The 60,948-nt window shown below is 37.2% G+C and overlaps 4 protein-coding genes across 6 annotated transcripts; 3 read left to right on the top strand and 1 right to left on the bottom strand.

Moving 5' to 3' along the window:
- Positions 1-23,799: 23,799 nt before the first annotated feature.
- On the top strand, positions 23,800-26,731 carry LOC110751406 (putative serine/threonine-protein kinase PBL18). 2 transcript variants are annotated; one of them, XM_021951876.2, is made up of 8 exons: positions 23,800-24,120; positions 24,215-24,313; positions 24,397-24,474; positions 24,553-24,872; positions 24,958-25,093; positions 25,234-25,370; positions 25,499-25,622; positions 25,835-26,731. In XM_021951876.2, exons 1-8 carry the CDS (start codon positions 24,048-24,050, stop codon positions 26,242-26,244), a joined length of 1,377 nt encoding a protein of 458 aa, XP_021807568.1. In that variant the 5' UTR covers positions 23,800-24,047; the 3' UTR covers positions 26,245-26,731. The 2 variants fall into 2 exon arrangements, with proteins under 2 accessions (XP_021807568.1, XP_021807567.1); XM_021951875.2 differs by having other exon boundaries at positions 24,397-24,872.
- Positions 26,732-26,989: 258 nt separating this feature from the next.
- APK2B (protein kinase 2B) lies at positions 26,990-30,741 on the bottom strand. 2 transcript variants are annotated; one of them, XM_021951756.2, is made up of 6 exons: positions 30,358-30,741; positions 28,904-29,250; positions 28,680-28,815; positions 28,341-28,477; positions 28,111-28,234; positions 26,990-27,563 (listed from the first exon to the last, which is right to left on the bottom strand). In XM_021951756.2, exons 1-6 carry the CDS (start codon positions 30,410-30,412, stop codon positions 27,109-27,111), a joined length of 1,254 nt encoding a protein of 417 aa, XP_021807448.1. In that variant the 5' UTR covers positions 30,413-30,741; the 3' UTR covers positions 26,990-27,108. The 2 variants fall into 2 exon arrangements, with proteins under 2 accessions (XP_021807448.1, XP_021807447.1); XM_021951755.2 differs by having other exon boundaries at positions 30,349-30,741.
- Positions 30,742-36,988: 6,247 nt separating this feature from the next.
- LOC148297837 (uncharacterized) lies at positions 36,989-40,792 on the top strand. Its single transcript, XM_088248570.1, has one exon. It carries the CDS (start codon positions 36,989-36,991, stop codon positions 40,790-40,792), a length of 3,804 nt encoding a protein of 1,267 aa, XP_088104696.1.
- An 894-nt stretch (positions 40,793-41,686) lies between these two features.
- On the top strand, positions 41,687-44,580 carry UTR3 (UDP-galactose transporter 3). Its single transcript, XM_021951909.2, has 7 exons — positions 41,687-42,004; positions 42,163-42,260; positions 42,374-42,504; positions 43,035-43,065; positions 43,292-43,395; positions 43,589-43,710; positions 43,905-44,580. The coding sequence occupies exons 1-7, from the start codon at positions 41,901-41,903 to the stop codon at positions 44,311-44,313; spliced, it is 999 nt and encodes a 332-aa protein (XP_021807601.1). The 5' UTR covers positions 41,687-41,900; the 3' UTR covers positions 44,314-44,580.
- Positions 44,581-60,948: the final 16,368 nt, after the last annotated feature.

Here is a 60,948-nt window from a genome sequence, read left to right on the forward strand (position 1 = left end):
GCCTCCTTCGGTCAGCTTCCTTGGCCGAGTTTTACTAGGCACAAACAATGACTAGTCAACTGTCAAGAACACAAACCCAGAAAATTCATATATGCAAACCAGAAATTTGTCCACCCAGAAAGCCACCATTGGGAAAAACTGGGGGTCATCAACCGACCAGGCAATCCACTAAGTAGAAAAAGATTCTTACAAAGGAACACAAGCAAGCTCAAGAAAAACCTAGATCTATTTAGGAAGATGAGCTATACCTCCTTTGTGCAATCTTCTTCTCCAACTTAGCAAAGCTTCAAGCTCAGTTCTTCATGGCAATGGCAGCTCCTTCTCCATCTCTTTCATCCCATGGCACTAGCTTGCAAGCTCTAACTCAGACTAAAACCAAAATTTGGATTCAAAGGAGAATGACCAATTTCTTCAAGAAACCATACTCTTGAAGAAATCAGTCTTGAATCTGACCTAGATATAAATGAGAGAGTGTTTTAATTAGCTAGATGCAGATTTTCATTTTTCAAATGCAGTTTTCAAAAAGAAACAATTTGGAAAACTCAAAGATGAAAAATATGAAGGTGGCTCTTGAGGAAGAAGCGATAGTTTCCAAGGAAACTTTCCAAAACTTGCCTACCAAAGTGACGGCTGCCAAATGAGGAATTGATTTGCTTTTTCACCAAAATTCCTAGGTTAGAATCATACAATGGCAGCTCATAGAGGGAATAGAGAATAGGACAAAAAGTTGGTTATCCAGCTGAAAATCCTACAGAGCAAGGATGACTATTCATACAAGAAACAAATGACTAGTCATCATTTTATGAAATCAATTTAATACAATGTGATGCAATGCACAAATACCTTTGTCAATTTGCTTGAACCTCCATAGGATAGTTGTTAGTTAAGAACACCTAGAGAAGCTTTTCTTAATCTAAACTTGAGCTTGATAAAAACAATAAAAATTATATTACAAAATTGTCAAGGGAAGCCAAAAGAAATACTCACAATTCATACATTAACATTTAGTGGCAAAAGGATATACTCAAACAAAGGGCCTCAATTATACGGAGACATTCGCTCTAGTTGCAAAACTTGTCACTGTCAAATGTTTGCTTTCCATTGCCGCTGTTCACGGCTGGTCTCTTCACCAACTAGATGTGCAAAATGCTTTCCTCCACGGTGATTTGGATGAGGAAGTTTATATGCTGCCTCCTCCTGGTTTTCGTCGACAGGGGGCGAATATGGTGTGTCGACTCAACAAGTCATTGTATGGCCTCAAGCAGGCATCTCGTAATTGGTTCTCTAAATTTTCTACTGCTATTCAGAGTGCTGGTTATACCCAATCAAAGGCAGATTATTCCTTATTTACTCGTGTATGTGGTGAATCATTTACATCAGTATTGATTTATGTTGATGACATGATAATTACAGGAAATGATGACAAAGCCATACAAGACCTTAAAAAGTTCCTTCACACCAGCTTTCGAATCAAGGACTTGGGAAATCTCAAGTATTTTCTTGGAGTGGAAGTTGCCCGTTCAAAGAAAGGCATTTCCATTTCTCAACGAAAATACACACTAGATATTCTTGAAGATGATGGGCTACTTGGTGCAAAACCTGTCAACTTTCCAATAGAACAGAACTTGAAATTGACTCCAACTGACGGTGAATTGCTCAAAACAATATAGGCAACTTGTTGGGCGTCTTATATACCTTACCATCACAAGGCCAGACATTACTTACTCAATGCATTAGTCAATTTATGCAGCAACCAAGGAAGCCGAATCTAGAGGCAGCTCATCGTGTCTTACATTATTTAAAGAAGGCACCATGCCAGGGTATTTTGTTTCCCACACAGAGTTCATTACAGCTGAGGGGTTATTGCGACGTTGATTGGGCTGGGTGTCCTACCGCAAGAAGGTCAGTCACATGTTTTTGCATATTCCTTGGTGATACACCTATATCTTGGAAGAGCAAGAAACAAACCACTGTGTCACGTTCATCAGCACAGGCAGAGTATAGATCCATGGCCTCTATCACTTGCGAGTTGGTATGGTTGAAATATCTTTTGGAAGACTTGCAAATTAAGCATGAACAACCAGCAACCTTATTTTGTGATAACCAAACTGCCTTACACATAGCGGCAAATTCCATATTCCATGAGTGTACAAAACATATTGAGTTAGATTGCCATACAGTGCATGAAAGGATCCAATCAGGTCTTATTGCAACTGCTCATGTACCTTATGCCCATCAAATTGCAGATATATTCACAAAACCTCTTGGGAGTGCACTATTCCATCACCATCTATGCAAGTTAGGAGCTTTGGATATCCATGCTCCAACTTGAGGGGGCGTATTGAGAATCAGCAAATCTCTTTAGTCACATTTAAGTCAAGCCATAATTATAGGATCTGCTCTTATGCAATCTTTCCATTATTCTGATTGTAATCAATTGCAAGACTTTAGGCACAAGTTTAGTTAACTTTACTTGTACAACTTTTCCTTTCTTGTATTTAAGATTTGTATCTGCTTACTAAAATATCAATGAAAACACGAGAAATTTCTCTGCAAGTTCTTCTCTTTTACCAATTTTAACATCATATACCAAGTACGTTGCAATGGGGGACTAAAACTTGAAATCCATGGTGGTCGAAATGTGGGAGGCTTGTAAGCGCTTTGTTCTTCTTTGTAAAATCAAATGCCACCAGGAGTTCCCCCAAACACTTCAATAGGATATATAATTAATCAGAAAGAATTATTTCCCAATGAAGTGGTCAAGGGAACTCTCAGTGACACCTGACAATTTTTCCTCTTTCTGTTAGAAATATGCCCTTAAAGCCAACTAATTATGTAATAGTTAGAGTTAAGGACATCTTTGATAAAAAGACATATTATGTTATCAATGGGGAAGAAAGGTTGTTTTATACATTAAATGATCCTATATTATCTTTCAATATGTAGAACAACCATAGTCCAAGGAATACACAAGTGGATATAATAAGAGCTATATAATGAGATTGCATACATGGAGACTTCTCATCATCCCTAAATCTTGAATATGTTCCTGGTCATAGGAATATTGATTGGGCGTCAATATTCCGCAAAGACCAGTACACACAATATCGTCTCTATATGTAGAGAATGGCAAGTTCTCAAGTCATTAAGTGTGGAGACACATTAATATATGTGTAGATGCTTGTAAAAGAACAAGTACACTGAACGCAATCCAACACATGAGTTATAGCATGGAAGTCTTTACTCACATGTCAAGCTGGAACTCATAAATTGCAATGGTGCAAACTAATCCTTAGACCTTAGGCATCATAGATGTTTTGTGGCTGTGTTGTTAATCTTTGAGGTGGTCATGCTGAATTAGGCATAGGTTAAAGGTGCTCATCGGGATTCTCAATAGAGTCATGGAAGCAAACGAATCTACAACAAGGAATCTCTACTCTCAATAAAGGAGAGAAAATACTCCAAGATATGATTGGTCAAATATCTGCGCAAAGTAGTGGATAAGACGTAAAAGAAGAAGTTTTTAAATCTTACCAGGATAATCATATAAAATGAATTATTCACATTAGGATATTGACAATCGGATTTCATGATCTAATAATGTGAATAAGGAGTAATAAGGGAATGATTCAATTGCATGGTCATTCCAATTTGAATAGGTTCTTTCACAACGTCTCATTTAGCTCGGATAACCGTGACTTGCTGCTAGGTGACAACCATGGTTTGTGGATGTCCTAAAAGGTTTCAATTAACCTTTATTAATATGAAGAATTAAATTGTGGAATTTAATTCGTATATTATCTCTGAGAAGTTGAGTCAACCCACTACCTTGCTAAAAGGAACCTACGGATCTGCACACCCAAAGAATGTGATTAGAAGTACAAATGAGGAGAAATGAAATGAGGAGACACAAGTCAATGGTTGATAATCAAATGTCAAAGTCAACGGTAAAAAGTCAACATGTTGACCGGAGCAATTGACCAAAGTCAAATAATTCGATTAGGTCAATTAAGTAAGACTATAATTATAATTTAATAGTTAAATTATAATTAAAAGATTAATTATGGAATTAATATTGACATAGAAATATTGGATTGGGTTTTTAAATATGGTTTAAAATGAAATAGACAAAATAGCTCAAAAAGCTATTAGGCCCAAGGGATAAGTGGCATAAGAAGACATGACACATGGACCAAATGGAGCCCCAAATACTCACCCAATTGCCTTTTGTGTTGTCTTATATAAGCTAAGTGTTGGAGAAAACCTAGTTAGGGTTTTTGGTTTCCTATTTTGGTTGATGAGTGATCATCTTTGTATCTCATCTTCCATAAACCAAAAATTGGTTCAATTAAGAAGTAGACTAGCATCCACACTTCTTGATTGCCTTCTCTTCATCTCTAGGAGCATTTGGTGTGGTGAGGTAGATGACTTCAATCTTGGAGCCTTAAGGTGAAGGAGTCAAAATCAAGGAAAAAAAAAAAGTCTTTCCAACAAAGGTGTTCATTCTTGAGAAATCAAGAAAATGTCATCAAGGGTAAAGACCTATTCCCTTTTCCCTTTTCTATTTGTGTTCAAAGAGGCTAAGATACTTGGTTTAAAATGAAAAATGTTTAGTTAAACTAATATAAACAAAATGAATCCGTCATTTAGAATGTTTTTGTTGTATAGGTTGTGGCTAAAGTTCATTTCCTAAGCATTAGATGCATGTTTCCTTCACTTTCTTCATCAGTGCTTTTGCAATAAGTACATTGCCACGGATAAGCCCTTTCGTATTTTGTAAAATAAAATGCAACCAGGAGTTCCCCCAAACACTTCAGTAGGATATATACTTGATCAGAAAGAATTATTTCCCAATGAAGTGAGTAAGGGAACTCTCGGTGACACCTAACAACATTCGTCCTTCTTTATTAGAGCTGCTACGATAAGTACATTGTGACGGATAAGCCCCTTCATTATTCTTTGTAAGATCAAATGCCACCTGGAGTTCCCCCAAACACTTCAGTAGGATGTATAGTTGCAAGAAGACTATTTCCCAATGAAGTGGTCAAGGGAACTCTAGGGGACACCTGAAAAAGTTCCTACTTCTTTCTATCTACTTTTGTAAAGCAAGTTTTGGTTTGTTGGTTATGAGTTGCAACTACCTCTGCTATATATATAGTGTCTGGCCCTCTTTGCATTTGGTTGTGTTCATGTTGCATTGCATGTTCCTTATTTCCTTGTCCTTGTTCAATATGAAGAAAATTGGAGGAGGAAATCGATCTTTAAGTAATGAACCTAGATGACATTGGAGGCTAGATGGAAGAAAGGAATAATATTGAGGTGATTGTCATGTGCCAATCTATCCTCTGTTCACATGCATTTTCCTCCATGAGAGAAGCCTTTCCTTTTCAGCGTTTTCAACTCATATATACAAGCACTAGTACTTAGTAGATTCTGGTATATACACTCAATCGCAGGCACATAATAAAAGAAGGGTTGAAATTAATTACCTGGCCCACACTTATTCTCAAGGAAATCTATCAGATTGCCTCAGGGCTGATCAGAACCTCATATGGTGTATGCTTTTGCATCCAAGAAAATGCTGAAAAGAACAAGTTGGGATATGAAAGAGATCAAAGGGTTGAGACTTGTGAGAGCTCATAGCCACAGACCACTCACTTCACTTTTGTTCTGTCCAGTGACTGCAATCCTGACCAGGTTCAATTTTCAAAACTTCAACTCTGCCATTTTTCTTTTCTCTACTGGTCCTTCCATTCTGATGAAGCCCACCGTTTTATAAATGAAGTCTATATCAAATGACATATATGCCCTTCATGATCGATCCCCTTGACTAGATAAAGTGGATACTGAGTTGCTTGCATTCCCTCATGAAGACAAAAGGAGATATATTGTACCCCATTAATGAAGTGTTTGGGGGAACTCTGGTTGGCAAGACCAGCCATTTTCTACTGTTTTGGTGTTTGGTTCATGATGCTGCTCTCGGCATTCTATGTTTTCCATATAAGGTTTTGAACTTGTTCAGGGAATTGGGATTTTGATCTTATATATTGGCATTTCCTCTTTAATTCAGTGGAGTCTTACTAAACCCTGATTAGGTAGGCATATCACTCCTATTTGGACAAGAATCAAATAGGAAAAGATAATGGACTAAATTAAATCTGGTTCAGAAAGATTTAAAACAGAACAAAAAGTTACTAGTTTCAGTACCATGTTGAGCATGATGAGTTGATTAGGCCACTTTCTTAGGAAAAAAAAAAGACAGAAGATGAACATGGAGATCAGAGACAGGAGAAAGACAGAAGACAATTATTGTGTTAGCCAACTTTCCTGCTTGTGTTTTAGGTACTATCTTATCATCACTTACAATCGGAGAAGCAGTAAGAACCAGCATACTCTCAATCACAAACCTCATCTTTGAGACCATCATCATAGACATAAAAGATAAAAAGTACATTTGATTACTTTCAAAGCCTATACTAATATAACTCGTACGTGGAAATCATCTTGACCATTCGATCAAACATGCATTTGGCATATTGTAGTCTGGCATCTGTGATTATTAAAAAGTACTGGTGTCTAAGATATTAGATGTGACATGAAGCTGCAGATGAGGATTGACCCATGTCCCTGATATTAGCAAATGTTAACTTGTACCACTTGGCTCTGAGATTGGGGCAGAGGGTCTTTGTCTCTCTTTGAGACGTGTTAACATGAAGAGTGTCAGAATAACCAGACGCAAACATCTTAATTAAGTAAGTTTTGTTGAAATTTGAACCTAGACAGAAATATGAGTAAGATGAATAAAGTAGAAGTAGAAGCATCTTGCATTTCCGAGGCGCATCCTCCTCAACCTCGTCAATCTCTCTTTGATAGCAGATGGATATATCAGATGAACGTAACAGATAGAGGACACGTACGTTGAACTCTTACTTAGCAGCTGCACATGCTTTTAACTCAGACGTCAGATGCTGCCAAGCCAACAAACAACAAGGTCAGTTCTGATATATATATATGGTGACTGCAATTGAAGCACATCAGGCCCTCATTTGCCACATGCTCTTCTGCATCAACTTGAACATAACTTTTCTTGTAGCATCCACATCACATAATTCAAAGTATTGGTATGTAGTGTATCTATCAAAGTATATATATCAAATAAAATTGAAAATTACAGGCTGGACAAAGGAATTCATGGGTGAAAGAGTAGAATTTGATTTATGAGCTGACTGGCTAGCATGTGGCTACTCGAAGTCGATATTCCTTAGTTTTAGTGTTACCAAATTTGACCATGTAGCTAGCTCACACTTACATCTAGGTTCACTCCATAGTTCCATAGTACAATAGTTGTCTCTTTGAATAGAATGCAAAGGCATGCACGACAAGCCAACTCTCTCTATAAATACTTGGGTGCGTTGCTTAGGAACCATTCGAACCAAAGCAGCAACCAAAACTGAAGTTAAGTAAAGATCGATTAACAAAGCATCAGATGGCCCCTAGAGTTCCCGCAAACACTTCATTGGAGATTATATATGTATCTCTCTACTTTCTATCTACTGAAGTGTTTGGGGGGACCCTTAGCTAGCTCACACTTCCTAGCTACTTGCATTCATTGGACTCTTGCGGCATACAGTCCATATAGGCATTTTATTCCGTATCATTCTTGGTGGAGCTAGAAATTTTTCAAGGAGCGTCAACCTTAAATGGCGAGAGTTATAATTTTGCCTAATTGATTGGCTCATTCAATTAAAGAAAACACGAGAAATTTTACAAATTATGAGGTGTGCTTATGTGATGTTGTGTTAGAAAAAAGATACTACTAGAGCCAAGAGAGATTTTGTAGTGTACTTGGTTAATTGTTATAGTCTAGAGATTTAAATAGTAAACAAAGAAAAGAAGAAAATGAGAAAGTGAGTAAACTCAAAAGATGATAAGAGTCAGCCATGTAATATAGAAAGTAATTGAGTTAAATGCAACAAATACAAAACCAAATTATCAAATGATGAGAAGGGTCAAGTGACCCTTGTGGGCCTTAATTGGCTCCGCCCCTGATTTCAACCTACCGACTAAATTAAAAAACATCATGATAGTTGACAATATAGAAAGATCCTTCATCCGAGAATCTCCTTATGAAATTCTAGAACAGGCTCATTCTAGGACCACTTCCATCTTCAGTAAAAATGTCCTCAGTTTCCAACTTTCACCCCTTGGCATAAATCCTTGGGTTTCACCCATTGGCATACATCCTAGGGTAAGTAAGTTAGGGAAGCCACTTCTATGTACTTTTCACTTTTTCCTTTTTGCCTTTTCCCTTTTTACAAGCAATAATAAGATAGGGAAAACGAACACTGAAGACATATAGGTTGAACTACAAGGCACTTGCGCATTTTACTCACTCGGATTTTCTTTAGATTTGGCAAAGTTTATTGGTAGCGCCATAAATCAAGTATTTTCACACAAACTTGATTTGCTTCAAGGAGATTCATTAACAAGAATTAACACCCAGCAGATTAAAACTCAAATTAATGTGTTTAAGTACTATATATCCAGTTGATAAGGTTGCTTTACAAGGAAATGAGGGGTGTGGGCTCTGGCTAACCGACATCATGTAATTCTCAAATAGCCGTAATGGCTGTACCAATGTGCACTTCAATGTCTGGTAGTACTAGTGCCTTAAACAACTGTGTCTAAAATCCAAAACCACACCAGAGACACAGAGGTGGAATTTGGCAAAGCACAATTTGGGAAAGGAGTTTAGAGATGTGGCATTGATGCTGTGGATGATGAGGAATAAAGAAGATATAGCTAGCTAGGAAGGTCATTACTTTGGTGTTTTAAACAAGATATAGCTAGCTAGTAAGTCTAGAGATTTACTATAGTTAATACAATATATTGCTAGCAAGCTAGGATGTTTGTTGATGTTATTATCTCTCAATTCCACAACCTGCGAATCTAAAAGTGCTATATGTATATTAGATATTGTTGATGAATGATATGACGATGAATTTAGGGCTAAAATGAACAAAGCCAACAAATACTAAACAACTAAACCTTAAGATCATATGTAAATTAGTTACAATATTAATAACAATTCATCCATCCAAGGAAGCCTCAAAACAATCAAATTTAAAGGAACCACGGAACAATCAATCGCGACTTTTTCTTAGTCATCTCCATACAAACACTGCAACTCTCACTTTCAATTCCACTACTTCTCCTACTTTTTCTCTTTGTGCTCTCCTCCTTCACATTATCACTTACGACGCTTCTCCTTCTTTTTCTGTTTGTTGTACCCTCCTCCTCCTCCACATCATCAACTACACTTTCTCCCCTTGTTTTTCTCTCCCTACCCTCCTCCTTCACATTATCACTTCCGGTAATTCTCCTTCCTTTTCTCTTTGTACCCTCCTCCTTCACATCATCACATGATACTAATTTACCATCTATGACCTTCTTTAGTACCTTCTTGATCGATACCATACCATTGTAATTGCTTGCCGCCATTGATTTCTTCCTAACCTTACCCTTCAAACACTCCTCACACCGATACATGGCATGGTCTTTTCCAATATGAACATACAACCCCCATACCTCTGGACACTCGTCGGAAAAAATTTCCGGTCAATTTTGCGACCCCACTTTATAATCCCATCCACTATTTGATCATGCAACCCAGAATTCTCATCTGAACTTGCAATTCCGAAGGACGACAACACTTGAGAAAGAAACTCGTACAACTCGCCGCACTTCCTCAACACAGGCTTCTCAAATTCAATTGTTTTTTCATATTTTTCTTGAAGTTGGTCAACGAGGGTTTCACGACGAGTTCCAATATCATCTGATGAATGAATATCGTAGTATATGTGTGGTTGACTTGGTAGTCAAACTTGACCAGAAACTGAGCCGGTGATGAAGGTTCGTAGCTGCCTAGTAAGTTGGACTTCTACTTCCATGACTGAAAGAAGCAGCAGCTAATTAATGAAGTCAGCGATAGTATCTAAAATAAATTTAAACTAGGGTTTTAGATTTTATATTGTAGAGGTGGGTTGTTTCCTAGTTGGTGTAGGATTAACAAACTGTTAAAGAACCCAGTCAAGACTTGGGTTTCTTCGGTGGGAAAAGATATCTCAAAACAACAGAGTTCTGATTAATTTTCCAATTAATTAATTATAAAAATTTGTAAAATTGTACTTGGAAGTAAAGTTACAAATTTTGGTATATGTAAGCACAATTTTTGGTAAATAAGCAAAATTCTTAGCCAAAAAGGACAAAAACTTTGGAAAGAGGGCTTAAGGCTTGGAGCTTGCGATTCGTTCGGAAATTATATGTCCCAAATTTTTACTATCTCGTGGGACCCATCTGTGGTGAATATCAGAGATACATAATCTCTACTGATCATGCTTCTCGTGGGACCCATTTGTTCGATGCATCATCTCTACTGATTCCAACTAGCGCCAGCATGATAGAAAGAATCCCATGCGGCATGCGCCTCGCGGAACTTCTTTAACTTGTCCATGTCGAATCGGCATTTTCTTTCCTTTCTTTTCACATATTCTCTGATGGTGGTTTCCGTAAGGTTCAAGGAACAATTGACGTATTTGTAATGGGTATCGTGCACAATCTTGACATGAAACTTAACCGGCTGCACTGATGAACGGTTCCGATTATGAACAGGATTAGGGTTATTTAGTTTCTGCGGTAATGTCGTAGATTCTGAAGCTGAAGAGTTCACGCTCGTGATGGATGGCATTGGCAGGGAAGTCTTCCATGGAAATTAGTCGCGTCTGGAAACTTAGAGTTTGAGATTGCTTTGGTTGTTTGAAGAAGTGTATTGTGGAGTGAGAGGACTAACAGATATATATACAGGGTGGTGGGTTTCCTTATTCGTTGGGGATTGGCCGACTAAGACTTGAGTTGCTTGATCAAAACGTTTCCTTTTCTTTCCTTTTGGTAATGGGAAACCGCCTTAATTTCTTAAGAGAAAGTAACTAATTAGGTTAACTCTAGAAAATGGGCCCTTCAAATGAAATTGGTAACCAACAATAGTCGTAAATGTGTGTTATACCTACCTAGATGTATGTTATTGATAAGCACACATAATTAATTTGTATTATTCTTCCTCCAATATAAAGATGTGTGTCATACAAGAACATAGGCATCTTCCGCTAAAAAAAATTAATAATTTTCTTTTCAATATTATAACGAAGAAAAAAGTTTGAATTTTGATTTAAAGATAAAGGTATTGGGAAAAGAAAAAAAAAAATTACAAATAGGCCCATTCTAGCATTACATTTTATACAAAAAGCCCTTTAAGTCCAATACTTTAGAAAAACTTCATGTTGTACTTTCAAGTGAACAATTATAACACATTAATAACCAATTAGAATATGACAAGTGGCTAGTTGAGGGCTTTTTTTTTTTCTTTAAACATACTCTCTAAGGATTTTTGTATAAAATTTCATGCTAGAATCCACCCCTTTTTTTTTTGGCCACTTGTTAATTCTAATAGTGAGAAAATGTGTTCGAATTTAAGAGAATTTTAAGGTCTCTGGCTCAAGATATATAATTATTCTTTGTAAACCTATATGTGTGGTTCAAGTCTACCTATATATGATTTCTCTCTCTCAAGTCTCAGTTTTTGTGCATTGTAGCTTGTTTTATCATTTATTACATACACCAATTGAAATAAGAACAAGTAAATAAGCGTTACGTACGCTTGAAAATTTTACCACCATAAATCCTTAATTGATGTTGTTGAATTGAACAATTTGAGTCAATCATTAGAACACAACATAAGTATATGTCTGTAATTTTTTTATTTTTTTGGAGATAAAGGCAATGTTGCATTCATAATTTAGGCATAAAGGCCGTCAGCCACAAGGGCTGCTACAAATACACATAATCACAAAGGGTTATTATAAATATGGAAGCACAGTAACCACAAAGGGTTAGTCCAAATCCAGCCACACATGGCCAAATAAATTCCGTCATAAAAGCCACTAGCCTGGAAAACCACACACCAAAGTAAATCTACAACTACAACCTTTAAACTCTCACAAGTAGAGACTAGAGTACAAACAAGCATCAAACTCACAACGAGTTGATGCAATTATTACAACTCAACCAAGTTTAAACACACAAGTAAATAAAACTGCACAGTCACCTTGTCTATCTCCAAATCACAATTGAAACGAACCATGCAGATCTGAAGTAGATCTAAAGCAGAAGCTCCAACTCTGCAAAAAGAAGACAAACAAAACAACCAAGTGCATAATAAACTAGCCAAAATGGCAAAAAGCAACAAGCCAAAAGGGAAATCAAGGGAATGGGAGGAGTAGAGAGAGGGGAAGGGCAGAGAGAGAAGGGGGAGGGGAGGGAAGCCACCCACCCCCAAGGGGGTTGGCGGCTGAGGATGGTTTTGCTAGGGTTTTCTCCAGCTCAAGGGTTCTCACCATAAATAAAAAATGAAAAATAAAAATTAGGTGTTAGACATAACAATCCTTACTAATTAGGATTTGAGACATAGGGCCAGTTTGGCATTGCTGTGCTGTGAAAATAATCGCTGTCAGATTTGCTGTGAGAGAAATCAGCTGTGAGAGAAAGCAGTTTGGCGTTTGGTAAACTTTTTGTTATAAGTGCTGTTTGTACAATAATCAGTTTCTGAGTGTTTGGTAAATTTGTTTGTAAAAGTGCTGTGAGCTGTGTATAATGACTAAAAAGGGCATTATGCTGAAATGACTTTTCTGTTCAAGTGTTTGGTAAAAGGAAAAGCACTTTCACTTTAGCTTATATAATTTTTTTAAAATTAAATATGTTTCCATCACACCCTAAAAATTATTTTAATTATAAAATAAATAAAGTATTCCATTAAAAATAAATATATTGTCAATAATATGGTTATAACAAAAATTAAACTAGTCCTAAACAAGCAATCATATACATTTCTAAGCAGATGAACTCATTAAACTTGCGGCTATATTATTTCTCAATGCCTCCATTTCTTGTGTTACAGGACCATCTTCTTGTTGTGCATCAACCTCTCTCTCAATCTCTTCATCTTGAGTACCATTTAGGTCATCTTCACTTTCATCAAAATGACAATCACGTTTGGCATGTCTTCTTATATAGTTATGAAGTGCCATGGTTGCAATAACTATTTTGACTTGTTTTGCAAAAGGATAACTAGGCATGTCTCGTAAAATACTCCATCTCTTTTTCCATACTCCAAAAGTGCGTTCAATAACACTTCTAAGGGAAGAGTGTGCATGATTGAATACCTCTTTATGACCCATCGGTTGAACACCCCTACGAAAATCAGGAAGATGATATCTTTCACCTTTATATGGTCCTAAGTAGCCTCTCATTTGTGGGTATCCCGCATCTACTAGATAATATTTTCCTAACACAAAATTTTATAGATTATTCACAATGTAAAAAAACTGAAATATAAATTATATGAATTTTTTTTCTTTAGATAGAAATAGTACCATTTGGAGGTTTAGGAAAATTCAAACTTTGATCACGTAAAGCTGATAGAAATATCCTTGTGTCATGGGCCGTGCCTTCCCATCCGGCACATGCAAATATAAATTGCATGTCAAAATTGCATGCAGCCATCACATTTTGGGTAGGTATCCCTTTTCTACCAATAAATGGTATTTGATTAGAAGGAGATACTACAGCTTGCACATGAACACCATCTATAGCACCAATACAATCCTACAAGTGATAAAAAGACAAACATAATATTAATTATAACATAATAAAACATAGACAAATATTTAATAGTATATGTAATAGTTACCTTGAAATGAGGCATATATCTAGAATCCTGTAGGATTTCCTTTGGAGTGTTGTTAAACGCATTTTCCAATGGTTTAATTACATCCACAGCCAAACGACATACAACATCAAGTAAGATACTAAAATATCTGCTCACAGTCTCACCAGAATGTTGAAAGCGATCTTGTGCTTGCCTATTTGCAGAACCATGTCCTAAGATGTTCAAGAACATCCCTAACATCTCAGCAGCACTCATTCTTCTTGAACCCTTTAATGCGTCTCTTACCTGAGTCTTGTGGCTCAGCAGTGAGCTTCAATGGATCCAACAACAAAAAACCGTAGGCAGAATGGAAGAGAAGGAGAAGAGTGGGCTCTGTGAAGAGATTGTGTGAAGAAGCAACGTGATGTGAGGGAAGGAGGAAGAGAGAGCGTGAAAATAGATTGGGGTATTTTCGGAAGTTGTAAAATTCATTAAAACCCAGCGCTCTCTCAAATCTGATTACCGTATAATCAGAAAATGAAAGCAGGTCATTAGCTGCTTTCATTTATTGCTTTCTCTCACAGCAATTTTTAACAATAAGTGATTTTCTTATAGGTTACCAAACGGGCTGGGCTTCCCGAAATTTTTTAAAAATCACTTATTACCCCAAATAAGCAATGCCAAACGGGTACATAGAGTATTTCTGTTTGGGTTTTAATACCTAGGAATAAAATTTTGTGAAAGCTACCTATATATGATAGTATTTCTTGTTTTATCATTTATTACATACACCAATTGAAATAATCACAAGTAAATAAGCGTCACATACGCTTGAAAATTTTACCACCATAAGGCCCCGTTTGGGATTGCTTTTTTTCGCCAAAAACCTACTTTACTTTAAAGTTAAGCAGTTTAAGGTGTTTGGTAAAAAGAAAATATCCCGATTATTTTAAAAGCGATGGCCTTTTAACAGCAGCTTTTAAAAGCAGGCTCTAGGTTGCTTTTTAAAGCTGCTTTCAAAAGAAACAGATATGGACATTTAATGAATTTTTTTAATTCCCAAAATACCATAATTCATTTTAAAAAATGACACCACCTCCACTTCCACATCCAACTCCACCACTTGCACCACCACATTCACTACCTCCACAACCACCGCCACCACCACCACCACCACATTCTCCTCCTCCTCATCCTCCGCCACCACCACCACAACCACCACCTCTTCCACCTCTTCCACCTCCTCCACCACCATCACCACCTCCTCCTCCACCTCCACCTCCACCTCCACCTCCACAACCGCCACCACCACCTCCTCCAAAACCTCCAAATCCACCACCACCTCCACAACCAACATCACCACCACCACCACCACATCCTCCTCCTCTTCATCCTCTGCCACCACCACCACATCCACCACCTCCACCACCACCTCATCCAAAACCTCCAAATCCACCACCACGACCTCCACAACTGCCATCCCCACCACCACCACTATCACAACCACCAACTCCACCTTCATCACCACCACCACCTTCATCACCACCACTACCACAACCACAACCACCAACTCCACCTTCATCACCACCACCACCTCCACTCCATCACTACCACTACCACCACATGATTAGTACATAACACTTTTAACATCATGTCTATTTTAGTCATTATTCACAGTTACAGCAATTTTATATTAAAATTTACCAAACGTTTTTTACACTGCTTTTTGTACTAACAGCACTTTAAAAATATTGTTTACCAAACATGGAGCTGCTTTACTTTACAGCTAATTATTTTCAAAGCACAGCAGAAGCAACTTTTTTTAAAAGTGACAGCAATCCCAAACTGGGCCTAAATCCATTCATTGATGTTATGGAAGTGAAAATTTCGAGTCAATCATTAGAACACAACACAAATATATATCCATAATTTTTTTATTTTTTTATTGTTGAAATAAAGGCAATTTTGCATTCATAATTTAATCACAAAGGTTGTCAGCCACAAGAGTACAAATACACATAAGGCTCGTTTGGGATTGTGTCTCTAGGAAGTACTTCTGCTCATAAGCGCTTCTAATAAAAGCGCTTTTAGTATAAAAATATTGAATTTCCATCAAAATAAAAATAAAAATCCAAGTGCTTCATGAAAAAACATATAGCATGTGCTTCTCCAAAAAGCGCTTCTATGACCTAGAATAGCTTCAACAAATACACATAATCATAAAGGGCTATTACAAATATGGAAGCACAGTAACCACAAATGGTTAGTCCAAATATGGCGCCAAAGAAATTCCGAAATAAAAGCTACTAGCCTAGAAAACCAGGTAAATACCTCCACGCCACCAAACTAAATCTACAACCCTTAAACTCTCACAAGTAGAGACTAGACTACAAACAAGCACCAAACTCACAAAGAGTTGATGCAATTATTACAACTCAAGCAAGTAAATAAACCGCTCAGTCACTTTGTCTATCTCCAAATCACAAGTTGAAACGAACCACAGAGATCTGAAGTAGATCTAAAATAGGGGCTCCAAATCTGTAAAAAGAAGACAAACAAAACAACCAAGTGAAGAACAAACTAGCCAAAATGGCAAAACAACAACAAACCATAGGGGAAAGCAAGGGAATGGGAGGAGTAGAGAGAGGGGAAGGGTGGAGAGAGAAGGAGAAGGGGAGGGAAGCTACCAACCCCGCAAGGGGGTTGGCGGTTGAGGATGCTTAGGGTTTCTCTTGCTAGGGTTTTCTCTTGCTCAAGGGTTTTCTATTACCGTTTTTCTTCTGCTTTCAGTGCCTGATGACTAAGTTTGAAACATTCCAAATTTTATTGAACTAAGAAGCTGTTAATCTTTACATAAAGCAGTATAATGATTCTTACAAATTTACAAAGTAGCTGGACCAATTTCTTATCAACTTAAAATTGAAACCGATCCAGAATTCCACTATAAACAATTAGGAATTGAATGGAATATAAAATTTATAAGCCATTAATTCACCAAACTTCAATCTTATCAAACCAAGGTTTAAACGAGATGAAATACAAACACAGAGCTGCAATAATAGTTTATCTCCAGAAACTTTGCAGAGCCTCATTAAGAAAATAGGGCTGAAGTATCCCAGCAGCATAGTGTAATTCATCAAATCTGCATTATAAATGTATATATGTACGTTTAGAAATCAAGCCAAAAAAGTTATAAGGAGAAAAGCTGTACTGGATTGCAGCGAAAGGGGAGCTCAGTGAACGAAAACTTCAACTTAAATCCCAATTCAACAATATGCAAGTACTGTACGTAGTTAGATATAAGGATCGTTTTATATCATATACAACATATAATTAGGCTGATCAGAAGATTACATATATTTTTCTGGCATCGATCTGGTTGATACGTGTCAGATGGTACCCGGAGTTCCCCCAAACACTTCAGTAGGATGAATTAGGGTACATATGTACTACCCTTGATAATTTCCCCAATGAAGTGATCAAGGGAACTCCAGGGAACAACTGACAATCTCTTCTGATTTTTTTCTCTTGTTGTGGTCTTGTGTAGGGCAGTTACCTACAATATTTATAGTAGCTAGCTATGTTACTGCTCATTCATAATATCTGAATTAAGAAGGCCTTGCTAGCCCTTCTCGTATGTACTACGTACAACGTAGGAGAACCATTAGATTAGACACATGATATCCTAGGGTTGCCCAATTACCTAAATTGATGATGAACCTGGTCAGAATTGTGGGGAACATGAGAGGATGGGAATATTGTTGAAGTGAGTGGTCACAAGTTCTCCCCATGGCCACAGCTTTTATATTTTTAGCACGCATCCTCTTCAATCACTTTCATTCCCATATTTAAGATCTTACATTTTCAAAACAAAATCTCCAATACACGTATGCTTGCATTGGAGCCCTAAGGCACATTGTACTTAGCTAGTTAGCTTAAAGACAACTCTAAAGGGAAGTTAGTGAACAAACATCTTAGCTTAATTGTGTGTTGTGCTTATCAGATTAAGTCAAGATTCTATGGATGAAGAGTTGAACTAATCGGCGCGAGCCAGGTGGTTATCTTGTTGATGCTATTGCTCAACTTGGAGAAACTTTCTAGACGTGTGGCGAATTTTCAAGCCTAACACGTGGACAACACATATTGGGTGACGTGGAGCACATGTGGCCGTTGGGCTTTTACACGTGGGCTAACCTGGCTCTGATACCATGAAGAAAGTTGAGGTTCCACTCCAAAACCAATTGGCAATAGGGGGAGTAGCCCAACTCTTTATAAGCCCTTGCTAGGTTTCTCAACTTTCCAATATGGGACTTTATACCTTCACATTCTCACACTTATGTGTGATGATCACATGCGCTTAGCATATATGTACAAGATTTTGGTAGAGATATCTGTGAAAAGGAAAGGCTGGACAAGTAGATCGACACAGCTAGCTAAGCTATTTCTATCTATCAAAAAAGGCAGAATGGCTTATGTGGCCTCTCACCATAACGGCCTCAAGATTCTTTCCTAAATTACTTACCTTCAATTCAATCTAACCCACACTTGAGTCTAGGTTCACTGCCGAGTCCCGACCTAGTTCTAGCTAGTTCTGTTGTGTCGTCCTCTCTAGTCTCTGCTTAAACATACTTCAGAGCCAAACATATCATGTGGTGACCAAACGCAAAGTAAGCTAGATGCATGTGCACTACTATAAATAGATTACTAGCATTCATATCTGGTTTCATAAGTTCCCAAGCAATCAAAACTAGCTAGTCGTAAGATAATAGTACATCTGGAATCAGGTGTCCCCTAGAGTTCCCCTGAACACTTCACTAGGAAGTCTAACTCCCTTAATTAAACTAATTAAGGGTTAAGTTATACGTACGGTCTTTACTGAAGTGTTTGGAGGAACTCCGAGTGTCATTTGATGATATCTCAAGACTCCAAGAACTACAGGAGAAGCAGCCTAGCAGGTTGGTTATTACCACATGCAGGACGTATATAATTGACTTTGGTGCATGGGGGTTTGAGTTGATTATAATTAGCTAGCCTTCTTGCATATTCAGATCCAGCCAATTAACACACTTTATTTCTCTTATTTGAAAACAAGATTTTCATTTCCACAGCACCCCTTCCCTACACATGCAGTTTTCCATCATTGATCTTCTAATTAGTAGCCCAATAATGAAATGAAGCATGCATATACTTTTTGTTTTCTTGTGTTCACAGGACGCCTGAGAAATATACTTGGGAGTTGGGAGAGGACGACTAGAGCCATCCACGAAGAGCGAGCACATATAAATATTATAATTTTCTTCTTTGACTTATTTTGCTTCTTTAATTACTAGTTACAAACAAACTTACAACTTGGGCGCTGTACTTTATCCTCAATATATATGGTTACAATACATGATTGAATATCAAGTCCATATATAGATGCACTTGATGTCGTACGAGACCAAAAATTCGAACTACAACTTCCTTAATCCATCACTTTATTTTCATTTCTGAATTTTTATATTTTGTTTAGTTTTAGGGCTTACTATAATTTCTTAATCTGCCTCAAAACCAAAACCAAAACGAATCACCAATGGCTCTTGCAAGTGTATTGCTAGCTTGGCCCTCAATTCTCAAGTTCTTGGGATGCATTGTTAGACCGCACAAACCCATAACAGAATCCAAGTTCCAACCTAGACGTATGTTCACTATATATATATATATACAGTGACGGATCCAGGAATTTCCTCTTCGGGGGTCAACGTATAAAATCTCACAAATTTTTTTTAGACAAATCTTTTTTTTTTTCTTTCTCTTCTGTCTTTTTTTTCCTCAAGGAAGTCACCTCCTCAGTTAGCGCTGCACACTCCCGCGTCCTCGCTTTTTCAGCACCATCATTTTCCTCCCACTTGCGTTGCGTTTCTCAACCCAACTGAAAGAGAAGACCAAAACAAAAAAAAAAACAAGAGAAAAAGAAAAGAAGAATAGAACAGAAAGTGAATAAGGAGGAGGAAAAAAAATAGAACAGAACTGAAAGCTCTTATAATAACCCAACTGAAAACTTCCAAAAATTTTCAACCCTTGAAATCTATATTTGATATTTCACGATTTAACTTCTTTCAATGATGGATAGGACACGGCCAGTTGAGAGCTCAATCAATTTCAATGAACTAATCTATTTTGAAAACTCTGATGAGAGAGAGAGGAGGGAGATGAGGTTTTTTATTTTTTACTATTTTATAAGTAAATTTGGTTATTTCCCTTCAATGAAACTAATGAATTACATTTGTATGAAAGGGGGGGAATTATCGGGGGGAGAAAGCAGCAGCAAGCTGCCTTTTTTTTTTTTTTTTTTTTCTTCAAAAAACCTGTGAAGAAACGACGTCGTTTTGACATCCAGCGAACAAAAAAAATAGAAGGCGCGCGCTGCGAGCAAGGTAGCTGCACTGCCCTTCTTCTCCAGCTGCACACAAGTTACCCCTTTAGGGCATTTCGTCGAACACCTTGCGAGGGTCAAGATTGGCTGCTCTAATGGAAGATTTCAGAGGTTGCAGGGGTCAATTGACCACCCTTGCTCCTCTATGGATCCGCCCCTATATATATATATATATTATGTGGATGTCTGTACGTCATGTATTTTTTAATATCCCTCTATGTTTTCCCCTCTGTTTATAATGGTGTATGCACAGTAATAACATGTGGATGTCCGGATAAGAAAAGAATAAATATATATAGGGTGTTGTTAAACAAACCCTATGTTGAGGCCCAAAAAAGTCACGAGAATCCCAAAGACATTTAAAGCCCAATATAACATATAATGTTGGTCATACGTTAATCCAAACTGTATTTTGGGAATTAATTCATTAAATAAATAATAGTGTCCATGCCATGCGAAGCCAATAATACATTTTTCATGTTTCAATCAGCTATCAAGCTCACATGAACCCAAGTCATGTGGTTTACGGGGCTTGCACGAGGGATTGTGGTGTGGAAGGTTACGAAGGTCCACAAGGCCCACAGAAGCTCTTAGATAATGGAGACTTTGGGCTAGCTACTTGGGAGCACCAAAGTCCAAGCCCATTACTTAGAGTTCTCCAATGTGAGTGAGCAAATGAGATATTTTTCAAGCACTTCTTTTTACCCATTGGAAATAGTCATTTTCCAAATGTCTAGCTCTACCCGCTGGAAATAAGAATGTCCCAATGCTCCCTATTACCCGTTGGAAACAAGCCAACTCCAACACTCCCTTTAACCCATAAGAAATAGTCATTTTCCAATGCCTAGCTTTACCTGCTGGAAAGAAAATAGCATGCCCCAGTGCTTCTTTTTAACCATTGGAAATAGGCTAGTTCCAACACCTCCTTTTACCTATTGGAAATAAAAGAAAACCATCACCCTCTATAAATTGGGAGGCATTTGCTAGGCAAAAAATCAGTCTCTCTTGGTTGCTGCAAGCTTCTCAGCAACCATGGGAACTCATCTTCCTTCCTCCTTTCAGCTGCTGCAAGCATTACAGCGACAATACCAGCCATCAACCTTCATCCTTTGGCTACTGCAAGCATCCCAGCCGTCATCGACCAACATCTTTTGGTTGCTCAAGCACCCCAGCAACCATTAAACCACTTTCCTTCCTCCCTTCGGCTGCTGCAAGCATTCCAGCGGCCATCCTAGCCATTCCTCAACCATCATAACCATATTTCCTACTTTCTCACTCTTGAAATCCATCATCTTCTCTATAAAGCCTCACCAAGCATAACTCCAAGCTTTTCCTTCCTTTCAAGCTATAAACACCATAGCCTTCAAACCTCAAGCTTTTCCTCCCATTATCCTTCTCTTGAAACTCTTAAATCCATAAAGCCTCACCAAGCATAACTCCAAGCTTTCCCTTCCTTCCAAGCTATAAACACCATAGCCACAAACAACAAATTATCAACACCCAAACTCAAGCATATCCAACACCAAGCCATAGCACATGCATTCTCATTTGCTAAACTTGTGGATCTTTAGCTCCCACACTCCAAGCTCTCATGCCAAACTCATATAATCTCATATCAACATTAGCAAGTCATCTTTAACTCTTCGTCAAGCTGCCGGAAACATCAGCAAGTCATCTTCAACTCTTCTTCAAGCTGTCGGAAACATCAGCACCAAACACGCAGTCGCTGGAAGAAAAACAAAGTACTCCCCTGGGACTTGCTTCTCCCTCGGGATGCTTTGAGCCTAGTCCTCGCTAACTCAGAAAAAGGGGCAATGAAAGTTTGATCCACTACTCTATGGCGATCTGAGAATCAACAAGCCAGGAAGAGCCTTCCGACTGAAAAAGACCCCAACACCTTAAAATTAACTAAGTACACTCTATGATCTAAGTACACCCTAATATTTAAATCAAAATATAAAATTAACTAAATACACCATATTTAACTACCAAAACTACCCGTGATACACCCTAATATATTCAACAGAGTTTATTACTATATAATTAATTAATTAATTAATTAATATACGATTAATTAGCATATGGGAGGTTGTAGCCATTGGATTTCTGTTAAGATTTCAGATGGCCCACTACTAGTAACATCAATATTGTCCCCAACTTAACCACATGTTTAGTAGGTGTGGGGTTTTATACAAAAGTGCTCGATGTTATTAGGAGTGGAACCATTTATTATATGGGACTTTCTATTTTGTTAAGTTTCCCATATGGGACTTTGTGTATTCTTTAACACTCCTCACGTGTGACCACTTTTTAGTGGGCCACATGTGTAACCAATTCCACATTCGGTCACCTTTTTTTAAATAATAATAATAATAATAATAATAATAATAATAATAATAATAATTGATTTGGGGTTTGTTTGATTTTTGGTTCAATTTGGGGTTTTTGTTTGATTTCGGTTTAATCAGGCGGCCTGCTCTGATACCATGTTAAGATTTCAGAGGGACGGACCCTTAGCCCACTAGTAGTAGTAACATCGATATTGTCCCCAACTTAACCACTTGTTTAGCAAGTGTGGGATTTTATACAAAAGACCTCAATTTTATTAGGAGTGGAACTACTTATTATATGAGACTTTCTATTTTGTTAAGTTTCCCATATGGGACTCTGTGTATTCTTCAACAGTTTCTTGCTAGGTTTGCCTTTTGCTTAGGTTGCATTGGTTTTATCTGTTCTTGGTGCTGTCATCTGGGTTCTTGTGTGAGTTCATTCATACACATTTTCCTTGATTTTTTATTTATTTTTTAAAATTATTTACTTTAAAAAACCAAAATTATTTACTCAAAATCCAGAAATACGCCTTATAGATATGTTTTTGGGTAGTGTTTTTCGCTTACGTTTGATTAGGGTTGAATATGGTAAATATGGTGTACTTATTTAAATTATATTTGTTTCACAATTCAATATATCATTTTTTGTCATTTTATATTAGGCTAAATTAGTAATTCAATAAATAGTTTGGTACTATAAAATGTACTCAGTCAATTTTAAGGTTCATTTAACAACACCGTATATATGTGTTGAAATCATTCATTACAAAGGACCTTTCCTTCACATAAACGACATACCCCTTTATATTCCTAATATACGAGACACATGAACTTCCAGATATTTTTGTGTCGTTTACAAGTTTTTAACTTCTTCAATGGTTCAGAAACCCCAAACTCGCGGGGCACAAAATCCTTGCTTATTTGATTAAAAAAGGGAAAATGAAAAAAGTAAAGCTGACTAGAGTTGACTGTGTACTATAATCTTCATCCCCTTTTACTAATACTAGAAGAATCGGTTTTTTGTCTTTACACCCACCATCTTGACCCTCAGGTTGAGAAGCTGCGCCCAGACCACCTCTTCCAGCTGTATTAACCATTTAATTACTAATCCAACCACTAATATAATATTAATTAGGAAGTTAGGATCAATATCAATCATCAATCTAAGCTGTTTTGATAGAGGCATAGAGCAACCATGTGCACATTTCCTAATGACAAATTGTGACAAGAGAAAAGATTTCATAGTTTTTTCCAAACTTGATCACCTTGTAATAATCGGCAGCAGTGTTGCGTTGTCCTTAATCATCGAAATAACTTCAAACCCCGCACGTAGTTTACCCACCTAGCTCACATCACCAGATCATCTATAACTAGGTTGTATTTAGTTTTAATTAATTATAATCGTGTTTATCATTCTACTGCACCTTGTTCCTCATTGTCATTAATATAATTAACCAAAGTCTCTGATCTCTTTCCTCACAACCTTAATTAATGTCTTTCGGTTCTGCTTCTTCTACCACAATTGTCATCAACAACTGGGGTGATGGGAAATTGCTTGAGGAAAAAGATTCAAGTGCCAGAGTCACCAGTTGCCATTATTCCAAGGCCTCCCACTGGTTTGTTTGCATTCATCTTATGATCATTATGATGAGAATATTTAAGGCATGAAGTTTTTAACTTGAAAATCTTTTCCTCTGTCATTTGGTAAAGGGGACATTGGGTTACAAGTTTCTCTCCCCAAGAAGAAGATTAATGGAACAGTTGAAGAGAGAGCTCCAACTGCTTCCCCAACTTTCTTACAAGGTCAAGGTACTTAAAAAAATGTCCATTTTTTGCTGAAAAAATGTTTGTGTTTATTACTTCTCTAATGAATATAAAATGGTTTGTGACAGAAAAGCAGAGTAGACATGAAAGACGTAGATTACCACTTCAAGAAAGGAATTCAATCGTCTGTTCAAACACAGATATAGGTACTTATTGTATCTATTTTAAAAGTCATTTCTTTTCCTTTGCTAATTATTTTGTTCTTTCTATTTGTGTGTATGTAGCTGCAGAAAAGATTGGTAAAAATACAAGGCATGGTTATACAGCCACTCCAAGCCCAAAAAATTGGACTTCGGAGACGGTTACTAGGAAGGAAGGAGTGTTCCGGGATTACAAGCTTTACTGCTTTTGTTATAGTTCCTTGAAAGCTGCCACACGCAAATTTAGCAGTAAGAATTTAATCGGGCAAGGCGGATTCGGCGATGTCTACAAAGGGTATGTCAGTTATTGCAACATGAACTCTGCTGCAAAACCAAGCGAAGGATTTCCTATTGCTATCAAAAGGCTCAGGAAGACTGGAGCACAAGGCCATGAACAATGGGAGGTCAGCTTTTGTTATTTCTTTAACTCTCACAGTTTCTCTCTGCCTCTCTGTCTGCTTGTGTGTGAGGTTTATGTTATGCCTGCAGAATGAGAGGAAATTTATGAGCAAAATAAGCCATCCAAACATAGTGAGGCTAATAGGGTACTGCTGCGAAGGTGAGCACAGAATGTTGGTCTATGAGTATATGAGCGGAGGAAGCTTGGAGGCCCAACTCATGACAGGTACAGCACTCAGATAGAGAGAGAAGAAGAAAGTTCTGTGTTTTCTTTTTTACATATTATGTTGGCTGCATGTAATAGAGCCTAGAGTTAAGCTTAGAAGGAAGTTATTGAGCTAAAGTTGAGTTGATTGGCATAAACAGAAAATGCTACACAACTAGATTGGAGCAGAAGAATCAAAGTAGCACTTGGGGCGGCCAAGGCTCTGAATTGTCTTCACACTCATAAGACGCCATTCATTCATCGCGATCTAAAAGCTTCAAATGTTCTGTTGGATGATGTGAGTTTCTGTCACTCATGTTTCTTGACATATAAGATAACAAGTAGATTCTGATGAGGGCACCAAGCTGTGTTCACCTTATTTTTGTGGCTATATATCAACCTGATGATTATTAACCAACACTGCAGGACTGCAATGCTAAGCTTTCAGACTTTGGCCTTGCTAAATATGGACCCCGAGATGGCCAGGACCATGTAATGACAAGGATTCTTGGCACCAAAGGCTACATTGCACCTGAATACATAGGGACAGGTACTCAACCAGACACCAAAATCTACAAGGGCAGAGGAGCCTGCAATTAATTATAAGAATCCTTACGTACAACCGGTGTATACAGCATCTCTCACATTTCGTACTTCACGTGTTGGTTGCTTGACCAGTTATTTTACGAGGACATTGTATACAGCCGGCATGCCGGACATTTCATAGTCCTAAACAAGGTAATGTGTTTTTCATTTTTGCAGGGCATGTGACACTCAAAACCGATGTATACAGCTTTGGTGTGGTGCTCTTGGAGATTTTGTCAGGCTCCTGTGCCGTGAAGAAATACTCGGATGGGATGGCGGGTGATCTAACTAAGTGGGCTGAACCATATCTTAGCAACAGGCGGAAGCTGCATCATGTGATTGACCAGAGACTTGGAAATAACTTCCCTGTGGAAGAAGCTCACAAGTTTTCTGAGCTCATCCTCCGGTGCCTTGATTCAGACCCCAAGAGCAGACCAACAATGGCTGAAGTTGTGGGTGATTTGGAGCAGTTACAAGAAAACAGAAGCAGCAGCAGCAGCAATCGGATCTCGGTCCATGTTACTACGTTCACCCCATGCCCTCCTTACAGAAGCATTTTCCCCGGACGAAATGGATGTCAGGCATAGTAAGCTGATTTCCTTGATAATGCTATATCCCACAATGTCACGCTACAACATTGTGTATGAAAACAAAGGAAATAGTTTTTGCTTGAATTGCTTTTGGTCATATGGTAATGGCAGGCATTATATACAACTAGTAGAATTGGGTCATTGAGCTGCAAGTAATGCTCTATTGGTAACTAGCTAGCTGGCATTCTAGTATCATGATAATTCTCATGAACAAGTTTTCAATGGGAAAATAAGCCGTCATCCAATCTCATAATTTCAACATCAAGGAAATATTAAAGAGAACCCAAATCTTTAATATGAATTTTTCTTTAAGAAGAACCCGCTTCAAGAAGCTAGTTTCAGTTTTCAACATCACCTTTTCCAGTGATTAAGAGACCATCCACGTACACAAGGAAAAAAGTTGAACCAGCATGTTTGCCTAAAAAAAATCTGGATTTGTCATGCCCAGCCTTCATCAAAGAACCAATGCTTTAGCAAACCCTACTACAGCAAGTACAACAATATTTTACAAAGCATAAATGTTTTATAAGTAACAAGAGAGAGAGAGAGAGAGAGAGAGAGAGAGAATAGCATGTACTTGAACGGATTAAATTGGCAACAAGATAATTTGACACCAGCAGTTGTGACAGGATAATGAATGTCTGTCACCCGGCAAAATTATATATACTGATAGATGGCTAACTTTATACACTATAAACATCAAGCAGATTACCACTACAAAATAGCTACATAGCTTCTGGAATTACAGGTGGAAGTAACCTCAGAATAACTCAAAACTGTGTCAAATTACATGCCCAAACTTGATGCTATGTAAACAAATTATGGAGTCAAATAAGTAATTTACATAAAGGAGACTCTCCGTCAACGCACACGTGGAGATTGCCGGTGGGATAGCAATGGGGATGCACTTGGTGTTATATTGAGAGGAGAATGGTGTTGTCGCATTGGTGACCTCCGGTGAGGAACAGAAAGCGTCTGCTGTTCTGATTGAGAGTTTCTGGCTGCAGTTTTTGGGGCTTCAAGTTGTTCCAGCGTAGCTAATACCACTGACATTGTTGGCCTAAGTTTAGATTCTGCGCATAGGCATTGTGAAGCAAGAGTAGCAGCTGTAAAGGCTGCTTTCTGGGGATATTGGCCCTCCAACTTAGTGTCCATAATCCGAAATAGTTTTCTTCTGTCACCCAAATATGGTTTTGTCCAGTCTACAAGATTCTGCTCGAGACCAACTTTTGTTTTATCGACAGCTCGCCGTCCAGACAATAGTTCCAGTAATACAACACCAAAACTATACACATCACTTTTAGCAGTCAATCTACCTGTTAAAACAATGAAAATGGGTGTAAGCCAAGTAAAGAAGCATTACTATGTGATGTGAACACAGTGAATCCAAGTACTCAAGATTCTTTGTATTGTTTCCGCCACAACTATGGCTTGCACATAAATGCAGGGCCCATTTTTACAAAAGTTCCACCTTGAAGAAATCTTAATGTCAAATATTAAGAATAAATCAAATTTCTACCAAGAAATTATTCCCAGATACAACTCAAAAGCTTAACTTTTTTCTTTCTTGACCTTTTGAATCAATAGATGAGTAAATTCCAAATATCAAAAATCAAATCGCACTATTTAGATATCAGTCCAGAGAATTACTATATTCCCTAATTTTTCACCTGAACAGAAAGTTTGCAAATGATCACTAATTATTAGTCAACTGGCACCAAGGTGACTCCTCTAATCAAAGTGTTAGAGATGACCAGCCCGGACTATGGGAAGTTTGGTGAAATGGCCATAAAAAGATGCCTCAATGCAAACTTTGTTCAAAGGTGAAATAGCAACAATACTTAATATAGACATTAAACATACCTGTAGCAACATATTCAGGTGCTGCATAGCCTTGAGTACCCATGACTTGAGTAGATACATGAGTCCTGTCACCAGTGGGGCCCGCCTTAGCCAAGCCAAAATCAGAAAGCTTCGCATTGAATTCCTGGACCCCCATGCACCATAACGTCAGTGATTTATCCAATTTAATCATAAAATATTTAGGCATAACTGCTAAAGGGATGAACTAGTGTCCTCTTTGTTCAACATACTGAATCTAGTAAGATATTGGAAGCCTTAAAGTCCCGATATATGACTTGTGATTCGGCCTCATGAAGAAAACTGAGGCCCCTGGCAGCACCTATGGCCACTTTCATTCTTGTTGCCCATGAAAGTGGTTGCGGCCCTCCTGTGAAACAAATGTAAAAGTTCAACATTACATAGGTTTCAAGCCCAAACCAAGGAGTTTCTTCAAAATTGCAAATGCAACCTTGTTTGAGATTTAAACCCTTGAAAGAAAATGCGCATAAAAGTTTAACTTCAAGATAATTTAAACAATTGTGAGATGAGGGTGGGGGGAATTATTAACATCAGAGGGATACATCACTTACTTCTAAACAGATGATTCTCTAAGCTTCCTTTCGGCATGAACTCATACACTAAAAGACGGTTCTCACCCTCCAAGCAGTACCCGATTAGCTTAACCAGATTTGGATGGTACAGTTGGCCAAGATAATTTACTTCTGTCTGAAATTTATTGGCTATCAGTAAATAAGCCAAACATGAGATTTTATACACAACACACATACAGAAAATTGTTATAGAAGAAACCTACCAACCACTCCTTGTGGCCTTGGAAACCTTCAGGTTTGAGCTTCTTGACAGCAACAACCATTCCGGACCCTGGTTTTGCAGCTGTCAATGTGTGTTCATTAATCCATCCTTTGAAAACATAACCAAATCCTCCTTCACCGAGAAGACTGTCAGGGCGAAAATTTCTGGTGGCATTCTTTAGTTCATTGAATGAGAAGGCTTTCAAATTTGGAGACGACAATATTTCACCTTCAGTTCTTGGGGTAGGAAGACTTGAACCATTGCTCCTTTCACTAGATGATGGGATGGTCAAGCGGGAGGGAGCTGAGGAAGGGCTGGTTTTGCTGGAAATTTTGGAAACCCCTGATCCTGACAGGAGAAGTAGTTGGTAATCAACAATCAATTAGTAAATTGAGAGAGAAAAACAAAAGTAGGCCTACACCAATTAGATCGTTCCTCAAGAAATGTCATATGTAGTACAAATCTTCAAGAGTATGTTGCAAATTAATTCAAAATTGAAAACATTAAGAGTGTATAATATTTTTATTGGATTCTAAGAGGACAACTATGTAAACTGGTAGATCAACGTACAGAGTTTTAAGTTATCAGGTGATCTCAAAGAAGACTACAAGCTAGACTGGCTCACAAAAGACATCTGAAATTAAGCATCTTTTGAGGACCATAAAAACACCTTTCTTTTGGCACAAAGGTCCTCCATAATTTTCCCATCAGACCCCGAATGTTACTAAAGTCGTTGCTTTTAGAGAGTTTAGCGTGCCATTAAAGCTAAACCTTCACATGATCATAGTAACGAAAATAATTGTCAAAATTCACTCTCATAGATTGACCCCATTTTTAGACAAAAGCAAACTGAGAAAAATGTAACAATTATGAGCCTAAATGAGATTACCAAAAGTGCATTGAGCATTACCAAATAATGACAAACTCTATAAGGCTGTCTTCAACGTGTTCCTATATTCTCCTTAAATGGGAAAAATATCCTATGGTTGTAACAGGAACGGCTAAATAAAGATTAAAAACTTATAAATGACAGTGAAAAAATCGACGATTCATTGGGGGAAAAAAAAGTTCATTAGGAATTTTTTTTTTTTTTTTAAAAAAGAGAGACAGATCTTCCATTTACGAATATGCGCAGAAAAAATGAAACCAGGAGCTAAACAAAGAAAGAGACTTCATTTAATACCAAGCAGAAGTTGCTCCAAAAATGCTAATGATCTTATTCAACCGAGCTACCTAGAACCCAAAACGAACACAACTTTCTATCCAGTGAAAAACAACCAAACCTGCTAAAATTCCATTACTTTAAACCAAAAAAGACTCTCAGAAGAACATCAAAATATACCCATCAAAGAAACAACAAAATATAACCCATCAAAATACAAGACCAGTTCATTCAGAAATATGAACAAATAAGGTAATTTTCATAGTAAATTATTTATAAGATACCCAAAGTACCAAAGGAGCTCTGTGCTGTGTCTACTTTAGCTGAAGAATCTAAGCAGTTTCCCATTTGCTACTCCAAATCCCAAAGGCACTCTCTTTTTAGTCTCTTTACGACTTCTTACGAACACAAGGTTTTGTTGGTAAACAATCAGCAAGTCATTGCAAAGAGGGAAGAAGAAACTGTAGCTGACTTGTTCTGGGTTTTATATGATTGTGCTACTTTCTGAGAAAATACAAATAATATGAGGGGAGAAGACGAAGAAGAAGAAGAAGAAGAAGAAGAAGAAAGAGCGGTGAAGGTGCGGAAATGGAAACAGAGAAGAAATTTTGCAGACAGAATGAGTCTGCCTTGGCTAAGGCTTCGCCTCGTTTAAGAGTGACGACAAACGCGTGGGGGCTCGCTCACCAGTGACGTGCGCACCACCTTCACCTCGTGAATTCTCTTTAATAGCCCTCCCTCGTGTGGACTTGTAGTTTGTCAATGAGCCATCATTTGTGAGAATGACGAAAGTACCCTTCTCTCTATTTCCATTGAACCTACCTGTGATGTCCATAATTCTTTTTGTTTTCTTTGGGGAAGAAATTGATTAAATAAAAGAAGATGCCAACATCAGTTCTAATAGTACAATCGTCATTAGTGCCTAATTTAGTGTGGATTAATAACCCTTTTTGTGATTTCAATAGTATCAAAGTGGACGGCTGATATTTAAAAATGAATGTTAATTTGTGAGAAGAATAACTCGAATTTTATTGTATTTCTTATCAGAATTTGAGATGATTTTGAATATGTTACTACATTTGTTTTTCTTTATTATTGTAACTAGGATATTGAAATGTTATGAATATTGCACGAGGCGAGACGGGTGAGTACATAAATAATTATATTTATATATAATGGCTTACAAATTGCAATGATGTGTATGGGTTAATTAATTCAAATCTCCATTAGTCGACTTTGTAAGAGTCAAAGAAGCAAAAGAATAATAATTTTTTTTTAAATGTTGATAGTGCAAAGTAAAATAATAATATAGCAACACTCGATTTAAATAAAGGTGGAAGAAGAATGCTTGTTTATCACTCGATCCTACCTATATAGAATATAGATGCTTTCCAGCCTTCGATTCCGATTTCACACCACCAATTCAATTTACCAAGTATTTGTGGGCACACACACTACAGTATTGGTTGACTCACTAAATGGCTCGTGACCATCTTTTTTATTCGGTCAATAATTTCATTTCATCTTTTAGCTACGAAGGATTGATACCCTCCAACACCTTCTCGAATAATTGTCTTAATCATTATAATTTTTTTTAAAATTAAAAAAAGAAATATCTTAAAGACTCGGTGTAAAGAGAAAGTCACACTACCCGATCAACAACCGTCTAAGTCACGTTTGAAAAATAAAATAAAATCTTAAGCTTAATGTTGCAAACTGTTTGAGGGGTATATTTGGGAATGGACATAGGAAGTCATGTGTGAGGTAATTGGCTAAAGCAAAAACAAATGGAAGAGAGAGAGAGGGTTTGATTTGAGGAAGCATGTGGACAGCCTTGTGCTAATAATATTGCGTAGAAATTTGATATATGCCTTGACTGGAATTCTTTGCATGCGCAAACCGTTTTCACACTAGACCCTACTGCTATATATCTGAATAAAGAAATAAATGCTGCAAGGGAAAAGGTTCCATCAGATAATTCTTTGTTTTATAGATAATGTTTCCTAATTACGTTGGGAAAGTATTAGTAACTTAATAACGCTGGATGGAAGAACAACTTCTGTTTTAGGAAATTCTTCTAGAAGAGATGAGATTGAATATTGAGAAGAATTTTTAATTACTGAGCTGAATTTGTCAATGGTGGAAGAAAAAAAAAATGATCTGGTAATACTCTGGGGATGATGCCCGGTGAAATTACCTAATGAGTCGATGGAGAAATGTTGAGACTTGTCAAATGTCTTGATCAGAAAATGTTTCTGCATACAACAAAAGACAATTAATTCTATCTTAGTAGCGCTAGTGTTGGATGCTTTAAAGTTGTGTTGTAACTCGTCCAATTAGAAAACTAAATGACAATTCTGTTTTTTGTTTACTTTGAATTTTAGGCTAGCTTTGAGTATGATGGGTTAAAATCCGTATTCCTTTTTATCGATTTATTTTACACCGGCATTGAGAACAATAAACACCGAATCAAAGTATATGAATAACTGTTTTTAACTACTTTCGCTATAGTGAATCCCCTCGTATTCCTTTTTATATTCAAGAAAGAAACTTTGGAAAGAAAGGGAAAAGGGGAATGTTAGTTGTCTTGTCTAGTAGTGATTGTTGCAGGAGGTGAAAAAATCATGCAAAGACAATGATAGGGAAAGGAGTGAGAACACTAAGGAAGAAAGAAACTCGTACCCACCCCTCACCTACCAAATGCCAACCGTTGATTTCTTATCAAGACGTGTGTATGCCAATGATAGTAAGACACTATGATTATACATGCATAACACTTAGTTAGGCAATTCGTATATAATGTGTGTATACATACGTATTTATAAACCTATTTACGTGTCTTAATTATACAAAATACATAAACATATTATTCATTTGTATACGTATTATTCGCATATTTTTAACGTACCATATTATTTGGCAATCATGTAATATTATACTATTATATAATTGCCGAATTTTTTCAAGAAATTTACCAAATAATATATGTAAGTATTTTATACGTATGACCATACCAACTATGCATAGGAGAATTGAATAACGTGGCGTTCCCACCACTAGCCATATCCACCATAGCCACCTATCACCTATGTGAGTATAGGTCCTCCACGTCCTCCAAGCCTATTGGCGATTTCCCTTTTCTTTTTCTTTTAATTTTTATTTTCTTTTATGCACAATGGCCGCCCAGAAAGCCCAACACGAAATAGTGGGCTTGGGCCAGCGTGTGTTGATTTGAAAAGAGTAAATGGCCAAATACCCCCCTGAACTATTTCGACTATCGAAATGTCCACTATGAATTCTTTTTTCAGCTAATTTAGCCCTCGGATTATTTTAAATTGTCAATTTAGCCCCTGTCGTCAAGTTTTTAGACTTCCATCCAATTTTCTGTTAATTATAAGGGTAAGTTTGTCATTTTTTACAAGGACAATACCAAAAAATAATAAAGAAGATGTAAAATCATGATTTCTTCTCTCTTTCTCTTTTTTTTATTCTTTTTCATTTTCCTTCTTCTTCCTCCCTCTCTTTTCTTTCTTCTCTCCCCATCTCTCTCTCTCTCTCTCTCTCTCTCTCTCTCTCTCTCTCTCTCTCTCTCTCTCTCTCTCTCTCTCTCTCTCTCTCTCATTTTTCCTTCTTATTCTTCTCTCCCTCTCACTTTCTTTCAAGAATCCGATTCAAGTGCAACCCATATTCTGATATCCTTATGCACCCGGGCCAGATTCAACATCATCCCGTTCAATCTTTTCGTCCCAGGCCTGAACCATTGTCCACTGCACCTCCAACCAAACCCAGAATGAGTTAGACACAAGAACTTCATGAAGCCTTTGTGGAAGCTGTGTGTGAGAAGTGACAGATTCTTTTAACTCACAATCAAAGAAGAAGAAGCAAACAGTCGTGGCTTGTTTAGCATAGCATATTTTAATTACATTAACCTCTAATGGGGCGGCATTTTGTTCTATCCTTCCTAAACCTGGTCTAGAACTTCTCTTTGGGATTGAAATTACTGGGCTTAAGATCCCTCACTATCAAATCATGCTTCCCAATACAGTATCTAAAAACCAAAAACACCACAACATCAAACACCAGCCTCCATTGATAAAGAAAACCCATAAGCAAAAAATCACTCCACGACTTGTAAAATCAAAAAATTAGAAGAAGTACCTAATACCCAGTTGAAGATTGAGCATCAAATCGCAGTTCTTATGCCCTTTTGATATGGTATGGCCAAGCTTCTTAGGCTCGCCAAAAACCTGTGCCGTTTCTATAGAACATCGAAGCCTCCACATTATCGATAATATCACAAATAATATCCCTAGCTTCCCCATCAGATTCCCATATACAAATCCTGGGAAAAGTCCTCTCCGCCAAGCTCCCTCTAGCCCCATCCATTCGTAATCGTCAGATTCTTAGCCCTAAAAGCCCCAATGTCGGTCAAGCTATGCTCCTTTTTTTTTTTCATTTTTTTTTTTTTCAATTTTGTAGTTTTAACAATTTAATTATTTTAAACTTTTTAAAAAAAAATTAATTTTTAATTGAACAGTGAGTCACGTGCCTAACATGTGACATTTGGACAGAAAATTGGATGAAAACTAACGGCAGGGGCTAAATTGACCATTTAAAATAATCTGAGGGCTAAATTGGCTGAAAAAATAATTCAAAGTGGACATTTCGACAATCGAAATAGTTCAGGGGGGGTATTCGGCCATTTACCCATTTGAAAATGGGGACTTGTATTTAGATTATTTTCCCACTAATTTGTAATAGAATTTCTGACCGTACGCCTAATTACAAATCCACATTGAAACTATTTCAAAAGGTTCATGTGTTTAAATGTTAAAATTAAAAACACGAATATTGACATTATACATGTTCATACTTTGCAAGGACAAATTGGTTTGAAAATAGATACCAATATTGGCTTCTGTTCTGAAAATTGATACATTATAGAGAGAGGTGTGTCGCTATGAGTGCGTTTGAACGTGCTCCACACGCTCCCTTTCCTTCTGCGATCTCTTGCCCAAATCCTCCAGATCCGATCAGCTCAAAGGCTTCTGCGTCTCCTGGTTTCAAGTTTTCAGCTCACAGGCCTACGGAGAGTCCTGTTGTCATGAAGGAGGGTTCATCCAAACGATTCCGTTCAGAGGAGTTTGTGCCTCCTGGAAGCGATGATGGTGGCATGGATCAGTCCAATCAGATCCCTCCCATGCCACAGGTCAATTTCAAAGATAAGTTACTAAGCTCTTCTTGTTTTGAATATTATGAAGGAATGGAGAAGGATGGGTTCTCTATTGAATTTGGTGATTATGAAGTTAAGGATTCTCCTTATGGTCATTCGATTCATTTTTCTGAACATGTTAAGAATAAGATCTATAGACCTTGGAAAAATTATGTGATTATCCAGTTTGTAGGGAAGACTCATACCTAAAATTTTGTCCTTGCACGGCTGAAGCAGCATTGGAGACTTAAGGAACCAATGCAATTGGTTGATTTAGACAATGGGTTCTTCATTGTTCGTTTTGTCCTTGAGGAGGATTTGTTGCATGTGTTAACTGGGGGTCCTTGGGTAGTAGTAGGACAGTATGTTGCTGTTAAAAAATGGAGACCTAATTATTGTGCAGTTGAGGAGCATGTTTCCCGCATTACTATTTGGGTGAGATTATCTGGTATGGGAGTTGAATTTTTCAATTATGAGACTATTAAGTGTGTTGGGGATTTGATTGGCTCATCATATAAGGTGGATGTCCATACTGTAGGTCAGATGAGAGGTAAGTTTACAAGGGTCTGTGTTGAAATCGATTTGAATAAGCCTCTCATCCCTTACCTAGTTGTTGAAGGTAGGCCTGTGAGAGTGGAATACGAAAATCTCCCTGTGATTTGTTTTAATTGCTGCAGAGTTGGGCACAATAAGAGTATTGTCCTTGTGCTAACCTTGTCCATAAGGACAATGAGACTGATATGGATATGACTGGGGATATTCAAGAAGAGATGCGTTCTCATCAAATGGAGAAGTTACATAAGTTGAGGCTTGATGATAATCAAAGAGGCCCAATTGATCCCACTGGGGATAAGGCAGGTTTTGGTATCTGGAATGTTGTTCCGACTAGAAAAGCTTGGAAGAAGAATTTTAAAAATGGGACTACTACTAGTGAAGATAAAGGAAAGGGTGTTAGCCCTGAGGTAGTCCAGAAGAGACAGGAGAAGGTTTCTCATTCTAGCAATGCTTTGCCTCAGAAAGATAAAAAGGAAGTTGTTCAAAAGGTTAATTCTGAGGGTAGGATTTATGATGCTTCTGGTTCTAGATTTAATATCTTGGAGAACGATTGTTTTGAGATTGAACAAGAGCATGTTTTTGGGAATTTGGAGAATCTTCTGTCAATTAATGGGAAGGCTATCCAAAGTAAAGATGATGGTGGTTGGAATGATCCAACTCCTCCTAATAAGGGCAAGAAAAAGGTTGGTAGGCCGAGAAAAGTTTTGTCTGATATTTCAAATAAATCTTCTTCTAGGCCTGCTATTGTGTTGAGGCCTAGCTCTAAGAATTTGCCTCATGATTCCACTATAACATCTGTGTCTGAGTTGGACCAAGCTTTGAGTAATCTTAGGAGGCCTATGACTAGCTTTGATAATGGAGGTTTGGAAATTGGGGAGGTTGATGCTCGTAGAAATGATCATTCTTCCACTTCTAAGCCTCGAGCTCCAAATATTATGTCTGTGGTTTCTAGAGCTGCTGATCAAGATATGGAAATTCAAGATTTGAGGGATTCTGAGAGTGTGCAGTTGGATTCTAAAATTGGTGAAGCTTTAATCGCTGATGTGGCTGCTTGTTGTGCAGAGGATGGCAAGGCTCAAGGTCTCAAGTGTATAGGACCTTTGGCTGCCAATGCTGATTAGGTCTTTTTTGACCGTTTCTCTCTTCCTTCCATCATAATGATTGGTTGTTGGAATATTAGAGGGGCATGTAATAAGAGATCTTTGCTTGCTATGCAAGATCTTAAATATAGACATAAGTTGGATATGTTGATTATTTTGGAGCCTAGAATTAGCTCTAGTAAAGCTCAGAAAGTCATTTCTCAACTTGGCTTTCCTAAAGCTGAAATTTCTGATGCTGTAGGCTTCTCTGGTGGTATTTGGCTGTTGTTGAATGATGCTAAATTCAACTTGAGAGTCATTCATTGTATGGAGCAAGCTGTTTCTGTTTGTGTTGAGACTTCTGGAGGTATTTCTTGGATTTTTACTGCTGTGTATGGGCACCCTGCTAGGAGAGCTTATCTCTGGCAAAACTTATCTATTATTGCTGCTTCATGGAATCTTCCTTGGGTTGTATGTGGGGATTTTAATGAAATCTTGTTTGAGGATGAAAAATTGGGAAAATTATCTGGTAAAAGTAGAGGTTTCAAGGACTGGTTTGATCAGCATGGTCTCATTGACTTGGGATTTTTGGGACCCAAGTTTACTTGGGTTAATAAGAGAGTTGGTGGTGATTTTGTGATGAAGAGATTGGATAGTGTTATTTGTAACAAGGAGTGGAGGGTTTTATTTCTTGAAGCTTTCGTGAGGCATCTACCTAGAAGATGTTCTGATCATAGTCCTTTTTTGATTAGTCTTATTTCTGATAAGATTCCTTCAGCTAAGCGTAAACCTTTCATATTTAAGGCAATGTGGCTTAAACATTGTTTATTTCCTGAGTTCATTAAAGCTGAGTGGAAGAATTTGGAAGGTTTAGTTTCTAATAAATTGGACATGTTGATTCCCCTGCTTCGGGAGTGGAATACTCAAGTCTTTGGTCAAATTTTTCAAAAGAAAAAGAGAATTCTTGCTAAGCTTCAAGGTGTTCAAATGTCTCTTTGTAAGGGTTTCTCTCCTTTTTTGAGCAATCTGGAGAAGCATCTTCAACAGGAGTTTGAGGATTTATTGGATCAGGAGGATGTGTTTTGGAAACAAAAATCTAGAGTTTCTTTGCTGCAGGGTGGGGATAGAAAAACCAAGTTCTTTCACATTACTACTCTTGTTAGAAGAAGAAGGAATAGGATTGAAAGGCTTAAAGATAATAATGGGGATTGGATCTCTAGTAAAGAAGGTTTGAAAGCACTTGATGTTGAGTATTTTCATGGGCTTTTTTTGGATGATGCTGTTGATATCATTCGTAGTCCTTGGCCTTCTCTTTTTCCTCATATTCCTGAGGCTGATTTGGCTGCTGTCAGTAAGGAGGTGACTGAAAAGGAGGTGCAGGATGCTCTCTTTGCTATTGGTCCCTACAAGGCTCCTGGTCCCGATGGCTATTCTGCTATCTTTTTCCATAACTGTTGGTCTCTTTGTAAGAAAGATATTGAAGTTTTGGTGTCTAAGTGTTTTTCTAGTGGTTCCGTTCCAGAGTTTCTGAACAGTACTCTTGTTACTCTGGTTCCTAAAATCACTAATCCTCATAGCATGCTGCAGTTCTGTCCAATTAGTCTATGTAACACTTTATACAAAGTTGTTTCTAAGATCATTGTTGGAAGGCTCAGACCTCTTATGTGTAAGCTTGTTAGCCCCAATCAAGTTAGCTTTGTTCCTAGCCGTCAAATTTCAGATAATATTTTCATTGCTCAAGAGGTTTTGCCTAGATTCCATAGAGCAAGAGGTAAAACTGGGTATATAGCATGGAAAATCGACCTCTCTAAGGCTTATGACAGATTGAATTGGTCATTTATTGAGCAAACTCTTGCTGAAATTGGTATTGGGGAAAATTCTCTTCAACTTATTATGAGCTGTGTCAAGAATGTCTCTTATAAAATAATCATGAATGGGGAGCTTACTGAGAGTTTCAAACCTCAAAGAGGTGTTAGACAAGCTGACCCTCTTTCCCCTTACCTCTTTGTTTTATGTATGGAAAAGCTTAGCCACATCATTGCTGCTAGGGTGTTAAAGAATGATTGGAAAGCTGTTAGGGAAGCGAGGTCTAGTCCTTTAATTTCGCATATGTTCTTTGCGGATGACTTGATTCTTTTCAGTGAGGCTTCTGTTCAGCAAGCTATGGTTATGAAAAATTCTCTGGAGGAGTTTTGTGAACTCTCTGGGCCTCAAGTGAATTTTGAGAAATCTTTGTTGTACATATCTGCTAATACTAAGTCTGACCTTGTTGATCAAATTGAGTTAACTTGTGGTGCCACCAGATCCGCTGATATGGGGAATTATCTAGGAGTTCCCCTTGTCCAAGGGAGGGTTACCAAGGCCACATATAAGGGGGTTCTGGTTAAAGTTCAGGCTAAACTTTCTGCTTGGAAAAGTCAATTGTTGTCTATGGCTGGAAGAATCACTTTAATCCAGTCTATTGCTTCTTCTATTCCTCTTTATACTATGCAGACGGCTAAGCTTCCTCAAGCTCTTTGTGAAGATCTTGACAAATCTTCTAAAAGTTTTCTTTGGGGAAGTAGTGAGACCCATCATAAAACTCATTTAGTTAAATGGGATACAGTTTGTTTGACTAAACGTTTAGGAGGTTTGGGTATTAAAAAGGCTTCTCTTATGAATCAAGCTATGTTATCTAAAGCTAGTTGGAGAATTGTGGCTGGGGATTCTGGTCTTTGGGCTGCGATGCTCTGGAAAAAGTACTTAAGGGGTAGTTGTTGTTTCGATGCTTATGATGATAATTGTACTTTGGCTTCCAGCTCTTGGAAAGGTTTGATTTATGGAGCTGCCATTTTGAATGATGGTATGAAGTGGAGAGTGGGAAATGGCACTAGAGTCAAATTCTGGACTGATACATGGATTGGTGATGTTCCTTTGATGGATACTAATTTTCCCTTATCTGATCAGTTTGATAAAACTGAAACTGTGTCTAATTATTTTTCTAGGACTAGTTGGAACATTAAGAAGCTTTTGCGGGCTCTTCTTCCTGAAGCAGTTAAGCAGATCATCAGTATTCATGTTGATGTTGAAGGGAATTTACCTGATACTTGTATATGGGGTCCCACTTCAAATGGAGTTTTTTCTGTGAAGACTGCTTATGAGTTATCTGCTAGGTTTAATGAAGTCCTTGGTTCTCCTTGGAATTTCATTTGTAACTTAAAGATCCCTCCCCGTGTTAAAATGTTCACTTGGCTTCTCAATCAAAAAAAGATCTTAACTAATGTGCAGAGAGTAAGAAGGCATCTTTCTAGAGACCCTTCTTGTCCTCTCTGTCATTATCATGAGGAGTCTTTGCAAAATCTCTTTATTTCCTGCCCTCGTGTTATTGCGCTTTGGAGATCCTTCTATTTACCTAGAGGTTTGATCAATTTCTTTTCCTCTGATTTTGATAGTTGGTTGAAGGAAAATTTGTCTTATAATGCTGGGCATATAAGGAATTTGAAGTGGTGTAGTATTTTTGCTGTTGCTTGCTGGTTCATTTGGAAATGGAGGTGTCGTTCTATCTTTGAGCCTCATTTCCAAATGCCTTGTCGTCCTAATCAGATTATTGTTGAGTATCTTCTGGAATGGGATAAGGCTAATAACCTTTTAAAGAAGGCTACCTCTCAATCCCAAATGTTTCTTGCTTGGCAGCCTCCTCCTTGTGGCTTCTTTAAGCTTAATATTGATGGCTCTAGAGTGAGTGACTCTGGGTGCATTGTTGCAGGAGGTATAATTAGGAATTCTGATGGTATTTGGATAGCAGGATTTTCTGCTAATCTTGGTCATGGTGAAGTCTTTGTGGCTAAAGCTTGGGCCTTATATTATGGTCTTAAACTTGCTTGGCAGCTGGGTTTGCGTTAGATAACTGTTAATACTGATTCTGCCCTTGTTGTTGATATGATTAATGGAGATTGGGTGGACTCTCATCCTATGTCTATGTTGCTTACCAAGTGCAGAGAGCTTTTGAAAAGCCAGTGGAATTGCTGCATTCTTCATGTCTATAGGGAGTCCAATTTTGCTGTTGATTTTCTAGCTAAGATGGGTCATTATAAGGATTTGGGTTATCATGAGCTCTCTTCTCCTCCTGGTCAGATGCAGTCTATTTTAGATGATGATAAGAATAGTCTTTTGAGGCCTAGATTTGTTTCTGTGTAGTCTTTTTGGTTTGGGCTTTGCCCCCTATTTTACCCCAAAAAAAAAAAACATGAATATTAAATTTTATCAAGCATGACACGTGTTCATTTAACGAACAACCTAACAACACAAAAAATAAATAAATAAAAAATACTGATAATTAAGCAGCCCTATGAACTGAAGTGAATTCTACCAAAATAAAAATAACCCTAAACTCAAACCAAGGTGGTTGATGTGAGTGATTCGGCACTCTCATTCCTTAAGAGAGGTCAGGGGTTCGATCCCTGCTCTTGTACGGAGTCACCACTTTGGCCAGCACTTTACCCCTTACGAGCCGACCCGGTGTGAGCGGGGATTAGTCTGGGTTGTGGTTAAGGCTTAAAGGTGCCACCCATAGTTGGGGCCCATCCAGGACCACCTCGTGGTTCGGACCCAAAAATAATAATAATAACCCTAAACTCAAAAAAATAAATAGCAATATTGTGCCAACTGCCAAGGAGAAGGGTCCGCGTTTCTGCAGCCAATGAGAAACGCGAGGTAGAGTCATCCACCCAATCAAAAGCGTCCACGTTGAAAAACCCACGTAGCCTCTGCGCGCCCTCCTATATCAACCGTCTCTTCCCGTTTCCAGTATTGTGGCAGTTATGAACAAAATTACCTGGCTAATTTGCTTGTAGCTTCCATCTCCCGCTGCTTCTTTTCCTCTTAAACCTTCTCATCTCAACCAAAAATTTTTGGTGAAAAAAACCCAACAACAGTTGGAAAAAGAAAACAAAAAAAGTGGCAGAGGCCGGATCCAGAGGAATATTTCCGGCCACATTATATCGGCGCCGAAATGGAAGTTCACGGGTCGTTGCTCCAGCGTGTGTTGGTGTTCAGCTTCTGCGTCATCGGAATTTGGACTGCTTATATTTACCAAGGCGTTCTTCAGGAAACTCTGTAAGTCGTCTTCTTTCTCTTCTCTGCATTTGGGGATTTCGCAGATCACGCAACCTTTTGGGGATTTTTTGAGCTCCTTAAATTGTCTGCAAAATTTTGAGATTCAATCTTTGACATGACCTGACCAAAATCTGGTGCTGTTGTAATCTTTCTTCTAGGTCCACGAAGCGGTTCGGGCCAGATGGGAATAGGTTCGAGCACCTTGCGTTCCTAAACTTGGCCCAAAATGTGGTCTGCCTAATCTGGTCCTATATAAGTAAGCTTCAATCTCTCTGTTTACCTTGCATTTCTTGTAATGTGGACTGATTTGAGCTAGTAAAAGAAAAAAAAAACTAAATAATAATGTTGTCATGTGGTTTATTTAAACAGTGATAAAGCTTTGGAATAGTCGGAATGCTGGAGGTGCGCCTTTGTGGACATACTGGAGTGCAGGGATTACTAATACGATTGGACCCGCTATGGGGATTGAAGCTTTGAAGTATATCAGTTACCCGGCTCAGGTTTGCTTTCAAGTTCTCTTTTTGATGATGTACCCAGGCCAGTAACCCAAATGGGCAGTATGAAAGAATATGGCTATGGCTATATATATAGAATTGAAATTGGTTGCAATGGCCATCTGCTTTAATGCCTATCTGTCTTAGTTCTAGTTCGCCTGATTTGGGTTTCTTTAGGGTCAAATCAGCCCAGAGGCAGATGATTGTCACATATTAGTGGAGTATTTCATTTCCTTTGGATTAAATTCAGTGGCAGAAAAATGTTTACGTTCTTAGGACCTCTATTAGTTTGGAGCAAAAGTCCATGTAGTCGAAATCTCTTTAAAATTTTGGACAAATGATTAGTTGCGTTGAGTTGAGTTGATCAGGGTGTTGAATTAGTAATTGAAGTGATGACCAGAAAAGAGTTTTTAAAAATCTCTATATTAAAATAAATTAAAACAAATATGAAAAATAGCAATTTATGGATCACCTTACCCTGGCAAATATATGGATCTGTTGATTTGGGATATTAAAGCTATGGTTTTTACTTGCAGGTCTTGGCAAAGTCCTCAAAAATGATTCCAGGTCAGATATTTACAAGTTTGTTATCTTTGTGTATCTTACTACAAGAAGCATGCTTATCATTAAGTTCAATAAGGGACTCAGCATTTTATTGTAAAATTATGTTCTGGTAGTTAAGATTGTGGACTATCTTACTGATTATTTTTTTCGTATCTTAAACAAATACAAACAAAGTAAAAGATATCGTTGCAAATGGAGGAGTTAATAAGAGGTTATTACTTGTGTGCAGTGATGCTAATGGGTACTCTGGTCTACAAGCAAAGATACAGCTTTCCCGAATATGTTTGCACTCTCCTTGTTGCTGGAGGGGTATCCATATTTGCACTCTTGAAGGTGAGGGATCGTGTGCATGTGTGTGTGCGTATATTGTCTTAAGAATGGAACAATAATGAAACTCTTCTTTTGCATTCGTCAATTTTCTGTTTGTAATTTGTCCTCAGTAATTCTTCATACAATTAGTGAATGCATGTAGCAGTTTTTGTTGCTATTCTTATGTTTTTGTCATGTCTGCTTGGGTCAATTTCAGACTAGCTCAAAGACTATCAGCAAGTTGGCTCGCCCAAATGCACCCCTTGGGTATGGACTGTGTTTCCTAAACCTTGCTTTTGATGGATTCACAAATGCTACCCAGGATTCCATAAAAGCAAGGTATGAGCTAAAGAACAACATCATCCTTTTACAACCATTTTGTGTACTGGTTGATTTTCGGTTATTCTCAGACACACATGAATCTGAACTATACTTATTATAGGATTAGATTAATGTAATTGATATTTCGATTCATCTATGTGCAACCAGTATAGAATTCAGTCTTAATCCTGTTACTTGCAACCTTTTCTCAGGTATCCAAAGACAAGCGCCTGGGAAATAATGTTAGGCATGAATTTATGGGGTACCATATACAACATGATCTACATGTTTGGCTGGCCACGGGGCAGCGGATTTGAGGCAGTCCAGTTCTGCAAGAGACATCCAGAAGCAGCTTGGGACATTCTTCTCTTTTGTCTCTGTGGTGCTGTTGGCCAGAACTTCATTTTCCTAACCATAAGCCGATTTGGCTCCTTAGCTAACACCACCATTACCACTACCCGCAAGTTTGTGAGTATTGTGGTGTCTTCCTTGCTGAGTGGCAATCCTCTGTCAACAAAGCAATGGGGGTCTGTTGTCATGGTCTTTTCTGGGCTGTCGTATAACACCTACCTCAAGTGGAGGAAGTTGCAGAGAGTGCCGAAGAAGAGAAAGCCAATGTAACAACAATTTTGAACTTAGGTATAATCGAATCTTGTTTTCTTTTTCTTTTTCCCAACCAAAACTTTGATACAAAGTACCCCCTTTTGTTTTCCCTCATTGCTCATCTCATCATTGTAGGCATTGAACCTTGTAGTTCAATACAAGTATTTGTAATGTAATTGAACAGACCCTCGATAGAGAAGTATTTAGTTGTAAACTTTGGAGCTAGAAACGCTCACCACTCCCAATTATTATGAAACATAATCATGAAAACATTTATACTATATATATAGTTGGGTGTCCAAGCTTCGGATTTAATAATAACTCATCAGGTTCATAAATTTCCACAGCATGCATTGTAGACTCTATATATTTTTATGACAATTGCCGAAATAACTCAATTGATTTTTACATTTTTCATTATTATTGAAATAAATAAATCAAACACAAAATGCTATTATTGAAAGAGTTGACCCAAAAGTTTGTACAGTCGATCAATGGCTTAAATTAGGAGCAAGAGAGACATCAACGGCCATAAGATTTCCACGCTAGCAATCCAAGTGTTTTGCGTTGAGGGCTTTTCATTGGTGGGGACATAAACAAAACATTTTTTTCCTTTCTTTTTTTCTAATTAAAAATCCAGACGACTATTCAGAAACTCCCTAACTAATAGATATTTATAAAAATACCCAATCCTAGACATGTATTTATAAAAATACCCAAGCACTATTTAAACATAGAAACATACCCAAAATGGGTTTTGGGTATGTGTGTAATGATGGGTTTTGGGTATGTTTATAAATGGGTTTTGAGTGTGTGTAATGATGAGTTTTGGGTATGTTTATAAAGTGTTTTGGGTGTTGGGTATTTTTATAATTTCAGCCCCCATTTTGGGTATTTTAGTGAAACTCCCTTTCACTAAATCCATGGCATCACTTCTTTCTCAATACATCGAAAGTCGCCGAAAGATCACCGACTTGTAGTATCAACTGGCAGTCGTTGTCGTTTTCAAGAAGTTTTATGCGGAGAGAGTCCGACATGTTTACCTGATGAATATGCATAATATGGAGGGAGGCCTTTCTCCAGCAAAGTACGTACGCGGTCGTTCTTTCGTTTAAGTCACAATGAGGAGGCGAATCGATGCCTTGCTACATATGAAGAGGATTCGAAGGGCATCCAGGCCTTCCTCAGTGGTGATCAGATCCAGCCCATCTCAAAGGGAGATGTTGGAGATGGCGAGGGGAGGTCATTTTGTGCGCATGCAAAGTTTGAGGGATTATCGGAAATACTTCTCGTGCTACAACGCCTAGAAGAATACTTTGGACCGCCTGAATGAGGTCAAGTAACATCGATGGGAACTTCTGAACATATTTGAGTATGTCAACGTGCTTAAGGTATCCACCTTTCGTGAACTGAATCTCTTGATTAAGATCATTGATCCTTTCATCAAAGGACATATACAACAAATAGTTTATGGTCAAGGAATTTTGGTTGTTCCTTAGGACCAGTACGTACTGGTTTGAGGTTTTGTTTTATTTTATTTTATTTTTGCCATCGATTTATATGCTAATGATTTAATCTCTATATTAAGTGTATCATCACTTCTAGTAAGAACTCAGTAGAATAGATGATATGAGATAACTACATGACATAGATTGGAGGGCATATTTCTTAGTAGCCAGATCAAATCACCTAGGGTTGGACTTGTCTGAGTCAAACCATTATTGTACGCTCAGGTTGCAAAATCGAACTACCACTTATCTTCGACCTGATCCAAACTCAACAACGTGTCGTTTCCAACAGATAGTCTTTGGAAATAGCATATGGAAAAGCCCAATTTGTATCGTAATCTAACGACCATAAGCGTATGCAAGAAAACACACATCTGACAGCCAGAAGCACCCCCAGCGTGGCAATCCCCGTGCATCCGTATTCTTTATTTCTTTTCTTCTTCTTTTTTTACGTGAAAAAAAGACAACAAGCTTTATTTCTTTTCTTCCCTAATCACCGCCTTTCGCCTGAGGGTCACATCTCTAACTCGCAACCGCAATGAGGCTTTTGTTATCCAGTGTGCTAGGTAAGGTATTTGATGTCATGAGTTTATATACACTGTGGAACTCTTAGGGTTAATATCACAACAAATCTTTGAGCCACAAATATCTGAAACTCCAAATATCTACGAAATTTTGAACATATTTGAGTATGTCAACGTGCTTAAGGTAATCACCGTTCCACAACTAAATCTCTTGATTAAGATCAAGAATAGCGGTTCTTGGATTAGAATGCATATTTGTATCTCGAACATCATTGATCCTTTCATCAAAGGACATTTGCAATAAATAGTTCATGGTCAAGGAACTCTGGTTGTTCCTTGGGAGCAGTACATATCGGTTGGAGGTTTGTTTATTTTATTTTATTTTTGCCATTGATTTATATGCTAATAATTTAATCTCTATGTTAAGAGTATCATCACTTACAGTAAGAACTCAGTAGAATAGATGATATGAGATAACAACATGACATTGTTTGGAGGGCATATTTCTCAAACAACCAAATAAATGTCTAATGGCATTCATAGTCGTCAAAGAGTCAACGTTAGATGTGACTGAACTGGATAGCACAAGTTGGATTGATCATCAAGTGGTTTCTCTCTTTCTCTGTTCAAAATTAGGTTGTTGTGTAGTTTTCTGCTTTCTTTTTCTCTAATGCAAATTGCAAAGCAGCAGTGTGGAAGAAACAGAGCACTTTGCTACAAGTTCATCCTTGAGGTCAAGCAATTTTCTGTGGGAGTTGAGTGGTCAAAAGTGTCAATTTCTGCTTACCTTTCCTCGAGAAAGTTTCAGCTGATAATAACTTAGTGCACTTTATTTTGTAGAGACTTCCCTCCCTCTTTTACCAATTGATTTTGCTTTCGTCATGATCATACTTATCCTCCACCTCCACCTCCACCATCCATTAAACTCAATATAACACAATTTTCTCAGAACCCTTCTTCTGTTCTTCCCCACTTACCATATTCAAGTCTCAAGAGAGAACAGAAGAACTGAGGGAGCTTCCTTCATGCTTCAAACCATACCCTCCAGTAAGTAAAATCAATCAATTACAATTTTCTTACAACTTTAATGCAATTTTCTTTTTGGGTTTCTTGTGCGTTTGTTTTGAAACTCATGCATTCTTACATCTGTGTGTATCTCGAACATCATTGATCCTTTCATCAAAGGAAATTTGCAACAAGTAGTTCATGGTCAAGGAATTCTGGCTATTCCTTGGGAGCAGTACGTATCGGTTTGAGGTTTGTTTTATTTTATTTTATTTTTGAATCGATTTGTATGCTAATGATTTAATCTCTATGTTAAGAGTATCATCACTTATAGTAAGAACTCAGTAGAATAGATGATATGAGATAACAACATGACATGGGCTGGAGGGCATATTTCTTAGTAGCTAGATCAGATCATGGGAATCTGACTGGTGGATTGGCCTCACGATCATAGATAGGATGCGAGAAAACGCACATCTGACGGCTAGAAGCACGCCAGCATGGCAATCCCCATGCATCCATATTATTTATTTATTTTCTTCTTATTTTGGGTGAAAAATAGACAACAAGCTTTTTTTTTTCTTCCCTAAGGTGTCCATCAGTTCTGGATTTCTACTCCTATGTCGTAATCGATTATTGCCGTCTCTCGCCTGAGGGTCACGTCTCTAACTCACGACTGCGATGAGGCTTTTGTTATCCAGTGTGCTAGGTAAGGTATTTGATGTCATGAGTTTATATACAATTTGGAACTCTTGCGGTTAGTATCACAACAAATCTTTGAACCACAAATATCTGAAACTCCGAATATCTACGAAATTTTGAACATATTTGAGTATGTTAACGTGCTTAAGGTAATCACCGTTCCACAATTAAATCTCTTGATTAAGATCAAGAATAGCGGTTCTTGGATTAGAAGGCATATTTGTATCTCGAACATCATTGATCCTTTCATCAAAGGACATTTGCAACAAATAGTTCAAGGTCAAGGAATTCTGGTTGTTCCTTGGGAGCAGTACGTATCGGTTTGAGGTTAGTTTTATTTTATTTTATCTTTGCCATTGATTTATATGCTAATAATTTAATCTCTATGTTAAGAGTATCATCACTTATGGTAAGAACTCAGTGGAATAGATTATATGAGATAACAACATGACATGGTTTGGAGGGCATATTTCTCAGTAGCCAGATCAAATCATGGGAATCTAACTAGTGGATTGGCCTCGTGATCATAGTGTGGATGCGTGAAAACGCACATCTGACGGCCAAAAGGCACACCAGCATGGCAATCCCGGTGTGTCCATGTTCTTTATTTCTTTTCTTTTTCTTTTTTGGGGTGAAAAATAGACAACAAGCTTTATTTCTTTCTTCCCTAGGGTTTTAATCAATTCTCGATTCCTATTCGCTGCCTTTGGCCTCATTGATTATCGCCGCCTCTCCCCTCCTCGATTCTATGAATTCCTTATTACCCTTTGAATATCGTGACTCTCTCTTGTGGGTCACGACTCTAACTTGCGACCACAATGAGTCTTTTGTTATCCAGTGTGCTAGACAAGGTATGTGATGTCATGAGTTTATATCAAATTTGGAACTCTTTTTGTTAATATCACAATAAATCTTGAGGTATTCACCATTCTAGAACCACAAATATCATTAAACTCTGAATATCTACGAAATTCTGAATATATTTCAGTATGTTAACATGCTTAAGGTATTCACCATTGCAGAACTAAATCTCTTGATTAAGATCAAGAGTAGCGATTCTTGGATTGGAGGGCATATTTGTATCCCGAACATCTTGATCATTTCATCAAAGGTCATTTGCAACAAGGGGAATGCTGGCAACCTTCTCTCCAACCTTCTCCTTTGGACCTTCTCCCCTTTTTTCATGACATGTTTCCATTTCCTTACACTTAAAACAATGTAACTAATGCATCAAACAAGCTAACATTTTTTTCCAAGTTTACCCTTATTAAATGTTTTGTCCTTCAATTTGTTCAAAAACAATTTTACAACTCTCTTACCACATGTAAAAAATTAAATAATAAAAAAGTCAGTTTTAAAAAAAAAAAAAAAATGTCTATTTTTTTCATAGATAAAACTTCTATTTTTTAAAACACAAAAAAATGACCTAAAAAAAACACTCAATAGAAAGATCACATTTTTAGAAAGAAAAAAGACTTCCTTCAAAAGGAAGTTCATTAATTGTATTTTTTTAAACTACTAAAAAAAGTTAAAGAGCATTTTCAGTAACAACTAAAAATATAAATAAAAAAAACCCCAAATAATCATATTCGAAGGGAAGTTCATAGTTTTATTTATATTTATTTATATCCCTTACTGCCTTTGGAGTCTGATTATTTGAAAGAAAAAAAATTCCTAAAATTCAGGCATACTAAATTTTCGATTTAAACCAATCTCTCCTTACTCCCTTTTGAGTCTTTCAAAAAACAAAAACAAAAACTAACGTTTTTTCTTATTTAATTTTTAAGTTTTATTTGAATGTCTCGTTAGAGTCTTTTAAAAAAAACATTTTTTCTTAATTAATTTTTAACAAGGTGGTAAGAAGTTTGTAAAAAAATTGGATAAGATAAAGGAAACATTAAAATCAATATATTTAATAAGGGTAAATTTGGAAAACAAATGATAGCTTGTTTAATGCATTAATTACATTGTTTTAAGTGGAAAGAAAGGGACACATGTCATGAGGTCAGGGGAGAATGTCCAAAGGAAAAGGTTGGAGAGAAGGTTGCTAGAATTCCCCTTGCAACAAATAATTCATGGTCAAGGAATTCTGGTTGTTCCTTGTGAAAAGTACGTACCGTTTTGACGTTTGTTTTATTTTATTTTATTTTTGCCATCAATGTCATGGTCAAGGCTTCTTTCCCGATAAGGTATGTGATGTCATGGTCAAGGCTTCTTTCGCGATACATCGAAAGTTGCAAGAATGTCAACAACATGCAGCTTCAACTAGCAATTGCTTCGATTTACAGGAAGTTTGACGCTACGGCTAGGGCAAGATTGACTAAGTACGCACACATAGCAATTGGTCGTATTTTCGTATTCTTGATGATGAGGAGACAAATGGATGCCCTTATCCATATGAAGAACATTTGACCCTTATTTAGGCCTTCAAGAATGCTCATCTGAGTAAGCCCAAATTAGAACGAGTTAGTACATATTTGGAGGGCTACCGATCTGGTATGCAGGGTCAGTGTCGCGGTCGTCCCTTGCGAAGCCAGTACAAGAGACTACCGGAAGTACGTCTCAGTCTATTATTCATGGAAGACTGCTGTGGAGAGCCTTGAAGATGCGAAGCAACTTCACTTCCAATTGTTCAAGAGATTCAAGCATGTCGACCTCCTCAGGGTATCCACCATTCCTAAACTAAATCTCTTGATTAAGATCAAGAATAACTGTTCTTGGATTGGCGGTCATATTTGTATCCCGAACAACATTGATCCTTTCATCAAAGGGCATGTACAACAAATATTTCATGGTCAAGGAATTCTGGTTGTTCCTTGGGAGTAGTATGTACCGGTTTGAGGTTTGTTTTATTTTATTTTATTTTTGTCATAGATTTATATGATAATGATTTAATCTCTATGTTAAGAGTATCATTGCTTCTGGGAAGAACTCAGTAGAATAGATGATATGAGATAACCACATGACATAGATTTATGGATCTTAAATGGATTTTTTGTTCGATTTTATCCATGGCATCTGTTCTTTCCAGATACATCGAAAGTCGCCGAAATGTCATTAACATGCATCATCAATTGCCAGTCGATGGCGTTTACAAGAAGTTTCATGCGGACTTTTCTTTTGTTTACAAGTTTGGAGATGCTTCTCCGTAGCCAGATCAGATTAATAGTAGATTCTCAGTAGTCAGATCAGATCATGATTTTGAAGATTTGACTTTCAAATCAGATCAGTAGTAAATAATACTCTTTTGTTATCCCTTGTGGTCGATTGTAGTGTGGATTATGTAGGGGACATAACGAACAGTTTGTTTGATGTATCAAGCAATCAAGTGAGCAAAGACTTAAGACCTTGAGATATGAAACTCCAATATGAAATCAGGCCATTGTTGTTGCTAAGGTTCGTCATTGTGAAAGTTTTTTTTTCATGCTGGGCCACCAGGGGCCTAAACGGGCTGGGTTTTTTTTTTTTTTAATTTATTTAAGTATTTTAAAATCTTTGTTTTACACAATTTTTTTGTCAAAAGTGATTGATAAAGAGTCTTCTATTAAACAATAGTAAAGATTATTACATAACTTAAGAAAACAAAAATATAATAGCCAAACTCTCTTTTACTAAACCTAGACCAATAGTCAATATTTGAAAAATATTATAATAAAAATGAATCTTATGAAAATGAGTTACTTCTATCCCAAACTAGGATTGGCATCATGAAAATTAATGCAATTTGTGCCATTAGAATTAATAATCCAAAATAAGTATACATATTACATTATTATTTTGATTAAGTATAAAATAAGGTTAGTGAGTGAATCAATTAAATCTTAAAAAAAGAAGGGTATAGGCAGGCGAGCCTTGGGCCTAGACTGGAGCAATTGGGTCGTGAGTTTCAAATCCTAAGCTCAAATCCTACCCAATTTTAAAACGGGTCGGGTCAAACAGCCCTAACTATCGTGTCTCAGGCTGCCCATTTTGACGGACAGGCCGCGGACCTAATGATGATCATTAGTTGTTGCCAAAGATAACTTGCAAACTCCATTTTAGCTCAGCTCTCTAGTGGGATTTCTTATTGTTTGTTTCTTTGAACAATATCATTTCTTGAAGCTTATATTCGATGGCAGTGCATCCAATGAAAATGAGATATTTCTCTGTTAGTTCTGCCACCTTCATTGATTATAAAATTAATTTGCAATTAGTTACTTTTCACGATCTCATAGAGAGGATTTAAGCCTGAATAAATTTCTCATTCCAGCTTTCATATGGTACATAAACCCCCTCATCAATAGAACCAAAGCATCGCACTGGGCCAGTGGCTATAGAAAGTTCTATGCATATTCTAGAAGTGGGCTTTACCTTTCAACCAATAAAGGATTGGAAACAAGTGGGCTTTGTGCTAATGTGACGCAGTATTAGAAAAACTAGTGGGCTTAGTGGGCTTTGCCGTTCACTTCAGAAGGGGTGAGGCAGGAAATATCAGCAAATGCAAAATTCTTTAAAAAAACAATAATAAACATTAGGAAAATCGGAAAAATGCCTTGAAAATTGATTCGAGCTCCTTGTGACGTTATAAAACTAGAGGAAGCTATAAATCATCCATTTCATTATGAAAAAATCCAAAGTGCTTTTGATAATTCACTTTCCTCTCAACCCTAACTATATATCTTTGTTAACTTAAACTTCAATAACCTACATCAACAAGTATCTCCCGTGAATGTTCGGAATATTTTAATAACTCACTTTCCTTTCAACCGTAACAATATATTTGGCAATAACCAACATTAGAAGTATATTTCTTTAATGTTCATTATCTAATTTATAATAATACAAGTATTGGTTTCATTTCATATATAATTTTTGTAAGTATCTGTTTTGTTATAATAATCTACATATATAATAATTGGACTATGGTTGCAAGTCATCATGGGTGCGTGCATGTGTACATCTTTGAACTGAAATCTTGTTCAATAAGGCATCAATATCATGCCACATAGGGAATCTGTAAAGCGACCCTATCATGTCCGTTCACATAAAACCGATGGCGTACTTTTTTCTGAAAAACCTCACAAATTAGTCATAAGTACTCTCCTTATTGACCTTACATATTGTTTAGCGAATGGTTTATGGTTTATTTATTTATTTTTTAAAATAATTTTTAAAATATTGCTGAAAATTTATTTCGTCTATATGAGTGTTTATATCTTCACTCTAAATTATTATTTTTTTCTCAATATATGTTTACTTTGAGGGCTTCCACAAACATATAATATAAAGAAAGATAACAAAAGTAGGAGATGAAAAAAATGCAAACAACAACATATAACTAGTACAAAATAATCTCATAACCTTGCACAAACACACCCAAAAATGCCTTTTCGTAAACCTTACCCTAATATATAATAAATAAAGGCAACATTGCATATGATGCAACCATGTCAAAATTCGATACATAATCACACAAAAATGGACACAGCATCAGCATATGGCCATAATGTTCTGCACTTTGCATCTCGTGTTTTCCTAAGTAAAGACATCAAAATATAAAGGTTGAAACCTTCCATAGTAGTAAGCATCAAAATAGGTTTGAAGCAGAGCTTAACGAAAAATCCAATTCCCTTGATTTGCCTCTGCTCAAACATGAGAACCAAAATGGTTACTTTTTGGTGTGCTGATGGGTGTTTACTTTGAAGTATAAGGCTGATGGTTCCATTGACCGTTACAAGGCAAGATTGGTAGCAAAAGGGTATACTCAGATATATGGAGTGGATTACACGGAGACTTTTGCTCCAGTAGCTAAGCTCAACACTGTACACGTACTCTTATCCTTAGCTGCTAATCATGATTGGCCGCTATTACAATTTGATGTCAAGAATGCGTTCCTCCATGGTGACCTCAAAAAAGAAATATACATGGATCCTCCACCGGGTATCCTTGTGACCGCTAAAGAGGGTATGGTGTGCAATCTACTGAAATCATTGTATGGATTAAAGCAGTCTTCAAGAGCTTGGTTCGGGAGATTTGCTGCATCTATGAGGAAGTCTGGGTATGTACAAAGTAATGCGGATCATACTTTGTTTTTAAAACGTCACAGAGGTAAATTGACAGCTTTAATAATTTATGTTGATGATATGATTGTAACTGGAGATGATCAGGTAGAAATACAAAATCTTCAGAAATATCTTGCGTCTGAATTTGAGATGAAATCATTAGGTGACTTGAAATACTTTCTTGGGATTGAAGTTGCCAGATCTAAGCATGGTATTTTTCTGTCCCAAAGAAAATATGTTTTGGACTTGCTTGCAGAAACTGGAATGTTGGATTGTAAACCCATTGATACTCCTAGTGAACAGAATCACAAGTTGGGGTTGTATCCTGATCAAGCTCCTACTGATAAGGAGCGCTATCAACGGCTTATGGGAAAATTAATTTATTTGGCTCATACACGTCCAGATATTGCATATGCAGTGAGTGTAGTGAGTCAGTTTATGCACTCACCTAGTGAAGATCATATGGGTGCCGTGACACGTATTTTGAGATACCTCAAAGGGGCTCCTGGCAAGGGGTTAATGTTTTCCAAGTACGGTCATACAGATGTGGAAGGGTACACAGATGTTGATTGGGCAGGTTCAGCTACAGATAGGCGCTCAACATCTGAGTATTTTATGTTTGTTGGTGGCAATCTTGTTACGTGGAGGAACAAGAAACAAAAGGTGGTGTCTAGATCTAGTGCTGAGGCCGAGTATCGAGGAATGGCTCATGGTGTATCTGAGTTACTATGGTTGAGGAGATTATTGAGAGACCTTGGTTTTGGGCCTAAGGAACCCATGGATTTATATTGTGACAATACGGCTACGATTGCAATTGCTCATAACCCGATTCAACATGATCGTACAAAACATGTAGAGGTTGATCGAAATTTCATTAAAGAAAAGTTGGATGCGGAGATTGTTTCCTTTCCATTCATCCGCTCAGAGTATCAGTTAGCCGATGTTCTTACGAAAGCTGTTTCTACAAGTATCTTTCGCAACTTGCTTGACAAGTTGGACATGCGTGACGTCTTTGCTCCAACTTGAGGGGGAGTGTTGGCGAGATATATCCTATTCTATTAGGGTTTTATTTATTTTTTTCCTTTTGTATAGATATTATGTAATTAGGATTCCACTTATTTCCTAATTCAACCCTACTAGGGTTTGTAACCTTGTATTATAAATACCTCCTTTCGGAGAATGAAATAAGATCTGAAAATATTCTACCATATTGTTTGACTCTTTTCTTGCTCAGTATATTTGTTAACATCGGAAATAGTAATAGCTTACCAATCAAACCCGAGTACGACAAGTTTTGCATAGGATCGGAAGTAGTTGAATCCAGCTTGCATCACACGTTTCTTTAACTCCACTGCATTAGATGAGTTCCTGAACTTTTGAACAGTTACACTCCGAAGTCATTTGTGTCAACGCTTCATGCGCTGCAACTTCGCCCTATCCACATTGGCCTGCCTTTTGTCATCTTCGATTTGGCATTCAACAAATTCCAACCGTGCCCTTGTTCTTTTGATTTCATCTCTAAGTTCAAAATGCTTATTCTTCAAGAATTCAATAACTCTTTCAAACTCAAAACTACCAACAAAATGGAAATTTGTCTAGGAATGTGACAATGTTTGTCTAGTGACTCACTTAGGTTTCGAAGCCAGTCTTTGCTAGGAGGGGTGTTTATTATGGTGAAATCAAATTTGGTTGGTAAATCCATTTTGTGGAGAGAGAGAGTTTATGTGGAGGAGAGAGTTTATGTAAATGGAGAGAGATTCTGTGAAGAAGAGAGTTTCTGTAAATGGAGAGAGATTCTGTGAAGAAGAGAGTTTCTGTAAATGGAGAGAGATTCTGTGAAGAAGAGAGTTTTTGTGGAGGGAGAGAGTTTCTATGGAGGGAGGGCTCATATTAATACCAATGAAAAGATTCTCGCCAAAAAATCTTTGCTTGACAATCTATATTTTTGGTTAGTTTGATCCTAACTAGTTTGGTTAGTTTGGTTGGGTCCACTAAGTAGATCTCACTTCCTATATTTTCTTTCATCCACTAACAGTGGTGTAAGGATAGTATGAGGTTGACATGCTTCAATATTTAAATAGAATACAGCAAAGGACAACACGCAAGCTTTGGTGTGTTAGTGTATAAAGCTATGCCCCTTTCTCAAACCAAATTGCATATGCAACCCTCATCATCTAAAAACAATAAATAGGATTGTTCAAGCGTGTCAACCTCTTCTGAGGCCAACAACACACTCGAAGATGAAAAATTGGAGTGGCAGGTTCCATTTCTACGTCCACTTCGCCGACCCCTGTCATTTTCAACATCATATGGGAGTGAAGGGGACTATGATGATCCATTAGAGGCAATACATGCCGTCAATAGCAAGCTAAATTACAATTCCATACTGATCAAGTCATGGCAATAGAAATGTGTTGAAGATGAGGCCACTTTGGTTGATCTTAACATTAGAGTTAACTAAGCATTCTTCCAAAAAAACAAGTACATCAAGCTAAGTCATATAAGGAAGTTGAAAGCTGAGGAGTTGGATATAGTAATGAATGATAAAATTAAATATGTTTTGGTAAACCATATGTGAGGCAAAAAGCACCACAATGAAATGGAATTGGCATTCAACGAAGGATTCGACAAATTCCGAGCATTTGCGGTAATTACTCATACAAGTTATAATTATGACTATGTATCTCCTGATGTTGTGAGAGAGATATTAAATGATGATGGGGACATCATTGAGCATAAGCATGTCAAAGTTGCTCGGAAGAAGCCGATTGATACGACTGAGTGATTGTGGCTATCGTTGTTCAGTTGGTTGGGGTGATCGTGATATTACTAAAAGGGAGCAAATAATATGCTTTGCAATGTAATTTTCTTGTGTGTCTGGAATTTTGATTCGTTCAAATGTTATTGTAGACTTTAATATTCTCTAAGCGTTCGTATTGTGATTAGCTGCAATGTACTTTTCATGCATAGTGTGTGGTACTAAAGATGTTGTAATGGAGTTTATTTTTTAGTTTCAAACTCTACTTTCTAGTCATTATGTTCCAAGATAGTGCTAATTTCATGTATCATTTAATTACCAATGTTTACAAAATAGTGCACTAATATTTGTTGATAGTCAAGCTCATAATCAATAACTAGTCAATAACTAGAACATAACATAAGGAAAATTGGGTGGCTATGCCACACCCGCTCTGTCCCATATGACCAGGTATAAAATAACAAAGTAATTGTCCATTACAACCTTGGAAGCATAAAAAATATATATATGCCTAGCTCTACGACTTTGCAACTAAGAAAAGTTAATGTCAATTGTTGGATCAAATGTACACCCAATGCAATAAAATATACAACGTATTGGCAATTCGGAGGAAACGGCAAACCACTTTTGATTCCAATATGACCATTGAAATAAACAAATTAGTCGTTGCCCCTAACAACCCTAGAAACATTAAAAACATATGTCTAGCTCTACGACTTTGCAACTAAGAAAAGCTAATATCAATTGTTGAATTAAATGTACACCCAATGCAATAATGTCCTAAACCAACAAAATATATAACATATTGGCAATATGTTGCAAACCATTTTTCATTCCAAAATGACAATTTAAATAAACAAATTAGTCGTTGCCCATTACAGCCCTGCCACTCAATCATAATAAATAAATAAAATATCATTAGTGATGCATGTTTGTATAGGAAACATTAATGCCAAATGAATAAAGAGTGTAGTAACTATCTTGGGTTGACAATCGTGGCCCAAGTGTCACGTCAAATTCTTGCATGAACAAATCTACTTGAAAACTCTGCCTAAGGGGTGTGTTTCGATTTGTATCTTCTTCATTGCAAGGGAGGGACCTAAATGACACATGAAACATGCACAAAACAAAAACTTTTTGCTGCAAATAGTGTTAAATATAAATTAAGGATGTCATCTTTAATCGTATAATAGGTTACGGGTTAACAACACATGGACGATTCTATTTATCGTGATGGGTCTTCCTACAGTCAATGCAACGTCGTCTCAATCAATCTACAACCTTTTTCTTCCCTCATTTTACTCTACCTTTGGATCTCATCTGCTGCGGATCCTTAAGTTTAACTTGATTGAAACTATTTCCTACATCTTATGCAGTAGATGGGACACAGTTACTTGCCTTCCCCAAAGACTTCAGCACTGGGTTCAGACCTTCAAAAGTTTGTTGTAGTAATTTGGAACCTTCCTCTAACAGTAATGCATCATCGATCAATTGACCTGAAAGCATGGACAACATCGATCGCTTCGATACATGACAATTATCAATGCAATCTTTGATTACATTGCCCTCCGTATCAAAAACTATACCTGACTTTGCACTTTTCATCCACCTTTTTAATATGTACTTTTTCGGTAAATGCTCTACTTGCTTCTTCCTTAAAAAGGTAAGTAAGTGTCTGCATGGAATTCCAGAACAATCAAATAATTTGCAACTGCACGATGCTACATCATCGAATTTGTCATAAACTACCTCTTTGACCTTCAAAACTCACAGTGTTACCCTCTCTATTACATTGTACACGCAAATAGTATCATCTAAATTTGTACGTTCCAAAAAACATGAAACGCTTCTCCCTTGCTCTCGTTGAAATTTCTGTAACATTTCCGCCATGTAGATGTCCTTAACTTGCCTTTTCATTGGAGTAGACAGCTACATTTGAGGCACTTCATTGTGATCAATATGGTCAACTGTCAACTCCTTATGACGCTAATGAGCAAGAGCTCTCTCAAATCTTACGATGAATTCCATCAAAGAATTTTTCCTACAAACATATTGCTTGAAAAATGCATGAGAACTTTCAACTCTTTGACTACTTTACATTCCAGCAGAAAAGACATGTTTACAATAGGCTGGAACCCAATTATGACGCAAATCAACAATTGAATTCAACCATATATGATCATTCAATCCATTACTTCCAACTACTTCCTGCCATTTGACATCAAATTCTTCTTTCTCATCTATATCTCATATACAATTATGCAATTCCTCAGTATTATATCTACTGTTCAGTTTCTCTAAGAACTTATTCATTATATGCCATATACAATACCTGTGAAATGTCGTAGGGAGAGATTGCATGATCGCCTTTGCCATGGCTGCATCTTGGTCCGTAATGATCATTTTCGGAGCAATACCTGACATTGCTTTTTTAAATTCTTCAAACAACGAAACAAAGGAGTCTACCGTTTCATTCACTAAAAAAGCACATGCAAAAATAATTGTTTGCCCATAATTATTTAACTCTATTAGTGGCGAGAACACCATACCATACCATACCAGTTGGTGTTGAACGTGGCATAAAAAACAACGACATCTCTATAATATCCATATGAACGTCTTGAGGTTGCATCTGCCCAAAAAAAAATTACTTAGTCTTCCATCTGAATTGCCTCCATCTTGAAGTAAAAGTCATCATTCTTTTTTCTCTCAGCCAAAAAATGTTCTTTTAAAAGCTTTGCATCATGCCCAATAAGCTTCACATGAAGGTCTTTCTCCCAATTATACAAATCTTTATTAGTGCACCCAATTTTTTCCATTTTTCCTACTTGTACCTCAAGAAGGCTCATTTGTTGATGGGTAGATATATTAGCTACACTTAGGTCTCGGTTAAATACCTTCTTAGACTCCGTAACTATACGGTGGCTTCTCAATAAATGCACTTTATCCGAGGTTGACATTATATGGTTATGTTTCTCATTGAACCAAGAAATTATGTACTCGTTAGACTCAACTGCTTTTGAGGCCACAACTTAAATTTGCCTTGCAATCTTCGCTACATTTGCCCCTCATTATTTTGGGTTTAGGATCCTCGGGTGGCTCATAACACCCTTGTCTACAACATACGAACTTTTTTCTTATTATCTCATTTGTAAATCTTGTCCTTCTACTTGAATGTAAGTCTTATAAAAGAACATCATCAAGTGAGTTAAATTATTTCCCCACTTGTGGTTTCAAATCCATACTTACTACCGGTATCACTCCCACTTCATCATTTATTTGACTCCTATCTTCCTATGCCCCCTCAACTTGGTTATGCACCTCTGCCCCTATCAACTTAGTTTTTCACCTCTATGTTCACGTCCATTTTTCTAAAAGTTGCGACAACACAGTTAAAATCACATTATTTCCAAAAGCTCTCAGTATATATAGTGCAATTTTAATGCAATCTTTCATATAAATCTTGGTATAATTAATAGTTGTTATACATAATAATTATTCTTAATACAACAATTATCCATTTCTTAATCATACCAATAAGACATATATTCATTTTAGCAGCTTCTCATACCTATTCACTATTTAATCATATTTCATCACCAACATATTGGCAATTGAGTGACATACATTAACATATAAAGAAAATTACAGCTATCTGCACAGAAGTATAAGACACTTTTAGACATTTTCGTTCTTTTAACCTGACAAAAATTTTGTTGTCCACCACACTCGATGCAATCCTAACAAATGGTCTAAGTGACAATTCATATACTTCCCATCTCCATTGGTTGAAAAACACTTTTATTACAAAAATGGAGAAGGGAGTGTTGGAATTTTAAAAAAGGTTTTAAAAATTTAACCATTTTTATTTATTTATTAATTTGGCTGTTTTATTTTATTTATTGTGGGGGTTATAATATTCAGGTTTTATTTCTATATTGAATGCCTTAATTTTGTGGTTGGTGAACTTTTCTGGTTGGTGAAGGTTACACGTTATTGGATGCCTATAAAAGGCCACTCCTCCTTCACATTTGAAACAACACACAACACCATCAGAATATCACATACCACAATCACCACCACAATATGATTCTCTCCTTTTCTACTTTTATATT

The sequence above is a fragment of the Prunus avium genome, chromosome 1 (genome assembly GCF_965620075.1).
Source record: "Prunus avium chromosome 1, drPruAviu1.hap1.1, whole genome shotgun sequence".
NCBI classification, from domain to species: domain Eukaryota; kingdom Viridiplantae; phylum Streptophyta; class Magnoliopsida; order Rosales; family Rosaceae; genus Prunus; species Prunus avium.

What these genes read in the sequence shown, in the direction of transcription:
- UTR3 (XM_021951909.2), top strand. Translation starts at nt 41,901, where the DNA reads ATGGAAGTTCACGGGTCGTTGCTCCAGCGTGTGTTGGTGTTCAGCTTC. An exon ending in GGCGTTCTTCAGGAAACTCT is followed by an intron (nt 42,005 to 42,162) that starts GTAAGTCGTCTT and finishes TCTTTCTTCTAG; the next exon opens with GTCCACGAAGCGGTTCGGGC. An exon ending in ATATCAGTTACCCGGCTCAG is followed by an intron (nt 42,505 to 43,034) that starts GTTTGCTTTCAA and finishes TTTTACTTGCAG; the next exon opens with GTCTTGGCAAAGTCCTCAAA.
- APK2B (XM_021951755.2), bottom strand. Translation starts at nt 30,412, where the DNA reads ATGGGAAACTGCTTAGATTCTTCAGCTAAAGTAGACACAGCACAGAGC. An exon ending in GAGCTCCTTTGGTACTTTGG is followed by an intron (nt 29,251 to 30,348) that starts GTATCTTATAAA and finishes TTCTCCTGTCAG; the next exon opens with GATCAGGGGTTTCCAAAATT. An exon ending in ACCTGAATATGTTGCTACAG is followed by an intron (nt 27,564 to 28,110) that starts GTATGTTTAATG and finishes TTGTTTTAACAG; the next exon opens with GTAGATTGACTGCTAAAAGT.
- LOC110751406 (XM_021951875.2), top strand. Translation starts at nt 24,048, where the DNA reads ATGGGAAATTGCTTGAGGAAAAAGATTCAAGTGCCAGAGTCACCAGTT. An exon ending in AACTTTCTTACAAGGTCAAG is followed by an intron (nt 24,314 to 24,396) that starts GTACTTAAAAAA and finishes GGTTTGTGACAG; the next exon opens with AAAAGCAGAGTAGACATGAA. An exon ending in CAAATGTTCTGTTGGATGAT is followed by an intron (nt 25,371 to 25,498) that starts GTGAGTTTCTGT and finishes CCAACACTGCAG; the next exon opens with GACTGCAATGCTAAGCTTTC.
- LOC148297837 (XM_088248570.1), top strand. Translation starts at nt 36,989, where the DNA reads ATGATTGGTTGTTGGAATATTAGAGGGGCATGTAATAAGAGATCTTTG.